At 37.7% G+C, this 72089-nt stretch overlaps 2 protein-coding genes across 4 annotated transcripts in view; both read right to left on the bottom strand.

The window, feature by feature from the left end:
• RBM22 (RNA binding motif protein 22) overlaps positions 1-10689 on the bottom strand; it is a 22255-nt gene extending 11566 nt beyond the window's left edge. The window contains exons 1-4 of the mRNA XM_001369287.4: positions 10536-10689; positions 9947-10000; positions 3621-3650; positions 2978-3110 (exon numbers count right to left, since the gene is read on the bottom strand). Coding sequence (XP_001369324.1) covers positions 2978-3110; positions 3621-3650; positions 9947-10000; positions 10536-10589 — 271 coding nt within the window. The 5' untranslated portion in view covers positions 10590-10689. The remainder of the gene's footprint in view (positions 1-2977; positions 3111-3620; positions 3651-9946; positions 10001-10535) is intronic.
• A 6023-nt stretch (positions 10690-16712) lies between these two features.
• Positions 16713-69186, bottom strand: DCTN4 (dynactin subunit 4). Of its 3 annotated transcripts, none has more exons than XM_003339559.4 (14): positions 68863-69083; positions 57508-57578; positions 51004-51182; positions 40252-40295; positions 36928-37035; positions 35878-35898; positions 35399-35472; positions 35038-35150; positions 34434-34543; positions 30670-30743; positions 23933-23987; positions 23383-23490; positions 22433-22530; positions 16713-19443 (listed from the first exon to the last, which is right to left on the bottom strand). In XM_003339559.4, the coding sequence occupies exons 1-14, from the start codon at positions 68995-68997 to the stop codon at positions 19230-19232; spliced, it is 1404 nt and encodes a 467-aa protein (XP_003339607.1). In that variant the 5' UTR covers positions 68998-69083; the 3' UTR covers positions 16713-19229. The 3 variants fall into 3 exon arrangements, with proteins under 3 accessions (XP_003339607.1, XP_056667437.1, XP_001369292.1); XM_056811459.1 differs by lacking the exon at positions 68863-69083 and adding an exon at positions 68493-68557; XM_001369255.4 differs by lacking the exon at positions 35878-35898 and having other exon boundaries at positions 68863-69186.
• Positions 69187-72089: the final 2903 nt, after the last annotated feature.

Raw genomic sequence — 72089 nt, 5'->3', positions numbered from 1 at the left:
ATTTTTATAGGATTATAGAATCTTAGAGGTGGGAGGGAACAGAAAACACCTAGTCCATCTTTCACCTGAAGCAAGAACCACTTCCACAATATTCCTGATATGTGGTCAGTAAGCCTTTGTTTGAACACTTCCAATTGTAGTGTTCTCATAATGTTCCCCATTTCATTTTTGGATAGAGCAAACTGTTGGAACTAAACTGCCTCCCCATAATTTCTACTCACTAGTTGTGACCTCTGGGATCAAGAAAAATAAATCTAATTATTTTTTCATATGACAATACTCTAATCACTTTACCCCCAAAACCAAACCAAATAAAACTAAGCTTAGAAAGAATTATTTTTAATTTAAAGCATGTCTCTAAATGTAGTACTTGTATCAAACAAGAGATAGGTAGGTGTATTTGCACCAACAATTTGCTTACAGGCTCCAAATTTAAATCAATAATGCTAACTTTAGCTTCAGTTTCAAATAATTAATGAATATAACTGACCAACTTTAATTTGAAGAGTTTTTGGTCCAAAAATTATAATATTTGCAAACAAATTCAAACTTCCTTCATCTAGACTAGGATCTATAGATGTCCATGTACTTTATTATGTGACATGGAAACCACTTTGGGTCCTCCTCTCAACAACATTAAAGTACTGTCTTTGTGATGTCTGTTCAAATGAGGATCAGGGATGATTCTAAGTATCATTTGAACACAGGCAATTCATATACATATAATTCTCCAGAATTAAAAAAAATTGTTAACAAAAAAATGAATATTGTTAAATATAAAGTAGATCAGAAAAAGATTCTATGTGAAATTACATGTATATAGGTCAAATAAGTATATAACAACTCCAACATTTGTACTTTTAAAACCGTCCCGTTTACTGATACATACAGATAAAATTTTTTTTTTTGGAAGACTGTTCTCTCTATTTCATTCAGGCTAGGTGTGCAGAGCCCACTCGTGGGCTTGACCCCACTACTGATTGACATGGGAGCTTTGACCTTCTCTGCTTCTGGCCTGGGTCAGCTGATTCCTCCTTAGGTAGCACCGCACCCCACCCCCCATTCTATCTCTACTCCTGGGGAATTTACTATATTGGTACCAAATTACTCTGGTCACCTGATTTGCTTTAGAACTATTGTAGTTCAGAACTCTTGAGCTCAAGCAATCCACCAGCCTCAGCCTCCCTGACAGCAAGGATTATAGACAGATATGTGTCACTAATATAGATAATTTTAAAAATTCCTATCTTGTTCTAAGTATCAATTCTAAGGCAGAAGGGCAGTAAGGGGTAGGGAATTGGGAGTAAATGAAATTGCCCAGGATTACACAGTTAGAAAGTATCTGAGGTCACATTTGAACCGAGGACTTCTTGTACCCAGGTCTGGCACTCTATCTACATTACTACCCAGCTGCCCCAATACAAATGATTCTTAACAATAAAGGAATTACAAGGGCATGAACCCTTTCTCCAACTGGATAAGTTTCACTGTCTTCCCCAGACACTATAGTTACAAATTTGATGCATAATGGAGACTCTTGAAATTCTTCTTTCACCATTCAGCATAAAATTATTACTGTGGTAATTTTTCATTAGCAACCACAATCCTGACCAGAGTCCCATACTAACTGTTTTTCAAATAAATTTCCTATGTATCTCCAGATCTTTCCACAAAGACAATAATGAAAGTTCCTGCTTTAAGAAACTTACATTTTAGTTGAAGGATACAAGATGTACAGACATGAGTAAATACAAGGTAATATGATTAGGGAGAGAGTGTTAATTATTAGGAGGAAACAAAGAAAACTCCACAGAGGAAAGTTGTACCTGAGTTGAACTGCTGAACTTTGAAGGAATTTGAAGGATTGCATTCCTGACATGACGGATGGCTTGTATGAATGAAGAGAGGTGGTATATGGAATGTTAAGTTCGAAATTAAACCAACAGTCTAGTTTGGTTGGAATAAAGTATGTGAAGAGAAATAAAAAAGCTGGAAAGGTAGGTTGTTGGCTAATTGAGAATGGATTATAACAGGTAAAGTATTGGATCTCCCCAGAATCAGAGCTCTCAGAAGTTGTTGGCATAAGGCAGGGACAAAGGAATTAATTCATATTAGCTTTGAGTGTTACAATTCTCTTCTTTACTCCCTAAAAAGCCAACACTCAAACGGCTTCCAAAACTCTTATTTATATTATCAAAAGCACTGCCTCTTCTTAGCATCTCTAGGTCTTCCCAGGCCCCTGACAAGTTATTTTTCTTTAACTACTCATTCTACAAATATTTATTTGAATTCCTTTTATGGATAAGGTACTATGGGGAAACAAAAGTTCCTACCCAGTCAAGGAGGAGAGATAAGACATGTACATAAATAACAAAAACGGTGTAACAAGAGAGATATGAGAATTCAGGGGTGGGAGAAATAACTAGCTAAGAGGGAAAGGCTCAACTAAAACTAGAAGAACACTCTAAGTGGCTGTTTTTTAAATTCTTGTAACCTCAGTGGGAATATTGACAGCAACAAGTTTGGTTTATGGAAATTTTAACAAATAACCTTAAGAATTTGGTTGAAATAAGGGAAATAAAAAAAAGACCATAACTTTGTGATCTGGGTTGTGGTTCTATGTGAAAAATCTCATAGTATCTTTTATGAGAATAATTCCTAGGTCACTGACTTCATCTGCCGCTCCATCTTGTGGAAATTCATCCACAAGGGAGCACATCAGAGAGGTTTGGACCAGGAATAGCCTTGAATCCTGACTACTCCCAGGGCTCCCACTAAGGGGTAGAGTAAGTCCAAAATGTCCTTGAAGAAACAGTACTTTCAGGTATCGATCAGATAAAACCAGACTCTTCAGAATGGTCCTGGAACTGAACCCCAAGGTTCAGTTAGAGTAGAACCAGAATTGGGGGTAGAATTGAAGGATAAGGAGGACCATTTTCTAGGGTACTCGCTGGTTCATCTGACAACACAAACTCACCATATTCTAGGTCCAAAAGGCAGGTCTGACACACATTTTTTAGCTTGCTGCAGGTTTGGCACACTTCAGTCTTCTTAAAACGCATGCGAACACCGGGGCACCAGCGGAACACTGTGAACGGCCTGGCACAAATCTAGAGCACAAAGCCAGAGACCTTTACTGGCCTAATCCCAGGCCTACAAGTACAACTACCTAATCATAGGCAAGGCCTTCTCCTTTGGAACAATTTCTGAACCAAGAGTTTTGGGCTGGCTTTTAATGGTTTAAATATTTTACATAATCTTGCTTATGATGCTTAAAAACTTAAGGAAACTATCCACTGTTTTACATTGTCTTTTATTTATAAGGAAAAACATTATAAATTCTAGTTTAACTATCCCAAGTATGATCAATCATGAAAGGCATATCTAAGAAGAAACAAGTCCAAAGTCTAGTTGCCTTTTTGTATATCAGATGAATCAGTTTTTGCCCTTAGATAGTTTAGGCTTCCCTTGGTTTTACTCAATATCATTAGGACATTATCTATAGAAAAAAGAGTATGCAAATGGCATTGGAAAGCTTTGTAGAAATAATTTCTAATTTTTCTAAGTCTATTATCTTTATTGGAAAATAGGAAAGAGCTCTCTAGTGTAGATAAACTTACTTTGCATTCTTTTCCATACTTTTCTTTGGTCTGAAATAAAAGAAAACTGTAGTTATTAAGAAGAACACAGAGCAAATGTGTCTAGGACCCCTGACTCTCTGAAGACAAAAAGAAGATTAAAAAAAGATGGCTAATTTATCCTTGTTTGAATTATTCAGGAATTCTACAGAAGCCTTAAATCCTGAATCAAGCCATGGTAAGTTAAAGATCTAACTTCAAGAAAGGGAGGGTTACTTATTGCTACCATCATACCAAAACTTCATTTTTAGTCTTTAATTTTGTCTAGGTGTGTTCACTATAGTCCCTTTTAACTGGGCTTCTGTCCCTAATATTATATAGAAATAGCTTTCTCAAAGGTCAACCATGATCTCTTTGCTACCAAATCACAGTATTTTTTTCCCACCCCTTACTGTACATACAACTTATCCTTTATAATGATCGGTCTCTTTCCTTAGCTTCCCAGGCATTTTTATCCTCCCATTCCTCCTACCTTTCTGGTTATTCTTTCTCTCCTTAGCTCTTCTTCCTCTTTCTATACACTGTTAATAAAAGTGTTTCCCTTCAATCCAACTTCCTTGCTTTGAATCTTTTTCTTCTCTCTATAAGCTACATTTTATTTAAGGCACTCTACTGGTTTCACCTGGCACTCTGTGTGGCTGACCAAGTAACAAGACAATCTCTTTGTCTTTGCCATCTTTTCCCATATTATATATTTAATTGCCTACTGGACCACTGCAACCTGATGTCCTTTCTCTTGGCACCTTAAACTTATTATTATATAAAGCAGAACTCAATCTGTTCTCTAAAAGCTGCTCCTTCGGATATCTCTATTTCTGTCAATGGCAACACTATTCTTCTACTTGTTTGAGTTCCTAAATTTTGCTGTTATATCTTCCTTCTCCCTTTCCCTCATCCCACACAACCAATTAGCTGTCAAGTCCTGTCAAATACATCTCTCCACTACCTCTCACACTGTCATCCACCCCCTTCTATTCCCACTGCTACCATCCAACTGAAGTCCTCTATTACTTTTTTAGCCCCACCAAAAGAAGGGGGAGGGGAAAGAAGGTTATAGGTTCTGATCCTATAATATAGTTAGTATCTCCCTGTTCCTGGTCAATTGTTCAAGGATCTAACAAACATTTAAGCTATGTGGCAAGCACTTTACAATGTGGTTAATAACTATGCCAGCCATTCTCTGTATAAAAATAACAATAGTGAAAACAATGATGTTAACAATTCACATTGCATAGCATATTAGGATTTGTATAGCACAGAGGTTCCCAAACTTTTTACACAGGGGACCAGTTCACTGTCCCTCAGACCACTGGAAGGTAGGACTATAAAAAAACCCCAAAACCTATGAACAAAATCTGTATACTGCTGCCTGGGATAGCGGAGGCTGCAGCACTGGCTGTGATGGGCCTGTCACACCTTGTACAGGTCCATCACTGCCACCACTATAGCAGGTAGCAGTATACACAGTGCAGAACCCTCATCCCCAGACTGCCGCTCACCATGCTGACGTCTTCCATTGTGCAGCCACATAATCCTTTGTGTGGCACTTCATTCTTGTTCAGTTACTCTCAGAACACAGTACCACGCAAAGGATTATGTCACCAGAAGTAGTACTGTATGTGAGTGATGCCTCGCTTTATGGTGCCACCACATACGGTGCTCCTTTCACTGATCACCAATGAAAGAGATGCCCCTTCCAGAAGTGCAGTAGGGGCTGGATAAATGGCCTCAGGGGGTAGTTTGGGGACCCCTGGTATAGCACTTTCCTCACAACAACCCTGTGAGGTGAGTAATGCATGTCTCTGTGCAGAGTCATAAGGAGACCAAGTATGAATCTATGGATAGTTCAAAGCAAATCAATAAACACCAAAGAAAAACCAACTGAAGTATTTGTCCTATATTACTGATCAGTTAGCAGAATAAAAGCAGCATATATATTTATATGCAGATATGTGCATCTAAAATTACTTAAGTATTAAATCACTATATAGACAGATGGCAAGACAGAGACACACAACATTTAGAAGCATCCTCGTATATTAAAAAGTGTCATACTCCACTGTATTGATCATAGATTCAGGTTTACCACTTACTAACAGCAGCAATTTCTATTCACATAAATATGGTACTTTAAAGTTTACCGAATGCTTTGCTCATAATCCTTTGAAGCAGGTAATATAGATATCATTATACCTATTTTACAGATAAAGAAATGAAAACTCAGAAAGGTTAAGGGATTCAATCCATGACTACATAGCTATTAAGTGACTGGAGCAAGATTTGAGCCCAAGCCTCTTAAACCCAAGCTGAATGCTTTACTGCACCAGGTTGCTACTACTGGCTGAGCAGCGATGGCAAACCTTTTAGAGACTGTGTGTTGTGCCGTGACGTGCCCTGTCCCACCCCAATTCTCTGCCTTATTCCAGACAAGGGAGGGAGTAAGCACTTTGACTGGGCTACTGGGCAGAAGGGTTGGGAAGCACAGTGGAGAGGAGGAAGGGAGCAGCTTTGAGAAGTCCCTCTGCCTTTCTAGTAATTAGCTCTGGTGGGTGACATGTGCCCACAGAGTGGTCTCTGTGTGCCATCTTTAGTATGTATGCCACAGGGTTGCCATCATAGATCTAAGGTAAGTTGCTCTATGGCTCTCAGTTTCTTAATATCTGCTCAGTCCATCTCATAGGGTTGTTGTCATTATTAAGTTCAGCAATTCTGTTATAATATGTATTACAAACCTCCTAAATACAAGGCATTGTGCTAGGCTCTGGAGGATCAGAAATGAAATGATAACCCCTCCCCTTACGATGCTTACAAGAGACACAGGTAGCACAGTGGATAAAGCACTGGGCCTGGAGTCAGAAGACCTATATTCAAATCTGTCCTCAAATATCTATAAAATGGGAGATAATAATAGCACCTACCTCCTAGATGGTTGGCAAGATCAAATGAAATAATAATTTAGATATTATTATCACAATCTAATGAGAGAAGAAGGTATGTATAAAGACTAACACAAATTAAAAAATATATAAATATAAAAGATCCAAAAATATGTTATGAGAGATTCAAGAAGGGAGAGAACATTTAGCTGAGACAATAAAGAAGTAATAAAATAAGGTGGACTTTGAAGGAAGGGAAGAGTTTCAAGAGGTAGAGAGAAGAAGGGTCTACTATGAGTATAAAGAGCAGTGGCAACAAAGTAGAACAGTAAAAAAGTATAGATGGAGAATACAGTAGATTGATTACTAGGATTAAGTGTGAAATGAGACTTAGAAGGCAAGCAAAAGTTTGTGGAGGCTAAGGAAGGGGCAGCTAGATGGCACAATGGATAGAGTCAGGCCTAGAGGTGGGAGGATATGGGTTCAAATCTAGTCTCAGAAATTTGCTAATTGTGAGGTCCTGGGCAAGTCACTTAACCCCAATTGCTTAGCCCTTACCACTCTTCTGCCTTGGAATCAGATCGAAGGTAAGGGTTTAGGAAAAAATGTTAGGCTAAGGAGTTGGGCCTTTCTAGATTCTTAGCTTACAAAAACTGGAACAAATCTTTAAAGCTCTTATATAACCCTTTTCTTTAAATAGAGATGAAGAATCTGAGTCTGTAAAGTTATTTGCTTAAGGTAACACAGTTAGTGTATGTCTGGAATTTAAATCTAGATCAGACTCCGAGTTCAATTTCTTTCCATTGTACCATGTAATGAGTATAGTCATTGAAGTTATTTGGACAGAAGACTAAGGTGATTACACTTGTGCATTAGGAAAATGGATTGGAGAAAGTAAAGACGAGACAGGAGACCAGTTAAAAAGTCATTTCGATAGCCTAGGGGACAAGGGCATGAACTAATATGATGGTAATTACCATGGCATCAATGAGAGGAATGCAAGATTATGGAAGTAGGATTGAGAGGACATGGCAACTGATTGGGGGGAAGTAGTGGAATGAGGAAGGAGTTAAAAAAAAAAAGGACTGCAAGGTTATAAGCCTGAGTGATTAGAAGGAAAATGTCCCAGTAACAGAAGTGAAGAGGTAAAGAAGGTACACAGGAGAGTGGGCAAGAGAGACAATGGACTCAGTTATGGATATACTGAATTAATATCAGCAGTATCTAGGTAGCAACATTTAACAAGCTCCTAGAATAGCTGAACTGGAGGATAGATGTCAAGGCCAGAGATTTAGAATCATGGAAACTCACTACTGGAAGAGACCTTAGAGGATTTCCCTCTATAACAACTCTGAAAACTCAACTAGACTCAGCATAACATTCATTTATAGTAAACGCATTATCTTCTGAGGCAGTCACTTTCATTTTTGTACACTGTTAAAACTGAAAACTGCCATATTCTAGTTGTAGTTCTTTCCTCTGAGGTTAAGGAGAATAAATGTTCTCAACCACTCAATTCCCCTGTATAAACACTGATTCCACCATTATCAGGTATGACCTGGATAAGTCATTGCACTTCTGTGGCTGTAAAACAGGGAGAGCACCGTTTTTTCCATCTGTCTTCAGACATCAGAACTGATATCCAATAGACATTCCAAACTCAACATGTTCAAAATGCAAGTAATTCTTTCCCCTAAAACCTCCCTTCCTACTTTCCCTAGGTCTCTCAAGGGCATCACTGTTCTTCTAAGTCCCAAGTCTCAAAACCCAGAGTCACCTATGATTCCTCATTCTCATTCCCCATATCCACACTGTTGCCAAGGCCTGTCTATTTTACCTTTGCCACATCTAATAATCTCCCTTTTCTGCTGGGTGAAATTTCCCATTACTCTATGCTTGGACTATTGCAGCAGCTGACAGTGGTTCTGCCTACTTCCATTCTCTCCTTATTCCAGTCCATCCTCCATTTGGCTGACAGGGATTTTTCTAAAGTGCAGGTCATACCGTGCTATTCCTCCCTCACCCTCTGATTCAATAAATTCCAGGGACTCCCCTAGGATGAAATATAAAATCCTCTGACATTCAAAGTCCTTCCTAACCTAGACTCTCCTCTCCCCCAATCTTTTTAATCTTACACCTTACATACCTTCATCCCTGCCCAATACTTTTTGATTCAGTGATACTGGCTTTCTGAATCTTCCCTTAACAAGACAGTCCATCTTTTAACTCTGGGCATTTGTGCTGGCTGTTCCCTCTATCTGGTATGTTCTCCTTCCTCATTCTGCCTCTGGCCTTTCCTGGCTTCCTTAACCCCAGTTAAGTTCTATCTTCAACAAGAGGCCTTTCCTAATCCCTCTTAATTCGACTGTCTTCTTTCTGTCGATTAATTTCCTATTTATCTTGAGCACAGCTTGTTTGTACATAGTTTACATGTTGTCTCCCCCATCAGATTATGAAGGCAGTAACTTTTTTTTGCCTTTCTTGGTATTACCAATGCTCAACACATTATAGTACAGGGCACACAGTAGGAGCTTAATAAATGTTTAATGATGTGTTGGGGGGTGTGTGTGTGTCTGCAGATAGAGTTGGCTTCTAAGTAAATCAGATCTGAGTTTAAATTCAGCCTCTGACAAACACTGGTTATTCTACCCCGGGTAACTCATTTAACTTCTCAATACCCTGGGAGAGAGGAGTCAAACTCAAAGAAACCTATCCCTGGCATGGCCTCAGATTCTCTTAGAAAATCACAAATTAACATGATCTATATTGTATTTTAAAAATTTGCTGAACATTTCCCATTACAATCTAGTGAAGTTGTAAGCTGTTTGAAGGTCTTGAGTTTGACACCTCTGTCTTAGACAACTAAGACCTAAGTTGCATTGGGAGAAGGTCTTTTCTATTCGGAATTTCCTACTATGTAAATCATCTGTTCCCAAATAAAAATGGGGATGTTATTCACCCTACTTACTTACCTGAAAGGCCCATTGAGAGGATGGTATTTTAATTTATAAACTTTAAAAGGCTACGTAAATGTGAAATATTATATATTGTCTCAAATCCACTTTAATAAGATACCAAAAGTTTCCTATCCTACCAAGAATGTCCCCCTCCTCACCACCAATTCAAACCCTACTGGGTTTTGATCAAGTGATCACCTCCCTTAGGAAACAACCCCCAACTATTATGAACATTATGGTCATATCTAGTTCCATCCCAACATTTAAGTGTCATCACCTGAGAGGTGATTCCTGAAGCAGAATGTTGAGAATGGCAAGGATGAGTGCAAGACAACATGCACAAAATAACTTGAAAATTATATGATCATAACCCCTTTCCGAGAAGAGCTTAATAAACGTAATCGAGTAGACAGACACTCCGAAGCCATGTAGCACACATTGCAAAGTTCGGACCTCGCGGTCACTTCTCACTTACCATCCGAATGTAGGGATTTTCTCCAAGGCACGTCTGACACAGAATAGGGAAGTCCTGGGCAAAGGCAAAACAGAGAAAGCGGGGTCAGGCCGGACCCTTCCTTCCTCTCTCTCACTCCGTCGCAGTGTCCCCACTCATTCTCCAGAGAATGCGAGCGGAGAGTCTAGCCCCGTGCACATGCCCGAGTCGGGGCTCTGGCCTCACTTTTCCCGTGCACAGAGCGGGCTCCCCTGACGCGAGGTCGGTGCCACTTCGCTGGGGAAAGTGAGCCTCCGAAGCGGAGGGAGAAGCGCACGGAGGGTTTGGTTACCCCTTCCTCGCTGATGGAGCTTCTCGGGGCCATGGCCCCGGCTCCGCCAGTCCCGCCGGCGAAGCTCGCGAGCCCCGCAGTTCAGGGCCTTCTTCTTCTTCTTCTTCTCCTCCTCCTCCTCCTCCTCCTCTTTCCCTCCCTTCTTTCCTGGGCCAGCGACGCCTCGGCCTCGCTCCCACCCAACCCCTGCTTCCAGCCCCGGCGGGCGGACTGCTGGCGTCTCGCTCCCCTCCACGTCCCGAGACTCTCGGGGCCCTGATCCCGAGGCGGACCACTTACCGCGTCCTCCCAGTTCTGCCTGTTGTAGGTGTTGGAGCCCAGAGACGTCGCCATCTTGGAAGCGGCGGCGGCCACGGCGCTGCCGGCGGAAGTAAGAGCCGCGGCGCCGGCCCCCGGGGCGGGGCCGCTGCGATCCCAGCACCCATTGCGGCGAGCAGCGGCGCTCTACTTTCCTTCCGGCCGTAAAGACGCCTCCCTTTTCACACCCACTTCTTCTGACTGGCATCCTGGTGTTGCTCCGGCAACGCGTTTCCTCGGATACAGGGCTCTAGATGGTGGGAGAGCCTCTTTTGCATCCACCTAGGTCTTAGGAAAATGGAACGGGGCGGAGAGACTGTGCGGTTTTGCAGATTTGGATAAATTAAACTCCAAGAAAGGACCATAGGCAATTGTGGTTATTAAATGATTTGCCCAGGGTCACACAGCTAGGAAGTGTCTAAGATCACATTTAAATCCAAGTCCTCCCATCTCTAGGCCTGTCTTTCTATCTGCCCTATTTCTGACTCTTTGTGATCCCATTTTGGGGTTTTCCTGGCAAAGATTAGTACTAGAGTGGTTTGTCATTTCCTTCACCAGCTCATTTTAGGTAAGAAAACTGAAGCAAACAGGGTTAACTGACTTGCCCAGGGTTGCACAGCTAAGTGTCTGAGGCCAGATTTGAACTCAGGAAGATGAGTCTTTCTGACTCCAGACCTGGCATTCTATCCATTGTGCACCTGGCTGCCCTGAGCCTCTTAGCTAAGTACAAAGATAAGTATATTCAAGATAATACACAAAATAAACAAAAAGTTCCTAGCCTGTTTCTTTTGTCTGCTGCTCTTTTGCATTTCCAAACTGGCAACATTCTGGGATGCTTCTAATCATAAGTACCCTAACTGAGCTTTGGGAAGTCTCCACTGGCATAAGAAATCAAATGTTCTGTATAGCCATGAATAGCTTTAAATCCTACCAGGGAAAGATTCTGATTCAAAAGAACTACAACTTGTTTCATTCCTCTTATCTTGTGAATAGAAAGTGAACCAGGACTTTCAGCATATACTAGACTGTAACTTCTGCATGAGCATGAATTGTGATATTAATTTTTTTTAAATACTACATCATAGAAAGGCAGCATGGCATAGTGACTAGAGAGCCACAAAGAATTGAGTTTAAGTCTCACCTCTGGTGTATGTTTAAGTCTCACCTCTTGGCTGTATGAGCCTGGGCAAGTTACTTAAACTCACAGGACAACTCTGAAAAACTAGGTTGCAGAGAAGGTGCTGCATTGCATTGGTAAATTCTCACTAGAGAGTTCCCATACTAATAAAATCAAAGGTTCAATTTCTATCAATAATATCTTACACAGACATAAAAATCTTTTATTTCAATACTAAGAGAACTGAAGTAAGGTCTATACTTTATGGAGGACTCATGGAAAGATATGGTCAGGTATCACAGAGAACTTATGGTTTGTAGTCTGCACCAGGAAAGAGAGTGTCCACACTGATGAAATCACAGTTCTACTGCAGTCTATGAACGCACTGTTTGACAAGAACTTTAGAGTTTCCTCATGTTCTCTACCAAGTTAAATGGTGTGAAAAAATAAATCAGTATCTTAGACAGTTGTGATTAGTCTAATGTAGAAAAAGTTCATTTGTGTGCCTAGTCCTTTCTTATTTTTTCATCAAGGATAACTGTCATCTGGACAGATCAGTCTCATTGAGATAAGAAGTGGTGATTTATAGAAGGAGTTTTGTTCTGGGTATTAACATCAAATGAAGCATGATAGGAAGATGCACGTTCATTCACAGTATTCTTCACAAATTATGTCTAGCTCAATCCAGATATGTTTCCTCATCATTCAAATACTTCTCTTGGTAGGTGACAAATTAATTGTATTGGTCCCTAAAGATCACTAAAGAAAAATTTCAACAAACATAATTAAAAGATGTTTAACCCAGGGGGCAGATGGGTAGTTCAGTGGATTGAGTCAGGCCTAGAGATGGGAGGTCCTAAGTTCAAATCTGGCCTCAGATACTTCCCAGCTGTGTGACCCTGGGCAAGTCACTTAACCCCCATTGCCTAGCCCTTACCACTCTTCTGCCTTGGAACCAATACACAGTATTAACTCCAAGATGGAAGGTAAGGGTTAAAAACAGTTTAACCCAATGGTACCGATCCATCAAGATAACTGAGTGCCTTAATTGAATGAAACAAGATGAATTAGAAAAGACCTCATATCTAGTTCAACCTCTGTTGTGTGAAAATTGGATTTGGCTCTCCCCTGATTGTAACAATGAAGGTACTTAGCTCTTCTCCTTTTTTGTGAAGATTAAATTGTCATCCCCTGCCTATTTTTAGATTTTTAATCCCCAAAGCGTAAACCCAGTATTTAAAGTAGATCTACCCATTTTAACAACAAAATTCATGAACTAACTACAAAAAGGTGTGAATACCCATTTCATACATTGAGTGGGACTTGGGAGTGAAGACTCCCAAGCTGGCTGTGGAACCAGACCTCTGGAGGAGCTCCTGCAGGAGACCTCAGACTGCTTTCCTTTTAGACCAGCGGTTCTCAACCTGTGGGTTGCGACCCCGGCAGGGGTCAAACAACCAAAACACAGGGGTCACCTAAAGCCATCTGAAAATATATATTTCCGACGGCTTTAGCTGCTCTACTTTACAGCAAGATCTTGGAAAGAATGGGGACCCTGCTGCCTGCACATTGTACTAATATTAGTTACCTATCAGCAGCCCTCCCCCTATGAGGGGCGATGGATTTATCCTGTTGCCTGGAGACTGGACTCAAACAGAGACCCAGAGAGAGCACCTTGGCACTGGCTCCAGAGGGGTTAAGAACGAGTACTGGAGCGGATAATGGAGCCGAGTAACCCCAGCAAAGTGAAGCCTCAGCTTGAGCTGGAGGGAGACGACAGGAAGAAGAAGGCAGCATCTGCGGACCCCCTCCCCAGGCAGGACTTACCTTCCGCCCCAGCACTCAGGCTGCCTCCTGCTGGATTAATATTTCTCAACATAATTAAATATTGTTTTTGTGATTAATCACTATGTTTAAATTATGTTTGATTTGTAGCAATGAGAATACATAATGCATATCAGGTATTTACATTCCGAATCATAACTGTAGCAAAATTACAGTTTTGAAGTAGCCACCAAAATAATTTTTTGGTTTGGGGTCACCGCAACATGAAGAACTGTATTTTGGGGTCACGGTATTAGAAAGGTTGAGAACCGCTGTTTTAGACGGTCACCATGGTGAGTGTCAAGGCTCATTTCTTTCCTTGCCCTTTCTGGAGATGTGAACCTCCAAGAAAGGCCCATCATCTTGAGACTCCTTTCCCCTGACTGGTGCCTTAGAATTTCTAACTGGTTTAGAGGAAGCTGGAGCTTTCTCTCTCTGCCCTTTTCTCTCTTCCTTAATATCTTCCCTCTATTGTAAAAATAAACTACCATAAATTACATTTATTTGAGTAATTCATTTTGGGATTTAGAAATTAAATCCCTGGCGACCACCAATTTAATATTCAGTCCAACCATATGACTTAATTTAACAATTGGAAGCAGGAATATCTTTTTCAACAACCCTTACAAGTGGCCATCCTGCCTCTATTTTGAACATTCCCAGTTATATGGAACTTGGTATTTGGAGGTAGCTCTTTTCATTTTTGTAGTTTTAATGCTGACAGTAAATCTAATATCTCTTCCATGTGACAACATTGATATTATGTTACTCCTCAAACCAAGGGGAACATCAGATGTTTGTAGTGTAGCATATGTTCTTTTAAAAGCCTTACCTTCTGTTTATGTAAGACAAGAGGGCAAGGGCTAGGCAAATGGGATTAAGTGATTTGCTCAGTCACACAGCTAGAAAGTATTTGAGGTTGTATTTGAACTCAGGTCCTCCTGACTCCAACCCTGGCATTCTATCTATTGTGCTACCTAGCTGCCCCTAAAGCACATGCATTTAAAAACATAATCCCCAAATAGTACTTGCATCAAAGAGGAGAGCTTTACAAGGGCATTTTTTGCCCACAGAAATAAATAAATGTAAACATGAGGGCCCAAATTTATTTATAATGGTGGGTTTCAAACATAATTAAGGAACTTTAAGTTGTGGAGCTTTTAGTGAAAAGTTTTTTATAACAAAGAAAGGGAATAAACAAATTCAGGTGAGTGCCAATAGATGTATCTTGTTCTGTGATATGAATCCTTTGAGTCTCACTAGAATTAGAATGCTTTTTTCTATAGTCAATCAAACAAGGACTAGGATCAGGAGTAATCCTATCTCTTAATATAGTTGATTAATATGTAGGCAATTCCTAGTAGTCGAGTGGCCAAAATGGACTTGAGCCATATATTCAACATCTCGCTTTGAAAAATGCCATTGTAAAGTACCCACATGTTGGGATATAAGCTATAAAAATCACCCAACATTTATTTAGAGGCTACTATGTATCTGTGTTACGTGCTGGGGATACAAAAACAGGCAAGATGGCCCGTGCTCTCAGGGAGCTAACAATCTAAAGAGAGAGACAATGTGTAAACAACTATGGACAAAGAAGATATATAGGATAAATTGGAAATAATCAACAGAGGGAAGGTATGAGCTTTAAGAATCACGAAGGGCATCCTGTGAAAGGTGGGCCATCAGCTGAGACTTGAAGGAAGCCAGAGATTCTGAGGTGAAGTGAGGAGGGAGACAGTATCAGGCATGAACAACAGTGAAAATTTCTCAGTAGGGAAATGGTCTTTTATGAGGAACAGCAAGGAGGCCATTGTTCACAGAGAAAATGGCGAGTGCCTCGTTATAGAGGGACTAAAAATCAGAGGCATTGACATTAGATCCTAGAGGCAAAAAGCTGATGAAACTGACTGAATGGGGGAGAGAAGTAGGGGAAGAGTCTGATTTTACAGCCCAGTGAAGTATATATAAGGTAGAAAATCCAAAATATTGCTTCATGTAAAACTTGTGGTTCAGTCATTTCAGTCATGTCTGACTCTTACAGATCTCACTTGGGGTTTTCTTGGCAAGGATACTGGAGTGTTTGCCATTTTTTTTCTCCAGATGAGGAACCTGGGGCAGACAGGGTTAAGTGACTTGTCCAGGGTCACATTGCTAATAAGTATCTGAGGTCACATTTTAACTCAGAGAAGAGTCATTGCCCAGAATTCTATCCCCTGCACCCCCTAGCTGCCCCATGTAAAACTAGTAATGGGAAATAAATGTTTGGATAGACATCTAAGTATGCTAAACATCGGAAGGTATTGTGGACTGGACATACTACTCTTCCATTGGTTCCTAATGTCATCAAGACTTGTGCTTCCAAACTTTCTTTTCCTACTATACTATAATGAGAAAAATTACACCAGGGAATCTGACTTAAGATTTAAAGGCTAAGCCTACAACTGTAAGTAAATACTACACATAACCTCTACAACTATAAGCATCAAACATTTATTGAATGCTTACTATCTGCAAGGAACTGTGGCAGCCACTGGGAATACAAAGAAAAATTAAAAACAGTTCCTGCCCTTAAAGGGCTTACATTCTCTTAGGAGAAATCATGTGTACATAAAATAAATAAAGATAACATGAGAAGGGCAGGGGAAAATTTTTGAATAGTAGGTGATTCCTGATCAGAGTCTTAAAGCTAAGAATTTCAAGAGGGGAAGGTGAGCAGAGAGTGCATTCCAGACCGGGGAAATAATCACTTGTGTAATGATACACAGATAGTTAAGAGTTTGAGGAAGAGCAAGCTAGTCAATTTGGTAAGAACATACTTTGTGAAAAGTAGTAGTGTGAAGTAAGGCTGGAAAGGCAGGCTAAAGCTAGAAGTACATCAAAAGTTAAGATATGTACTTTGTATTTAATCCTAGGGACAGTGGACAGCCATTAGATTCTGGAGCTGGAGTGAAACACAGCAAAATCTGTGCTTTAGGAAGATTTTGGTAGCTCTTTGGAAGATGGATTAGAAAGAGAAGAGTATGGAAATGGGGAAACCAATTAGGTGGCTATGGCAGTAGCCCGGGAAAGATGTGGTAAGGGCTTGAATAACGGTCTCAGTTATGTGAATAGAGAGAAAATGGATGCAGTATGGGGAGAACTGATAAGGCTGGGCAGCTGACTGGATATGAAAGGTGAGGGAGAAGGAAAAGTTGAGGAACAGAAGAGACATTAAAAGCTTTTCTGTCAACTTTATTTCTTTACTACATTAAGTTAAGCAATAAGGCAACATAGTAATCTGTCATTAGCAAAGAATGCCTCTTATTGCCCTACAGGGAATAAATGAGATGCTTCCACAAAAATATACACAGAATTTTGCTGGAGACACCTAAAAGCATTTAAGGAGAAATTGGTGGGCTAAATAATCCACCATTTTTAGTTAATAGCTTTTGGTTTCCAAAATAATAGCTAATAATAGTCCCAGTAATATTCAATTTTCCTGTTGTGGTAGACAGTGTATAAATAAGCACTAAAGAATCTTTCCTGTAATCTAGGATAGAACCCCAACTTCACTAGGTGTAATAAGTGTTGAACCACTTCCACATACACACTTGTACCAGTCTGTACTAAAACTATTTCAAGGAAACATTACACCAGTTAGCATTGTTATTTGCAAGTTAATCTGGATTCTGAAGAAAATCTTTAAGACCAAAGCATCTGTAGTGTTCTGTTATATATAGGGGATGATCATAGCAGTTGCCATTATCTCAACATAACATTTAAGAATAAATATCAGCTACACTTTATAAACTCATGCTTGTACAACGGTGTGTAATCTATGCAAATTTACAAAGACATTAAGGTATTCTTTTTCTTGCCATCTCCTTCACCAGCAAATAGGCTGAAATACCCTCATGGTAGCCTTTCTGACAGTAGAATGAAAATCAGATAATTCTTAAGACATAAAAACACGACTCTTCCTACTGCCTGTCAAGTAGTTACTTACACCTTCCTTTCTCAAGCTGCTAAACTGTGTATATTGTCAGTATTTAGTAATATATAGGCAAGAACATTTTCTCCTTTACTGTGGTATAATTGTTGCTCTGTAGGAAAAAGTCAGACATAACTGGTATGCTTTAGATGGTGCAACTTAAAAGTTTTTTGAATGCTAAGTTTTTATTAATTTTGAGGAGTAACAGGCAAGTGCCTATTTGCATTCAATTATCAAATTAGGAGATGGCTTCAAAACTGACCTTTAAAGATACATCCTGAAATAGACACTGATCTTTCTGAGAAAAACATAAGCCTTGTCAGAATTTAGTAACAGAGGGGGTGGGTGGGCTTAGTGGCATGTTTTACTAAAGGACTCATTTTCAATAACAGCAACCCAACATGGCTACTTAAAATGGAGACTTAGCTTGCTGGGTACAAACTGATGACATGAACTTTGCTAGAATTCCTGTGGGACCTTTTAAGCCACTTTATTGCCAAAATCAAAATTACTATATGAAAAATTCTAGGTGTAGCTAAATGCCAAGAACCCAGAAAGGGGATCGTAGGCAATCTTTTTCTTTAGGTTCATTTTGGGATCCAAGAGAATACAGTTACTAATTTTTTCCATAAGTTGCTAGAAAGAACATAAATTTAGGACATGCCTAATAATTTAACCTCTAAAGTTTGAAGCATACTGATCTTATCTACTTAAACTTCCTTTGGGCTCTGGGAAGTTTCCAAATACTGAATTAAAGAGACAGGGACTGAGAAGGAAAAGGGGAAAAAAAACCACTTCCCTTAGCAAAAGTTTTTGTAACACTTAATGAAATTTACCACTCTTGAACTTGTACCTGCTTTTAAAATATTTAACAATAACAAAAAACCAAACCCTTCTCTTCAGTCTTAGTATCAATTCTAAGACAGGCCAGGGTTAGGCAACCAGGGTTAAGTGACTTGCTCAGAGTCACACAGCTAGGAAGTGTCTGAGGCCAAAATACTTCATAAAAAGAACACATTCTATCATTTAATATCAAGATAATTTAGCAGCAATCTCACAAATGTCAGATGTTTCATTTTACACTATGAACAGAACATGTTCCTAACAAAAAAAAAAGGCAAGCCACAGTTACTTAAGAATCAGAAATTCTTCAATCACTGAGCAAGCTACAATAGACAAGTCAGTCCTGAAGAATGCAATGGAAGATACTAAGGAAAAAAGAAGAATCTATTTAGACTGCTGAAAAAATTTCTGGTGGAATGCATAGAACAGCTGCTACATTAACAGTGTTCTATTTCTAAATATTTGCCAACTAACAGCAGGCCCCTTTTGGAATATGCTTGAAGCTTCCTCTGTAAGATACTGAACACTATCCATCAGACTAGATTGGAGATAGAACAAGCAGCATTTTGGGGGCTTTGAAGCTGATGCCACTTGAGCAAGATGCAGTAATGGGCTTAGATTGGCCACCTTTCTCTGTGCTCAAATAGTGCTGGAGTTCAAAGTGTACAAGGGTTGTGAAGCAGTCAAAGATTTACATAGCGAATATTCAAGCAATGGGAAAAAGAACAGCAGTTATTCAGCATTTCTTGTTTCTTGTCCATGTTTCCCACTCCCCTGACAGAAATCAGTAATGTATGTGTATAACATAAATGAAGCTTAATGAAATTGTGGCTTCAGTGGTTTCAGCATTTCCAGGTGGTCCATTGTGATGCAAGAATTTCCAGGCTGTCTTTTGAGGTTTGCTCATCATTAGGATGCATCATGGGAGCAGTGGGCCGAGACTGAGCTCCACATGCTGGGTGAGCCAGATGACTTCAGAGCCCTGATCACCTTCCTCAATAGGGCGAATTGGTGCTGCTAGGTTTTTAAATTCATGCTTCATTTTAAAACATACGGTCACTTCACCTTCTTCACGTTGTGGGGTGACTTTGATGAAAATGCCCACTTTGTTGGCTTTTCTGAAGGCTATGATGCTATTAGAGAAAGCAAGCAAAATATTAAATTGCGAGTCCCTCAAATTCCAGAATCAGGTTCATTTGGATGGCACCAAATACCTCCTAAATTATAGAAAGAAAAATTCCTCCCCATTTATTATCCCAGGAAACTATTCAGTTTTAAAAGACAATAATGGAAAATACTTAGAATGAAAAGTACAAGAGTTCCTTTAGTAAAATGCCTTTCAGTAATTTTGTTTAACAGCTCTAAGCTTTTAATTTAATTTCTAGAGTAGGGGTCTTCAGACTACTAGCAAGGGGCCATATCCTGTTTTTGTATGGCTTGTGATCTAAGAATTGTTTTTATTTTTTTTTGTTTCAAGGCAACAATTACTAGTCAAATAATGGTATTGTAAAATGAGAAAAATGTAAATTTTCACATTTGTTTTCCCACAAGTGGATGTGGAATTTTTATTTTTAAAATTTTTACTTTCAAAAGAAAAAGGACATCAAGGTAAACATTGTTTAACCTATCATCAATATTATGCTTAAAGAATTCAGGTATTCTAATCTAAGCCTAACAGTAAATGCATTATTAAATATTTACATACATTTATAATAATAATATGGTTCTGCATCTTACAAAAAAAAAAAGAGCAAATTCTATCTGTTAAGTACAATGCCATAAAATCTCTAACTCAGATTCTATTTCTTTTTAAACTTATGGCAATTTAGAAAGGGGTATTACTGAAGCACACTACTTTAAAAATCCTAAATAAATGTAGTTGAGGATTATACCCTATTATAAAGCATATTCTTGCAAAAATTTTCTAGTAATTAGATGCAAAAGTATCTCATACCCAATGTGCTGCTTCAGGAAACAGCAATTTCCTTTAGGGGTCTTTGTTAGAAATAAAAAGCTGAGGGGGCAGCTGGGTAGCTCAGTGTGTTGAGAGCTAGGCCTAGAGACAGGAGGTCCTAGGTTCAAATCTGGCCTCAGACAACTCCAGTTGTGTGACCCTGGGCAAGTCACTTGACCCCCATTGCCTAGCCCTTACCACTCTTCTGCCTTGGAGCCAATACACAGTATTGACTCCAAGACAGAAGGTAAGGGTTTAAAAATAAATAAATAAAAAATAAAAAGCTGAGGGCAGCTAAATGGCTCAGTGGATTGAGAGCCAGGCCTGGAGACAGGTCTTGAGTTAAAATCTAACTGTAGTCACTTTCTGGCTGTGTGACTCTGGGCAAGTCACTTAACCCCCGTTGCCTAGCTCATACCTCCCTTCTGCCTTCCAATACAATTGATTTGAGGATGGAAGATAAGGTTTGAAAGAAAACTCAAACTTACTGATGTGAAATTTACTTTTTCAAAGTGCAAATTAACAGGGTTAATAATTTGGGAAATATTTAAATAAAGCATTAGCCAATGATTTTCAAATACTTTTCAAAAATCTATTTCCATGCAACTAATGTATTAATAACAACATCTGTTCACCCACTAAATCAAGTAGGTCCACTAAGGGTCTTTTACTATTTAATATTATTAATCTAGTTAGTTTGAATGTACTTAAAAATAATAAAACTGAGTTTATTCTTCTGTAATTCAGACCATATGTTCTTCCCCTACTTGTTAGTCTAACATAAGTAGATATAAATTAATAAGCATAGTTTATTTTTTACATATGAATATTTAGGGATTTTTTGGGTGGGTGGATAGGGTGAAATGCATAAACATGGCTTGTCGATATAATAAATGTGCTTTGCATTTAGTAGCCAGCTCATACCTTTATGAACAAAATAAATTTTTTACCTTTAAAAGAAAGAAAAACCAAGGGAAGAAGACATCGCAAGTATATTGCTATAAGAAGCCATGTTGCAATAGGAAAATGGCTTCTAATCTCAGGCTGATGGTCTAAAAATATCTCTGGAATGAACACTATAGAAACATGTTTTGCATGATAATACATGTCTAACCCAGTTCAAATCACCTGCCAGCACTGAGAAGGGGAAGGGAGGGAGGGAGATAAGTTCGATCACATAACTTAGGAAAACTTGTGTGGAAATTTGTTATTACATGTAATTGGTAAAATAAATAAATATATATATATATATTTTTTTTTTTTAATTAAAAAAAAAAAGATCTCTGAGACAAGCCTAAAAAGGGAACTGAGTATCTGGCTATTATAATGAATTTTAAGTCTTGCCTGAACTCGTCTATCTTTCTTTTCTCCCTCACTCATTTCTTTCACTCTGGCATAGAGAGCAAAGACCAAGGCTCAGCTAGGGTGAAGGGGTGAGGCTGTACCTCCTATTTCCTACATTAAGTACACTTATCCAAATACTATCAAACCTCTCTCTCTTCCCAGTAAGAGTAAAATGTGAAGCATGAGCATGGAGAAAGTGCATCGTTAGTATTACTCTAGAGCAAGACTGTACCAAAGATGCTAAGTATCTCAGCCACCTGCCCTGGGGTAGAGAGCCACCTTCTGGATCTGTTCTCTAAATAGGAGAAAATTCTATGGACATACTATACAGAGGGACTGAAATGAGAATGTGCCAATATGAAAGATTGGCATTTGGTAACTCTGGCTTAAGTAGGATCTTTTCATAAAGAATATTTTTGGGGCAGCTCCATGGATAGAGAGTGAGGCCTGGAGACCAGAGGACCAGGGTTCAATATGGCCTCAGACAAACTTCCTAGCTGTGTGACCCTGGGCAAGTCACTTAATGCCAATTGCCTAGCCCTTACTACTTTTCTTAGAATTGATTATAAGACAGAAGGTGAGGTCTAAAAAAAAATAATAAAAGTATATATACATGTGTATGTGTGTGCATATATGTAAAAAATAGATATGTGTGTATGTATGTACACACACATAAATAGAACCTTTGCTGGTTGGGCACAAGGTTTCAGAGATTCTAATCTACTGAATATGCCAAGGGCAGAAAAATCCAGACATTCTAACTGTGGATTTGAGAGGCAGCCATGTGCTGGTCATGCTACTGGGAAGAGAGAAGAAAAACTCACTCAGGGTCATCCTGAAAATCCTGAGGCTCTGCCAATTCATCATATTCTGCTGCTGCATCCTTGCCAGCTAGAACGAGCTCCTTGGGAGGTACAACCACCTAAAATGTAACATGAGGAAGATGACTCTCTTTAAAACATCACTTTTCAGATTGTGTTGTCCTAACTATATAAAACTTGGAAAAAGCCATAATTCCCCCAAATATTCTTTAAACATTTAAATGATTAGATACTTTACATGACTTAAAACCAAACCAAATCAAACTTGTTTGCCTGACCCAGCTTTAAGTCTATCCTCGAATAGACATCTAGAGTGAGTGAAATCCCTAAATTACACAGAAACCATAGGCATTTATTTTATGTTTCCTCTCTTACCAAATCTGTTAGCAAAACTATTAATAAGAGTGAAGAAATGAGTCTTGACTATCATTTTCTACATTTGATAGAAGAACCAGGAAGTAATGCCAAAAATCAAACAGTAAAAGGAAAATAGAGCATAAAAATAACTAAAGAATTGAAAATTACATGAAGGTGGAAGCCTTCCCCTTTTCAGTTGTGTAATATGCAAAATGCCAGATTACTGGCCAGTAGCAACTTATATCTGGTGAGAGAGAAGCTCTTGGTTTAAAATGTTAAATGCTAGGTATACTACATCATATGAAAGTGTAAAGAGAACGGGTAGCTAAATGGCTCAGTGGCTTGAGAGCCAGGTCTACAGACAGGAGGTCCTGGGTTCAAATGTGGCCTTTAGATACTTCCTAGCTATGTGACCCTGGGCAAGTCATTATACCCCCAATACTAAATACTGATTCTAAGAAGGAAGGTAAGAGTTTAAAGAAAGAAAGAAAATATGAAGAGAACAAATTACTACATGAATGACAGTAAGATCAAAGTGGTCTTTCTAAGCAAAATCAGATTATGCTAAAGACAGAATTAGACAAAGCTCATTCTACCTTTGCAGTACTATTGATGTTATCAGGGTCTCCCTCTTCACATTCCAACAGTGTCACATGGGTAAGATTCTCCACTGGATTTGTAAGAGTCAGTAGGACCTGGCTTTCCTTGAGAACAAGAAAACATATATAAGACAATTCAGATAAGCATTCCGTAGATTGCTAATATTGCTACTTTAGGAAACCGGTCTCAAGTTCCAGACAACTATAACTATGTCATCAAATTCTTTTTGGGTAATCTATCAGATGTTCCAGCAAATCCTTTTGTTTGTCCTAACTTATAATTTGCTAAGCCTCTTGAGTGCCGGTCTACATCATCATGGCTCCTTTGTTACACATAATTGTAACTCTTTTTACCTTCTTAGCTGTTGCTGTCAAAAACATGGAAAAGATAATATCACAGCTGATCTCACTCCCTTTTTTGTTGCACCAATCTTCCTGCTCTTCTTCATCTTCTCTCCTTACTGCACTCTTTCCCTCCATTAATCCTGGAACAGTCAATGGCTTTCACTTTAAATGGGCCAAGATGCTCATTAAATGCTGAACTCACCTTCATGTAGCGTAGGTTGGGGATTGACATGATTCTGACTTCTGGGATATAATTACTACAATAAATATAAGAAAATAATTATTAGTTCATCTAAACTCAATACAATCTGATTCTAATGAAAATTTGAAGTGAACTCAATGATCTATTAACTTAAAGCAGGGGTCTTTACCTAGGGTCAATGAATTAAAAAAAAATATCTTATAGGATTGGTTTTCTTTGTAATCCTATATATTTTTTAAAAGCATTTAGAAACATCCTGAGAAAGGGTGCATGGACTTTGAAACAGAAGTCCATGACACCAAAAAGGTGAGGAAATTAAGCCTTAAAAATTTCATGAGGTTTCTGGTTAATAGCTGGGGTCAATTTTTTTTCTAACTAGAGCATATAAATTAAGAACTTTCTAGTTAAATCATGGAAAAACAAAGAGAATTTTAATGAATTCAATTGTCACTGTTTTAGAGAATACTGAGAGGACATTAAAGATAAAAGGAGAAAATATATTCAAGGGCAAATCTCAGTCTCCCCAGGAGAAAGTTAAAGAAAATAGACATTTTATAAGAGAGGATATATGGAGTAATAACAGTAACTATGATTTGCATTTATATAGTGCTTTTAGGTTTGCAAAAGGCTTTACATACATGATTTCATTTGATCTTCTATGAAATAATTGATATAAGCAAGATGATCACCATTCAACAGAAGAGAAAGAAACAAGTTCAGAGGTTAAAGGACATGTACAAAGTAATACAGGCTGGTGTCAGAGCTGGGATTAAACTCAAGTCTCTACTACTTCCAAGTTCAGCCATCTTCCCATTACATAACACAAAAAAAAGTTGTCATCTTCAATAATAATTAGAGAAACACAGAAAAAAAAACTCAGACACTACTTCACAGTGATTAAATTTGCAAAATAATTTAGAGCAACAAAACTTAATGCTGCTGGATTTGTAGTGAAATAGATGTACCTATACATTGTGACAGAATTGTAAACTGTAAATTCCAAATACAACAAAATTCACAAAAATAATCATAGCCTCTGACCCAAGAATCCAAATATTTGGAATTTATCCTAAGACTGTTATCAGGAAAAAAGAGGCATGCTAAAAAAAAAGAAAAAGAAAAAAATGTGTATATTTATGTACATATGTATAAATATATGCATGCATGTATATAAATATATGTAATAGCATAGGATTTGTAATTTCAAAGAAATTTAAAAACATCTAATGTGCCAGTTAGTGAATGCTATAAAAATCAATGTAATGAAATACCATGACATTAAATTATAAATGAAGAATACAAAGAAATTGGAAAGACTTCTATGAAGCAAATGAAGTAGAGAAAACAATTAAAACTAGTATAGACACTATCTGAAAATAAAACATATAAACAAATACAAAGATGAATGGAAAGGGATAGAGAGGAAGAAACTAATGAGTTATTATGGATATAATGTTCAAAGAAATTAATTTTAAAGAGCAAACATGAATTTTTCTTTAAAGTTTATAATTTTAAAAAATGTAAATAGTATGAGAAGCTGTTGTTGAAACCTTATAAAGAATTCTATTGGAGTTAATAATCTGATCACACAAAGAATACCCTGGGGGAAGGCTGTTCTTTCATTTACTAACTATATCATTTGAACTGTTTTGTGGATCTCTAATCTGCCAAACCCTGTCAAACATTTGAAATTGTATTTGTACCTAATGATCAGACCAAGGCAAGACTCAGTGCTAAACAGAAGGCTGCCATTCATATAGTTGTAGGTTAAAATTGGAAAAAAGGATCTTCCTAGATTTTATTTTATCTAGCACTTTCACAATTCTAACACTTCCTACCAAAGATCCAGAATTAAATAATTAAAAGGTTTTTTTTGGTGTCCTGTGAATTCATGGGTGTAGGAAACTAAGGGAAAGGAAATGCCCTTCAACACTGCTCAGCAACTATTTATTTCAGAGTTGTTTGGGACACACTGAGGAGTAAAAAGTCAGTTCCTCAGGGTCACAAAACCAGTAGGTGTCAAAGGTAGGACTATTTAAACTGGCTCTCTATTCACCACATCATGCAATGTAACATTCTGTATTTCTGAAAGCATTTTTGTATTTATGACCTTTTTTTAGCCTCATCATCATTATTTTCTAGATTAGGACACTGAGATCCAGATATGCTAAATGATTTATCTAAAGACACAGAATATTGGAGCTAGATATAAAATCTAGTTCTTCCTGTCTGGTAGTTTAGTATACTTTCTTTTTTTTTTTAAACCCTTACCTTTCATCTTAGAATTGTTAAGGCAAAATTTAGGGTTGTGGACTAAATATATTATATTAGTGGTTGCCAGGGATTAAAATTCAATCCTAATAAAATACTCAGGTCAGTTTGGGATTTTATGGTGGTTTAATTACAATAGAGGGAAGAAATTAAGAAGAAGGAAAAAAAGGGAAGGGTATAAGATTTTCTCCGGCCTGGATAAGCCAAGGGAAGTTCAAAGGCCTCAGCCAATGGGCCTTCTCAGAAAATTAAATCTAGCTTGGCTTCCAGCCACGAGGCCTCCTCCAAGATGAGGGTAGTGCCTTCAGGAGGTAAAGGAAAGGGGGAGTCAGCCTTAATTACTCACCAAGGCCAATTCAGGGAAAACACCTCACCTAAACCTTGCTATACAGCTACTCACAGTGACCTCCACTGCCAAAGTCTGCCAAACCGCAAGCACGCCAAACGCTGCCAAAAGCTCCCAATGCAGCAGAGAGCGCATTTACAGGAAGTGACATGAAATGTATAGGCAGTTCTTTACATCACTTCCTCTGTCTCACATATACCAATGGTGCCTTAAGCTTGGCTTAGGACAGCTCAGGGAGTCAGTCAGTTGTTTCTAATTTGTCACTTGCTAGCACACGCTGGTCATAGGCCATCCTCCCCTACAGTTAATCTTTAAGTAGGGGTGTATACATTCCTTGGTTGCTAAAATTCTAAAGACTAAGCAGGGTGGAGGAAATCTAAAATTCACAATCCTCCTGATGATGATTAGGGGACTAGTCTCCCCAATTGATCACTAAACATAATCATCTTGTACCTCTAAATCTTCTAACTGCAGGTGCATACAAAATTTTCCCTTCTAAGAGGAAACTATAATAGTTAGAGATAAGAGGGGAATAGAAGAGAGAAAGTAAAACCAATGTTTTACTTGGTGCATTGACAAAAAACAATTTTTCCACAGAGGGTGATGTATAAAAATCTTTCCGCCCCAATCTCTTTCCATACTCCAAGTGTGTTTCTAGCTTGCCATAGCCATTTTTCAGCATGGAGAAAAGAACCCCACACCTTCTAATTTTCAAGCATTTTTTTTTTAAAGCTGATCATGTACTCCTAGTTTAGAAAGCTATTACTTAAGGTTTTTCACAGGGAGTAGTTAGTTCCAAATCAGTAGATTTAAAGTCAGTTTTGGGGAATAAGCCTGATTTCACCCCCCCCCCTTCTTTCTCTTGACTGAAAACACCAAGGAGAAGTATTTTTTCTCTCATATGCAAATATGCTATTGTTTTCCCTCAAAGTTTTGCTTCTTTCTGCTTACTCTTTAAACAAACCCCATTCCACATCTTCCAGGAAAAATGCTATTGCAAAGCATGCTTGAAACAAAGAAACAACATTTTGAGTTGGTAGAGCTAAAAAGTGTAGTTTGGATCTGCTTAATTCTTTTCCTCAGAGTTTTTATTTTCATTGGAGATTTCACACTTTATTTCCTTCTCCTCAAGAATATGCCACAAGCTAGGCTGCTTAAACTACAAACCAATCTGAAATATTTTGACAAAGTTCTAAAAGTCTTAAATGTTCTCAACATGCAGAGTGGAGATTCTGTCCTGTGCTTCTATGAGGAAATTCAGACCTCTAACAAATGAAATAGAAATGGATAATAAATACTGGGGGAGGGGAAGGAAACTTTAAAAGAGATCTGGAAGTTTCTTGCTAACTATTTTGAGTTTATTATCCTCCTATAATAGGGAACAAGTCTACTGGGATTGGTGAAAAGGATTTTACCAGCACCTTTGTTTATATTATTGTATTTACTGATTGCTTTAAGGTTTAAATTTTTTTTAAACTTTATCTGTTTTAATCTAGTCAATACCTTTCTGTAATACTGAATCATTTTAAGCTACTGTTTTGCCTATATTGATCTTTAATTTGTACCTTTACCTCTGCTGAAGAACAAAATATCTCTGTATAAGTCCATGAACATCTTGTCCAAACCCTTGTCACTAGATCCATTGAAGATCACATTGCCTTTGTTAATTGTCACATAGATGATGATGGATGGATTTCAACAAAACTGGTTAAATTGTGTGCAACCTTTAGAGAATTTAATGAGCTAAGAATTTAAATGGTAATTCTAAGGGGTCTTCAGAAATAATTTTAGTAACTAGTAGTTTCTGAATGGATGATTTTTAAAATTTATATATATATATATATATATATATATATATATACACACACACACATTATAAACAATGTTGTATTAAAGGTAGAGAAACAAAGAAATGTTCCTACTAAGGTGTTTCTATGAATCAGGAAGCCAAAAAAAAAAAAAGAGCTCCTGCAAAACTCTTCATTTTAATTTACTTCCAACAGAACAATCTAGATTTTTTGATGATGTTGTAGAACAAATTAAATTTTACTTTTTTAAAAATATGTTTGCCAAGGTTGAAAGATTTGCTACATCTGTAAAAATTGTGACAAATATCCATCAGTTCATAGGTTTCTTTTATGTCATACAGCAACTTATGTGAAATATAATACTGGGTTTGTTTGCTATTGTAATTAACTGAGCTATTGTGAATTTTGGGGACTTTGGTACTTCTTTGAATGTGCATTATCTACTGTTACTGTTTTATTCTGAAAATCATTTGTATTCACACATAGCTGACACAGTGTGTCACTGATTTTATGCTATATATTTTTTATTTTTAAAACTTTAAAAAAAACTGATTTTTTTCCTTTCATGTGCAATATAGTATCTGAGCTTTATTTTTCTCTCCTTTATGTATTTTTATTTGAAGCACATGAACAGTATTGAGATTTTTCTTTAATATTTTTATTTTGCAGTAATATAAGTTTTAAATACATTTGTTCTAATATTAATGCATGCTCAAAAAGCTTTAGACTATAAAAATGATGCCATTAATTGTTTAAAAGATTTATGGGACTCTGCTTAATGATTCTGTCTGATTCCATGACAAGAGAATACAAAAAGAACCATTGCACAGTGCTAAAGAAGTACTGAGCACCTGAGATTCCAGTGGGACTAATGTACTTTTGAGCCAAGACAAGAGGACTTGAACTTGTTTGGGGTTTCAGGTTGATGCTGTCAACATGTGTTAAAGGCAGGTCTTCCTTGTCCCACATTCTACCAAGTATCTCAAATTTGGCTCCTATAATCTAGTCCCTTTACTGTCTTTCATGGTGTGGCAAACTTTCTGTAGTCCTGGCTACTGATTGGGTAAATGCATAATTGTTTAAATCAGGCCCTGATTCAAGGATCTGTTATAGATTTGTTTTTCCTTTACTTAGATTTTTTTAGACATAAGACTTTTACATTTTGTATTTTATCCACAAGTTATTTTTTCTCTTTTATTTGGATTTTTTCATGTTTTTTTATTTTCTCTTGCAAATTGATTCATATACCTCCTAACACAGCCATGCATCCCTGAGTGATGCCTGTGTTTGCTATTATTCACCTGGGAGGGGGGTGGGGGGGGGGGCGGCGGCAAGTTATTGTTGTGAACTTTGATTTAAATTTGAGCAATTTTAGGATAAGAAACTTGCTACCTCCCAGAATTCAGAATGTCCCATGAAGAAAAATGCCTGCAGAGACCACATGCTGCACCAGAAGATCCAGAGTGAACTCTGGGATGTGAATTGAACTATGGGGTGTTGAAATGCCTTTGTTTTGAATGTATACTCTTATGCCAAAGGGGACTGCCCCCAAATTGGCTTTTTTTTTCAACCTAGTAATCATTGGTTTTGTTCTCTTTTCCTTTTATCCACAAATTATTGCAATAATTTTTAAGTTGATTGTTTCCATGATCCTTTTGGGGAAACTGGTTTCCCAATAGGATCACAGGGGGGTATGTATAAATGGAGATTTTGAGCCTTTGGCCTCCATCCCCCAGAAGTCCCTTAGTATTTCCCAAAATTCCATTTTCTTGCATCCCCACATTTTGCGTGATTGTATTTAAGTGGCTGTAACTCCTCCCTCTTCTTCTCTTGGACCTGTGACCAGGCTGAAGTCAGGAAGTTCTTTTGTTTTAGTTATTATTAATAAAACTGTATAAAATATATTTAGTTATTGATTATTAATTTAAAATCAACACTGTGGTTCCAAGGCAGAAGAACAGGAAGGGCTAGGCAATGGGGATTAAGTGACTTGTTCACAGATAGGAAGAATCTAAAGCCAGATTTGAAACCCAGGGCCTCCCATCTCTAGACCTGCCTTTCAACCCACTGAACCATTTAGCTGACTCCTGTACTATACTTTCCATTATGCTGTGCTGAATCCTTTTTTTAAAAAATCATGACATTCTCTTATTTTTACAGCTAGCTTTTATACTAGCTAGTTAACCTAGAAATCCAGGGATACTAAAAGTAGGAAGATCATTAAAAAAGACAAACAACAAACCTCAAAAAAATGGAACTTCTAACCACAAAGACCATTTATACAAAAAATAACACATTGCCAAAATACTCACACAGCAACAAGCTGGATTTTGAATTTGATAGATGTTGGATTGAACTCTGGTTTACTCAAATTATGCTCACATTTCTAAAAAGAAAAAAGCCAAATATGTAATGTATATCCCAGAAAAATGAGTGCTTCTTCCTGACCAATAGACTGTTTTCACTGATAGAAGAGAATTTACTAGTTCTCAGTAAGGTAACTAATACAGTAAAGGTGATACATTTGAGATGATGGTACACATTGATTTATCTGAGTGTTATATATTAAAAACAAACCATTACCACGTTTGGTTTTTGTTTTTGCTTTTGCTTTTCTTTGTATTTGTAGGGCTTAGCATGATGGCTTTTGATTTAACTTGACATTAGGCAGCACAGATCTAGTATAAGAATTGCAATATTAAATTTTAAGAGTTTTTCAATGGGAGAAAACCCAATTATCCAACTAAAATTAAATGCAAAATATTTCAAAGTATAACATTATGCTTTTATCTAATACCTCTCAAAGTAGATTGGTATCTGCTTTCTAGAAATATACATTCTAAAATGGATAACACTGACACGCAAAAAGTATTTAAGATATGCTGAAAGACAAAAGTGATAAAAACTAACAAGAAGGAACTCAGTGATCACATAAAGTGGTGAGGAAATGAAGGCTCAGAGAGTTAAAATTATTTGGCCCCTCACACACTGAGCTATTGGCAGAGGAAAAATCAGAACCCAGGTCTCTTGAATTCTTGTTCTTGCTCTGAAACAACAAAAGGCTTTAATTTCCTCATATTCAATTCAACAAATATTTATTAACATTCAGGTATAGAAGATATGAGGGATACAAAGAAAGTTATCACAAAGAGCCTACTTCCAAGCAGTTTACAATCTAATGGAAGGGGGCAGTAGAGCCAACATATTTACAAATAATTGTAACACAAGGAAGAGTGTGCCAAGTACAAGAGAAATTTGTATGTATATGTAAACATATATATAAAATGAGAAAGACTTTTTAATTGGAGAGCAGATGGAGGGAGGTTAAGGCATTAGAGAAGATTTCATGGAAGAGGTGGCATTTGGGGTGGGGCCTTGAAGGAAGAGACTTCAGTGGAGACATAAAGGACAGGGAATACATTCTAAGGATGTAGGATGACATGAGCAAAAGCAGAGAGATGGGAAGGGCAGGAAAAGAATGGAGGATGAGAAGTCCAGGTTGGCTAGAATTTGGATACAGTATATTAATGGCAATAATCAGAGTCAATGATAGAAAGGGCTGAAGCCAGATTGTGGAGGATCTTGGAGGGGAGGATCAGAAGTTTTCATTTTATTCCACAGACAATGGGGAATTACTGAAGGTTTCTGGATAGAAAAGTAATATTATCAGAGTACTTAAGAATTAGGAAGATTGGGGGGGGGGGGCAGTAGTCTGAAGGATAAATGAGATGAGGGATAGTCTGGAGGTAGGGAGACAAATCAGGACACTACTAAGCAAGAAGAGATAAGATACTAAACTACAGTATAGGAATGGGAAGGAGAGAAATGTTAAAAAAAAAATAAGTTTGTGGTGAAACTAAAATGGATAGAAACTGACAACTGACTGGATGGACCTGGAAGGGAAGAAGACTAGAAAGAGAAAAAAAAAATCAATGATGACGCCCATGTTTTGAGTCTGAGTCAGTGAGAAGACAGGTATTACCATAAGAAATAAAGAATTCTGAAGCTAGGGTAATTTGGAAGTTAGAGAGAAAGTAAAGAATTAAGTTTGAGGGGTAATTATGTGGCTTAGTGGATAGAGCACCAGGCCCAGAGTCAGGAGGACTTGGGTTCAAATCTGGATTTGGACACCTGTTAGTTTTAACTCCAACTGTCTAGCCCTCTCCCTTCTGTCTTAAGAGTTGTTACTAAGACAGAAAGAAAAGGTAAAAAAAAAAAGAATTAAGTTTGAAGTAACAATAAGATACTGTGTTGAGATAGCTAGAAGGAAGCTGGAAATTCAGTTGAATGAGTCTTCCAAAGTTAAAGATGGAGCTAAAAATGTGGAAGTCACCTGCAGAGGATAAGTGAAGTCACAGAACTGAAAGAAAATGATTAAAAGAATGTAGACTGTTAAGACAAGAAAACAACTTTAAGAAAATGCCCACTTTTTAAGGGCAGAAGGAAGGTCAGCCTCAAACAAAAGTGACATTAAGAATGATCAAAGGGGGCAGCTGGGTGGCTCAGTGGATTGAGAGTCAGGCCCAGAGACAGGAGGTCCTGGGTTCAAATCTGGTCTCAGACACATCCTAGCTGTGTGATCCTGGACAAGTCACTTAACTCCCATTGCCTAGCTCTTACCACTCTTCTGCCTTAGAACAAATACATGGTATTGATCCTAAGTTGGAAGATAAAGGTTTAAAAAAAAATTTTTTTAAACGATCAGAGATATGAGAGGAAAAGGGAGAAAAAAAATCAATGTTGGTCAAAGTGTCAAATGCTAATAGAGAATAGTAGGTTAGGAAAAGAGATCACTGAACTCAGCAATAAAATCACTGGTGTCCTGGAAGAGCTTTTTTAGTTAAATGATGGGGATAAAAGCTAGGATGCCAGGGGCTGAGGAACAAGTGGTTGATGAAGCAACAGAATCTGTCTTGAAGTTTTGCAGTGAATGAGAATGAGATGAGGCTATAATTTGAGGCAGGTAGCAGAGTGAATGAAAATTATTTTAGGACAGAGGAGACCTGAACTTGTTTTTAGGTTAAAAAGTTTTATCAGTAGAGAAGGTTAGCCCAGACAAGGACTAAGAGGAAGGCTACCCTTCTTATGTACTTGGGGAAAAGGAAAAAAAGACAGGTGAAGACATTGAGAGGTTCAAAGGAGCTGAGCTGAAGGCACTGCTTGAGGATGGCCTCAGCATTTAGATAAAATAAAACATGAGGTCATTCATTGAGAATGGGAGAGAATATAATTGAATGGAGGGGTATATGGTAAGACAAAATTCTTTTGTCACTTTAGGAGAGGCTTTCATTATTTCATTTGGATAATTTTAACAGTTTCCTAATCATAATCAGCCTCCCTGCCCTTGGTTTATTTTTGTTTTTTAACCCTTACCTTCTGTCTTAGAATCAATAATGTGTGCTGGTTCTAAGGCAGAAGAGTGGCAAGGACTAGGCAATGGGGGTTAAGTGACTTGCCCAGGGTCACAGCTAGGAAGTGTCTGGGGTCAGATTTGAATCCAGGACCTCCTGTCTCTAGGCCTGGCTCTCAATCCACTGAGCTACCTCGCTGCACCCCTTCATTTTTAAAGCTTCTCTAATTCATCCTTATTAGTACTGTCAAGGAAATCTCAATGTATGCGTATGACCAAGTCTCTCCTTAGCTAAAACACTTAGCCTTCAGTGTGTCCATGTTGCTCATTAGCCTGATATTCAAGTCACATGCCTTTCTCATTTTACTACTTATAAACTACCTTTTAAGCACTGTTCATTCTAAAGAAAATGTACTATTTTTGTAGCTACCCTTTCCTTTCTCCAGGCCTCAGCAAACACTCTCTCTACTGCCTAGAATGGTCTTTCCTCACAGCTCTGCCTTGGACATTTCCTTCAAAGTCCACCTTAGCTATTTCCTTTAAAGAGAACAGGGCAACACTAAAAAGATGCCTAGTAAATATTTGTGGAATTGATATCCTGCATTTGGGACACAAAAAGTGTGTTACCTATGTACATATTTCAGAATTATTTGAATACTGGTCAGTCTTGGTTTGTTCTAGTTACTCTGCTGAAAAGACAGCAATTCTCCACAGTGGCAAACTTACTCGACAGCGCAGGGATCGTTTGATCAGCAGATGCTTATGTCGAGGATAGAGCTGTGAAGCACAGATTGGCTGGAAGTCAGGCTGCAAGAGGCGCTGATGCAGGGTAGTCACTGGAGATTCAAAAGGGAAATTTAAATTTATTTTAAGCTGCTTAAAGGAAAAAAAGCAATCATAACTAAAATAAAAGGGGCATCAATGCTTTTGTGAATTGTCTTTTTTTAAAACTATTGCTTGAGTATAGATCTGATTCAAAATAAAGTTATTGTTGTTTTTTAAACCCTTACTTTTCATCTTAGAATCAGTGCTGTGTGTTATTTCCAAGGCAGAAGAGTGGTAAGGGCTATGCACTTGCCCAGGGTCACACAGCTGGCAAGTGTCTGAGGTCAGATTTGAACCCAGGCCCTCCCGTCTCTAGGCCTGGCTCTCAATCCACTGAGTCACCCAGCTGCCCTCTGTTTTTTTTGTTTTAAGGTCACATTGGTTTAACATGTTTTATGACCATCTTATTATTGACAACCATATCAATAATGCCACATAGAACACAGAACATGACTAATAAGACTAAATTCAAAATAACTTGGAAATAAAGAGGAAAGTCTAGTACCCTCTGTGAGATTTACTGGTCTCGTATAGTAGTCCTCAGGAAGAGGTTCCACTTCTTCCACAGCTTGTGCTGGCTCAATCTTGATCTCTTTTTGGTCTTCTCCTTCCTTAAGGCTAAATGGTAAAAAAAAAATGGCTGTTTACTGAGTTACCTAAAAACATGGAATTAAAGCATCAAACCTTCTTCTTGATTGAATGTCCCATTCAGTTCACCTCCTATGGTCAATAAGTTAACTGTTATGTTATTTATTTCTTTTTTTTTTAATGCCAACTCCTATTGAAATTTTTTTCCATTCCCAAGAGTCTTCTTTCTATACAATATCTGCCTTCCTCATCAAAGGCATTTTAATGTTCACACTTACGAAAGTCCTGCTAGGGTGCTGATGGGAGCTCCAGCTCGTGGTCTCTGAAGTCTGGTTCCAAGACCATATTTGTCCTAGATGAGAAAAACGTTCATCAAGATGTTTGTATCTGTCTATCCTATTTATCAAAAGAAAGAATTTGCTTGAGACAGTGTGAGAAGCGCAGGGAACTAAGCAAAGGAAAGCAAACTTAAAAAGCTCACTTTAATGAAACAAAATGTAGCCTTTCCCCATAATGCTATTAAAAAAAATTTAAAAAGCTCCATCTAGAGGTCCTAAAGCTATTCTAGCATTGTAAAAGTGAACTTAACTTTAGCTATTCTATCAAACTAGGTACTTGTAAGAAATTAAAGGTGGTAAGATTTTGAGACACATGAACTAATGGTCAACTGGAACCCAAGTGAAGTAAGGTCTTTTTTTTTGAGAGCTCTTTTTCAAGAGCTTTTAGTACCAGCAAAGAACCATGAAAGAACACTTACCACTACATGAATAGTGTGTTGCTGTGGAGAGCCCCCAAATAGCAGTAGGTTGCAACAGAGACAAAAAAATGCAGCAATAAGACAAGAGCAAACTCATATAATAGGCAGATTATATAGCAAATTTGGAAAAACAGCAAGTGTATTAAATTGTTGTTTAAGTATATGCTTGGTTTCATATATTACTTATTCATTCATCCACTCATCATCATTCATCCATTAAGACTATTTAAGATTATCAACAAATCTAGAACTGTGGATCCTTAGCAAATTTTAATAACTGATTAATGCTATGGAAAATGGATAAGAATGCTGGTCACCATTTCAATCAAGATATAGTTGTCTTAACCCTAAATTTTCAGTGGGATGACCTACTTTCTAATTTTCATGTGAATCCTAATGTGAATTCCCATACATACCTTTATTGGGATGGTGATATACTACATTCCTAGTGTTATGAGTCCCCTGATGGAATCCCTTACCATTACTGCAATGATAGCACCAGATCTGAACTACCTGACACTCAACTGCCTGCTTAGGAGACAACTTCTCTCACCAAAGAAATTAACAAAGAAAACTTAATGGAATTCACAGTTCTTGAAACTCTATCCCTTATAAGATGATTGTCTTCCAACCCAGGCTCCTCATGGAGGTGCTGTGTAGACATTGTTCCTCAAACTAAAAGATGGGAAATTCCAAAGAGATACTAACACTGAGAAGCTACAGGTATCTGAGTGATAAGTGTGAACTAAAGACTGTAGGAATGAAGTTATCCACTTATACACGAGAAGGGAATAATGAATGGGGGAGAATCATAAGACTCCCTCAGAAACTAAGTTAATAAAACATAGAACTAGGGAGAGAGAAAAAGGAGTAAATCAAAATTACTGACATTAAAAATGAAAATATGATTAAAAAACAAAGTATTTAAATGTATGAAAATCCTTCACTTGAAGCCTCACAGTATCTTTGGATACCTCCCCTCTTTAGGAAATCTCTGCCTAGGCACCACAGTTCCTGAATCACAAAGTCCTCTTGGTACCAAAAGCTCACCGAAAATGCCAGGGGCATATAGTTTCGACGCCGGGCCAGCTTTTTACGATCCCGTTCCACTTTCTCCTTCTGGGCCAGTTGCTGATAATACTCAACCAATTTGTTCATCTGTAGGAAAATAAGAATCAGACACTGAAGCCCTGCTAACTAAAATAGGTGTGGTTGGTTGCCTTTAATTCCAACAGCCAATAGTGTACAGAATTAGCAATTAAAAAAAAAAACCTGAGATACAGTGAAGCTGCAATAAGTGAACTGCAATATAGCTACCATATTGCTATTACTTTGTACACTTTTCTCTTGGTTCTGCTCACTTCACTTTGCATCAGTTTATATAGTCTTCCCAGGTTTTTCTGAAACTATCTATCCCTTTCATTATTTCTTTTTTTTTTAAACCCTTACCTTCTGTCTTGAAATCAATACTGTGTATTGGTTCCGAGGCAGAAGAGTGGTAAGGGCTAGGCCATGGGGGTCAAGTGACTTGCCCAGGGTCACACAGCTGAGAAGTGTCTGAGGCCAGATTTGAACCTAGGACCTCCTGTCTCTAGGCCTGGCTCTCAATCCACTGAGCTACCCAGCTGCCCCCCCCCCCTCATTAAAGTGTAATAGTGTTCCATCAAAACCATATACCATAACTTGCTCATCCCCCCAAATGATGGGCATTTCCCCAATTTACAATTCTTTGTCACAACAAAAAGCTGTTATAAATATTTTTGTATATATGGGTCCTTTCCTCTTCCTTTGATCTCTTTGGTACACAGATCTAAAAGCAGGATTGCTGAGTCAAAGGTTATATATAGTTTTATATTTTTTGGGGGGGCAATTCCAAGTTGTTTTCCAGAATGACTGGAATAGTTCATTGCTACATCAGTGCACAAGTGTAATTATTTTTTATACCCTCTCTAACCTTTGTTATTTCCCTTTTCTGTTATCTTGAGTCAATTTGATGGGTATGAAATAGTACCTCTAAGTCGTTTTAATGTCCATTTCTTTAATTACTAGTGATTTAAAACATTTTTTCATATGACTATTGAAAATTTTGATTTCTTCTTTTGAATACTTCCTGTTTGTATCCTTTGACCCATTTATCAACTGGCAATTGGCTCTTTTTCTTATATATTTGGCTCAGTAATCTATATATTTGGGAAATGAGATTTTTATAAATACTTATCTCGTGTCTTAGAATCAATATTGTGAATTGGTTCTAAGGCAAAAGAGCAGTAAGGGCTAGGCAATGGGGGTTAACTTGTCCAGCGTCACACAGCTAGGAAGTGTCCAAGACCAGATTTGAACCTGAGACTTCCTGTCTCCAGACTTGATTCTCTTTCCACTGAGCTACCTCACTGCCCAATTTACTGCTTTTCTTCTTTTTTTCCCTCCCTCCCTCTCCTTCCTTCTTTCCTTTTATTTGGCATAGACAAGATGGCTAAGTCTTTGCTCTCCTTGGTGTCCAGTAATCAATGGACCGCCAAAGCCTTCAGGTTCTCCCTCTTATCCCTTCCCCAGATTCTGGAACTCTTCTTTCAGTTTTGTCCATGTGATCAGAACCCTCCTGCAAACTTTTTCTTTTTTTTAATTTGGAAAATTTTGTTTAATTAATTTAGAATATTTTTCCATGGTTACAAGATTCATGCTCTTTCCCTCCCCCTCCTCCCAACTCCCTCCCATAGCCAACGAGCAATTCAACTGGGTTTTACGTGTGTCATTGATCAAGACCTATTTCCATATTACTGATATTTGCACTAGCGTGATTGTTAGGAGTCTACATCCCCAACCATATCCCCATCAACTCATGTGATCAGCCAATGGTTTTTCTTCTGTGTTTTTACTTCCACAGTTCTTTCTCTGGATGTGAATTACTGCTTTTCTTCTAATTCTAGCTGCATTGGTTTTATTTATGCAAAAACTTTAATGTTATTCAATCAAAATTATCCATTTTTCTCTCACAGGAACCTCTCTATTGTTTGTTTGGTCACGAATTTTTCCTCTGAAGCAATTATTCTAATGGTAGGCATTAAGCTATAAGCCAAAAATCTACAGTCAATCATTGCTAAGCCAAAAATACCAATCAAACGCAACTCATGGATTGATGAAAATGTGTTTTTGTTGTTGTTGTTGTTGTTAAAGTATATCTGCAAGCTTAAAATACTTTGAAAAAGCCATTCATAATGTCAGGAAAATTAATTCCAGACTCGCAGATTTAGAGCTCAATTGGCACTCAAAAGTCATCTAAACTAACCCTTTCATTTTAAATTTCAGATTTTTCTAAGATCACAAAGGTAGCAAGGAGCAGTAAAGATTTGAACATAGGTTCTCTAATTTCATATCCAAAGGTTTCCAATACAGCGTATTAAGCAATCCTGAACATTTTATAGCCCTCTTAATACCGGTGAGAGTTTAGATATGCATATATATGGCATTACTATAAAATGCTAAAAAATATAAAATTTCCTGATTACAATTTTTATATTTGAAGGGCTGTGTTCATAAGCAAGTAATGCTATAAAACTACACAGAACCACAGAATACCAGAATAAAGATAGGATCTTAGAAGGCCTTCATTACTTGTCCCTTGTTATGAATTACCTTTTTTAACACTCCTGACAAGAGACCTTCAATTTCTACTTAGAAACCCCACAGTGAGGGGAAATCTACTACCTCCCATGGCAACCCATTCCATTTTTTTGTTGTTAGGAAACTTCCCCTTATACCGAATAAAAATTTGCCTCTTAACTGACACTTGTTGCTTTAAGTTCTACTCTTTGGGGCCAATGAAATAAAATAAATATAATTCCTCTATTACATGACAGTCCTTGCAAAAATTGAATACAGTTATCATGTTTTGAGTTTTCTTTGAAAGACTTAGAAATAGTGCGGTAAATAGAAAGAATGCTGGATTTGGAATCGTAAAATACTGGTTCAAATCCTGGCTTTGCCATTTACTACTTAGACCTTGAACAAGTCAGTTCACCCCTATGGTTTGACTACAAGTAGGAAAAATATTAAATAATTCACATATTAAATAATATTAAATAATTCACAAAACCTTACAGAATATAGACTTGAAAGTTCAACTAAACCAATTCTTTCTTCTGAATTCAGTGAGAAAAAACCCAGAAAAGCTAAAGTTTTAATTTGGGGGAGGTGGGGGAAGAATATATATAAATACAACTGCACATAGGAAGTTCTTATTAATAAAGGCATCTTGATTGATTGATTATACTTATAACTATATAAAGCAAAAGTAAATTTTAATCAATTCTCCCAGATCCTCCTAATTAAAACATTTTTATTTTTCTATCTTTTACTTTCTTCTTCTTTACTTACCCTTTGTGTATGAGGATTTTCAGGTTCTTGCCACCCACCACTGGCTGCAAAACAAAATGAGGTCTCAAATGAGATTTTAAGAAGTATTAGAATCATCAGTTCCTGGGGGCAGCTGGGTAGCACAGTGGATTGAGAACCAGTCCTAGAGACGGAAGGTCCTAGGTTCAAATCTGGCTTCAGCCACTTCCCAGCTGTGTGACCCTGGGCAAGTCACTTGACCCCCATTGCCTAGCCCTTACCACTCTTCTGCCTTGGAGCCAATACACAGTATTGACTCCAAGACGGAAGGTAAGGGTTAAAAAAAAAAAAGAATCATCAGTTCCTGTATAACTAAGATCAAAATCATTCTAAAAACAGGATGAAAGTTTTTCCATGACAAGCTTGAGCCAAATGTGTCTCTAACTACCACTTTGAGTTTTCTAAAACTAATAATATATCTTACTTTTAAAAACTAGAGTTATAACTCTTTCCCATGATTTTTAGAGGCTGATTTCTCTAGGAGACTCAGGTCTCCTGAAGTTTATTTCTCTTTTATAGAAGAGGAAGTGATATATGACCAATGAGAAATGATCTAGTCAAAATAAATATTTTAAAAATTCAAGTATTTTACCTATTTTTTCTTCTGGTTTTTCTACTTTCAAAAATATTTTATTTTAAATTGTAAACTTTAATGATCTCAATACTAACAATCAAATGAAATGACAAAAATCTCAAAACTGTTATTTTGAAAAGTATATTATACAAACACATATACATATATCTCGTTTGACATTTGCTTTATGCATTATTCTAATATTCTTTAAATGTGTTCTAAAGTTTTGTTTCCTTTAAATATATTTCTATATATGCATATACATATGCACAAATATTCATGTTCAGATTATGTTATTATAAATTGTTTGCTTTGCTGTATGGCCCTTTTTAAAAAAACCCAAATCCAACACTGTTTGAGCGGTATCAGTTTTCTAATTTCAAGTTTTTTTCTTCTCCTATCTCATATTACAAACTCAATGAATCTGTTTCCTGACAAGCAGATTGTTCTAAATAAAGTACAGTTGTTTCAGAGCTTTTCAGATACTAGAACTATCAAGTCAAAATAAAACTGATCTTCATCCTTAAGAACTGCTCTAAGTGAATTATCCTTGTCAGAATGCTATATCTATGTGCCAGAAGGTAGTATAAACTTTTGATATCTCTATGTTGCCATCTGTTAATTCATATAAATGCTAACGGAACAGTCTAACTTCTGAGTGCAATAAGATATCAAAGAATCTTAAGTGATTACTCAATTTTGTTCCTTTTCCATACCAAAAATAATGTCAATTAAAAAAAGAAACAAGTAGAGAAGAAAAATATTTGTTAAAAATTGGCTCTTTTGGGGATGATGCTTTTTCACTAACCTAGCACTCTAGTATATCTGTGATCTCTCCCATTTGGACAAGAAACTAAAAATGCAGGCCATCATCCACCCATGCCTGCTTATCCTTTGTAACTCTTGTCCACATCTTTGCATAAGTTCACTCCACATGTTCCACATTCATGATCTCTTGACATTGTGTAAGTACCAATGGAACACATCAATCACTGGCTCTCCCTAATAATAACAATGATGATGATAGCTAAGATTCACATGTCTTTAGTATATGCCAAGCATTGTGCTAAGCACTTTACACTTATCTCATCTGATCTCACGACAACCCTGAAAGGTGGGTGCTATTATTATCTCCATTTTAAAGGAAACCAAGGTACGAAGAGGTTAAATGACTTATCTAGTACACTTACAATTCACAAGGCTATATTTGAACTCAAGTCTTCCTCACTCTAGGTCTCTCTATTCACTAAGCTACCACCTAGCTGCCCAATGTGATCTTATGTGATCAGCCCATCTTTTCCCTATAGTTTTACATTTTTCTTTCCCCCACCCCCTCTTCAGTTCCAATCTTTATTGGCCTTTCTTTGGTGACTTCTGGGTAAGGAAAGAGACATAGAAACATTTTTGCCAGTGAAGCAAGTCTAGAACTGGGTTTGGGTTCAGTCACTCAAATTTTTGGATACAGAGGTGCCAGAAAATCAGCCATGACAACAGCAATGCCTCCAATCTCATGTTCTTGGATCATCAGAAATCAGATGCAGAGTCATTAAACAGGGAGTTCCATCTCCCCATGTTCTTTGAAATCCAGTTAGATTGACTTGTTAGTTTGGGGCTTCAAGTTCTCTCAGTTGGATTTCCAATATAATATTGGAGCTCCACCTGAAGCAAACCTCTTTCAGCTGCCATTGCCAAGAGCAGAACTACCAGCAATAGGAAAGGAGGCATTGTTTTTAGAGTTTACATTAGGGAAATCTGCAGGTTCCAACACCTTTAACATTCAGGGTAAGATCAAATGTATCTTATTTTAAGAAGATGAGCCAACGTTTCTACCACCTACAAACAATTTAATTCTTAATAAGCCTTCCCTCTTCAAATTATACTAACTGGTTATTAACATTTGAATATTGTTACCTCTATTCTTGTGCTGGCCCTAAATGGCCCCTTCTGGTCTAATATCAGTTACACTAATTTGATGACAACCTTTATGCTTTTCTTTAATTAGTCCCTTGTTTGTAATCTGCTTATATCTGGGACATAATTAAATACTTCAATTCTCTGAAGACTGAAAAGCTGTACCTTTCTCTCAGGACGAAAAAGCTTGAAAGGAGGATGGGAGAAGAGAGGCCATGAAAAACTTTTCAGTTTTCCAGATATGTCGGCCAGTTTTTATTTAATCTGGGCCAATCTCATTTGTCCATTTGTGATGTCTATGCAAAAACATTTTTGATTGGATTTGTGATTTCACTGGTATAGGTAACACTTTTCCCAAAGCAAATCTAGTCTTGGAGAGGTGTCAAGAATATCAGAAAATCAAGTGACTTGCTCAAACAGCATGTGCCAGAGAAAGGATTAGGCTGTTTTATCATTTAATAAATTTTGGTAAAAATCTTTTAAAATGTCACATGGTGACATTAATACTTCAATGATCTGTGACATCTTTGATTTTAAAGTTTGAGGGAGCTGCTATAGTAAAAAAAAAATTCATCTTACTGAAAATAATCTGAAAAAAAAATCCGCAGATGACAAAGGTCAACACTGGGCCTGTAACTGGAAGCCTTTCCAGCTTGGCAGGATCTCTAAGCGTTTATGCTTTCAAGAACCAATGATGAACAGCTGATCATTGTAAGTGTTGTAAAGGATTAGCTTTGCAAAAAGCAAGAAGCAAAGAAATCCCACAGGGCAATGACAGGGTCAACATTCTAGAGCTCTCAGAAGGTGCAGAACTGAACAGAGAGGCAGTTGCTGGCAGTTGGTGGACTCTGGATGAGTGAGAGGCTGCTTTTTCTCTAGCTATCAGGATAACCCAGAGGGTAGCTATCTGGTTTTCTGGGGTGGACCCAGAGAGCCACTGGTTCCTTCTTTCTTTGCCTGTCCTGATATTCTGCCTGTTTCTACTGCTGTGGGTACAGAGAGGTGGATTTCTGCTGTTGCTGTTGACATCTTGCTGGGACTGCTGTTTGAATCAAAGAAAGGACTCCAGTGTTGTGAGATTTCTTTGGGCCCTTTGTCTTTGCCCCTACCAATCCTTCCTTATCTTTAAATTAATTGGTTAGTTTAGAATAATTATAAAAAGTTTAGGATTTTAATATCTGTTGTGGGTTAGAAGTAAGTAATTTCCTGATCCCTTCCTTTCCCTTCTCCTTTTAGTTAAAGAAACCTTTTATTTTATTATATAGCTAGTTAGAACCCTTATTTTAACCCACATTGTAACATTTGGCAAGTCAGTAGGACAACCTGCAAAATAATTGACTTGGGCCAGAGAAAAACAGGAAGATGAGTAGGTTGGCAGTTAGGCTACCTGGGAACATACCCTCTTCAGCACCTGGTTGCTCTCCAGGGTCCTGATTGACACAGAACTCTGATTCCTGGGTTGACATTGAGGGGGATTTAATTTTTTTAAAGAGACCAAAGGCAAATAGCACATGTGTTAGGAAGCCATTTTTGTTGTTGTTCTGTTCTTTGGTGTTTGGTATTAATAATCACAGTGGATAATAACAGCACATATCCTGTGTTGTATAACAACTTTATGTATACTGTAAATATATCAGGGGACATGGCAACTGTTGTGTTGTATTTTCTATGGGATTGTTTCCTACATATCCCTTATGGGATTTTTACCTTGTTTCCTCAGTATTGCTATATGGTTAGGATATGAGTGTATGGAACCAGTGATGGCATTGGCTATAAGAACTTTGTTAGCCTATGTACCATTGATGTGTTTATGTTTACTTGTATTATATAAATGTAAATTCTTGTTTTTTGGAGTTGGCTATAGATTAAGAGCAATTGTGTTATGGATAATAAAAGATTCTGAGATGAAACAGATGATAATGAAAGATAAAATAGAGGCAATGGAGTTATGTATGAAAGAGAGGATGATTTTAACCAATGATACAAAAGATAATGATATGAATAAGGAAAATAATGAAGGAAAAATTAAGAAATTGTCTAGATTGAAAGGGAAGATACAGATTGCAATAAAAACCAAGCATCACTGTTCCCTCTAAGGGATATCCCTGTTGTGACATAAGATGAAATATATAAGGTTAAAACTCATAAAGTGTTTACACTTGAAGATTTGGAAATGATTACATGTAGAACTCCATGCTTTTCAGACAAACCTAATAAGGTAGTAAAAGAATTTCAGAGGGCTATAAAGATTTTTGACACTGACTATGCAGATTTTTATTAATGAAGGGGTTATTAACCAAGAGGGAAAGGAACCAATTCATAGAGGAAACAAGGAATGATCCATTATTGACCACGAGATTTTGAAGGTTTGGATATGAATTCATCCCCTGATTATGAAATGATGAAATAAGCCAGCAGGTCAATCAGGGATGTGATGAAAAGCCATACTAAATGCCCTAATGCTTGGTCTAACTTTGAGAATATTAAACAGAAATTAAATGAGTCACCTACAAAGTTTCTTGAGAGAATAACAGACGCAGATGAAATATTTTTAGGCCTGGATGTGTTAGGAGATGACACAATTGCATACATTAAGAGGATATTTGTAAAAAATGCATGGCCTAAGATTAAATTATTTTTTATACAAGAGATTAATGGGAGATGTATGGGGCAGCTGCGCTGCATAAGTCAGACAGACATGAGGAACATAATAGGCCACAGCAAGATCAAGATTGTAAGAGGCAAGAGGGAGGGCAAACCCTCTGAGAGTAAGAGGTGTAAGAGAAGAGAAGGGAAGAGAGAGCTTGCACATGTTCCCCAGTCTTTATTGGGGACCTTAGGAATGTCAAGAGGGAGGTGATTAATGAATACGTGACATGATATAGGTTTTTACATTGGTAGCACTAACAATGACAGAATCAAAGAGGAGGAGATTAATCCAACCCACACTTTGCAAATGAATGTACTCCGAGCCAGGGCAGTGTGGCTGTCAAGGCCCAGCCCAGGAATTTGCCCGTCCTTTGCTAGTCCTTTGGACTGTCCCTTTCCATACAATGAACATTAAGAGGTCTGACCATGTGTCTGGTAAATAAATATACAGGATACAATATCAATACATCAATCATACTTCCAAGATGCTAAGATGCTTGGCATGCTACATGTTAGTTTCACCATCTTCAGTGAAAGCATTAGGAAGAGATTCATGGTATCATTGCTCACATATTAAATTAGCTCATGGAATTAATAATGAAAATGTAGAAATTGTTGAAGAAGAAAATGAAGAAGAGTTCATGGAAAGCTGAGATTCATCAGTCAAATTGTATGCAGTCAAAACTATCAATAAGGAGAGGACTATTCCAGTGGAAGAGGACATTTGGAAGGAAGAGGACATTGCAGATGAAGAGGAGGATTCAGAAAATTAATGGACATTGTAAAAAGTCTGAAAGACTTATAAATATTAAGCAGATAAAGACTTTGATGGGAATTTTCAATGAAGAGGATCAAGTGATTAATGGACTAATGGTTTTGAGGAATTTGGGTAATATAATGTAATATAACATAACATTCACACAAGCATTCATAAATACCTTTTACTACCATGGATTTTGGAGAATAAGAATTCTTTAAACAAGTTGAGAAGAAAAGGAATAATCTGAAGTTTTGGTAAGTATGTTGCATACAACAGTAACACTGGCATAACACTAACAAAACAACATAAAATAGCATGAATAACAATATAAACACATACACAATAATATAAACATGGTTAGGAGACATTGAATCACTAGTTGAATGAGTGAAACAATGTATAGCTTGGTACTAACAATGTTATAGTTAGTTACTAACAAAAATAGTGACTTAGTTTAGAATAGTATAGGTATATAAGATTAGTTTTAGGAAATTTTATTAAGATAGAGCTACAGATAGATTCGAGTTTAAGCTTGATAAGATGAGGTAAGACACTGAATTACATTACAAAATACATTGTAATCTACATTACATAGTACATATGACATAACATATATCACATAAATGTAAATACATATATAAACATATGTAAATAATGTGCATTATAGTTGGGATTGTAAAATTAATTGTATTATGGTGTGTGGAAAGGAAAACTGAAGCAAGTTTTGGACTTTCTGCCACTCAGGAGGAACAAACAGAAGTTGGAATGTTAGAGAGAAGATATTGACAAGAATGACAGTTGGTAGGGGGAAGGGAACTTGGAAAGGGGCAGTTGGTATTGTGAGGCTCTTTTTCCTGGCCCTCGGACGGGAAGGAGTGCTCTCTCCCTGTCTCTGGATAGAAGTTCCTCTATTAATGGATTTTCCCTACTGTGTGCTCTACCTGGATTCCTGTGATTGTGTCATCAAAGAAAAGGATTTAAGGGGAGCGGTTTGAACTGTAAGGCTGGTCTATAGGGAGTGTCAGCCCAAAGACACAGGCCCAACCAGCTCTGAAAGTTAGAACCTTTTCTTCTTCTTGTTGTCTACTGCTAAGACTTTGAATTTAAGAAAGCTAGCACAGCTTAGCATAGACAGGAAGAAACCCTCCACAAGCCTGCAAGGCCTGGCCTCAGCTCAAAAGCTGAGAGAGACTCAAACCCAATCTAGGGAAATCCCGATTCCCTCTTCTCTGATACCTCCCAATCCAAACTTGTTATTAAAATCCATCTTTATTTAATAAAACTGCAGTCAGATAAAAAGACTATCATTTCAGGGGAACATAGAGGGAGCTGAATCCAAGGACAGCTATTCAACCATGGTTCTTATTGGACCCCTGCTGGGTGGATCTTGGTCTGGGGGGAGGCTTGTCCCTCAGGAGGGTCCATGCTTATCTGCCCTGGGGTATCTTCAACATCAATCAATAGAGAAGACATCCCTCAGGCTATCATAGGTGGCCCATTTCTGGGGAACCCCATTTTTTCAAAGATAGCTGTTCAGCAGGGGGCATCTCCTCCTTTTACCTCACCAACTGCCATATTCCCTCTGTCCCTTCAACTCCTCCATTCCCTGTTACAAAACCTTCCTTATCCCCTGTCTCTCTTCAATATCTCTACAATTCCTTTAATTATTATAAGCGTATGTATATATATATAACATATGTATAAATATGAAGTATATATGTATATGTGTATATATATGTAAATAGATCGCTTATGTTTAATTTTTTAATCTATGGTTAAAGGTATTTTGCATAAGTAAGTTTGATGATTTGGTTTAATTTTTTTGTCAAATTTATGCAATGTGTTTATTGTAATTTTCAAATTTTTTGTTTAAGTTTGCTGTTTACAATAGTAGAATTTTCTGTATTGATAAGAGTAGTATTTTATGATTTTAATGTTTTGCATGTATTTGTGTTTATCTTTTGATTTTGATGTTATTTGCTTGTTTTGCTTTTGTATATGTTTGATATGTATTTTGAACTTTGTAATTGTTCATTGTATACTTTCCCTTTTTCCTTTCCTTGATTAAATCCCTAGAATAGGATAGTATTAGATAGGATAAGATAGTTGAGCGTAGGTTGTTTATTATTTTGGGTAGAAATTTTAGTTTAAGGAACATTTACGTATATTAAGTGCCAAAATGCCAAAAGAGTGTTTTCAACACGATTTCTGTTTTGTACAAAGGCGGGGGAACTGTTGTAAAGGATTAGCTTTGCAAAAAGCAAAAAGCAAAGAAATCCCACAGGGATTCAATGACAGGGCCAACATTTTAGAGCTCTCAGAAGGTGCAGAACTGAACAGAGAGGCAGTTGCTGGCAGTTGGTGGACTCTGGAGGAGTGAGAGGCTGTTTTTTCTCTAGCTATCAGGATATCAGGGTAGCTATCTGGTTTTCTGGGGTGGACCCAGAGAGCCACTGGTTCCTTCTTTCTTTGCCTGTCCTGATATTCTGCCTGTTTCTACTGCTGTGGGTACAGAGAAGTGGATTTCTGCTGTGGTTGTTGACATCTTGCTGGGACTGCTGTTTGAATCAAAGAAAAGACTCCAGTGTTGTGAGAATTCTTGGGCCCTTTGTCTTTGCCCCTACCAATCCTTCGTTAACTTTAATTAATTTTAGTTTAGAATAATTACAGAAAGTTTAGAATTTTAATATCTGTTGAAGTAAGTCATTTTTTGATCCCTTTTCCTTCCCTTCTCCCGTTAGTTAAATAAACCTTTTATTTTATATGAATATAGCTTGTTTGAGCTCTTCTTTTAATCCATATTATAACATAAGGAGCACAAGAAAAACAGTAATAAAAACTCAACCCCACAAATACTTTGTTTTTTGAAACAAACAGAATATACATGTTGTGCCTAAGAAGTTTGAAATAAAATCACCATCTGTGAAAAAAGAGCATCAAAAGGACACCTAGATGAAACATATTTTATTGGAATTTCTAGCTCATTTTAATAGTCCGACTAATTTAGTATTGTCTTATGTGCAAAGTATCAGAAATTTTGAAGAGATATAATCAGCAGAGGCAGCAAAATATGCAAAAATACTGAACATTTAATAAAGATATGAAATAAGTATTTATCATAAAATTATAATGTTTAAACACAATGAATCAAATCAGTAGTTTCTAATCTTTGAATATGAAGATCTTTTATTAATGCAAAAAATTTTGAGGATTCCAAGACTAGTACTGTACCTCCTAGCTGCCTCCAATGTGGATCTTCAGTTGGCCAATAATGTCCTTTTCTACCTCGTTTCTGATTAGCCAGAGAGACAATATTGTGTTTTTTCTCTTTTTGTTAAAAATGTCTCTAACAAATTCTCAACATCCATCCATGTGGGGTCGAAAGTTCTGAATATGTTCTCTAATTTTTTATAATTAATTTTATAATTAATATAATTTAATTAACAATAAAAGCCTTTCCCCAGATGATAAATAGTCAAAGGACATGAACTCTAGTTTTTTTATAATTAATATTTGTTCTTCCTCAAATGATGGAAGATCTTCCTTAAATTTATTTAAATCCTCAGGGCTAAAAGGTGTGTGATGTCTTACAGATACCAAGTGGATACTTCCCTTAAAGGAAATAACCTATCTGCATTATTAGGTACTCTAATTCTAGCCTTCTAGCTCCATTCTCAATGGAGTAGGTGTGAGAAAGAGAAGAGTTGGGCACATTAAGGGAGAAGGTTTGTTGTTGTCCTATAGTGCCAGAAGGATCAGAGGTAGGGTGTGAATTTGAATGGTTGGAAGCATGGGTGGGGTGAGAACTTAAGAGTGTAGGTTGTAGAATCAGAGGCATGAATAGGGTTTTCTGAGGCCGAGGGGGCAGGGGGAGGGGTGGGTTGGTTAGAAGCTGGGGGTTCTAATTGCTTTAAAAAATATTTCAATGATCTGGGATCTTATTGATATAAGAATTCCCTATAATGGTACAAATCACAACTCATCCACACATCTTATCTTGGATAACTCCTGCCCAAGTTTTTCCACACTCTTCCATGGTGGGATTCATTTGATCTCCTGAGGGTCTTCCTCTAGATCTTTTTATTTTGCAACAATAGCAATCAAAATATAGGCTATGAATTATACATCGGTGTAGCTACATAACTGAGCTGCCTCCTTTTCTATTCACACATCTCTTGGATCACAGAGATATATTTCAAACTGGATGAGATCTCAGACTATTCTTCAGAAATTCTTTATATGGTTTGTGGATAAGTTGTGCCTTGTCCTGTCCAGTCTGTGCTACTCTGGCGCCTTTGGTTGCCTGTATCTTTAACTGTTTAAGAGACCATGGCATCACTCATTTCTTTTCCCAATTTTTCCTCTACCATTTTAATCTCTTTCTTTAATTCTTCCAGGAATTCTTGTTAGGTTTGTGTCTTAATTTGTGCTTTTTTTTCTTTGAGGTTTTGCTTGTAGTTACTTTCACACTGTTGTCTAGAGTGAGGAGGTACTATCTTAAGCTTTAGGTTTTCCAAGCTACTTTTAGAGCTAGTTCTGAGGGGTCTGCAAGTTTTTGGTGCCTGCAAGGTGGTGTGATAATGGCAAAGGAGAGGTCAATGCTCTCCTAATCTGCTCTCTGGTGTATATGTGTATGTGTGTGTGTGTGTGTGTGTGTGTGTGTGTGTGTGTGTGTGTGTGTGTGTGTGTGTGTGTGTGTGTGTGTGTGTGTGCGCGCGCGCGCGCGCGCGCGTGCGTGTGCCACATTCAGAAAGCTATTTCCAACAAGGGCATTATTCTCTGGACAAATAAAGCTTTATAATGTTTCTTGACTTTTCATATTAAACTCATTCTCACTCACCAACAGATTTATCTGCCATTCCCACATCTCTAGATGTCCAACGACAAAACCCACAGGCTAGGTAATAGGCTTTCTTCATGGTGGTCTTGGCTGGATCATCAGGAAGCTGTGTGGGAATGCTTGTAGCTCGAGTAGAAAGGGTATGCATACAGCCAGGACAGTCAAAACAGTTAGCACATCTGTAACAGAGAAAATGCAAAAATGTGCCTGGAGTTTTTCTGTACAAAAATATTTTTCCTATTGTCACCTTACCCTTTTTGACAACACCAAACCAAGCAGATTTAAGAGACCTACAGATTTAATGGCTGCCCTACATTTTCATAAGTATTAAAAGGAATTTTGCATTGGAAGAACAAGATAGGAGATAATAAAATAACGAGAATCCTAAGAAATTTTGTTAGGAAAAGAACTGTTTACTGTACCAAAGAACAAATAGATATAATAAAATTATGCACTGTCTCATGTATTATGCTGGGCCCTAGGGATATAAATACAAAAAAAGAAACAATCTTTACTCTCAAAGAATTTCACTCTAATGGAGGAAAATAATATGTATAATATGTATATATAAAATAAATATAAAATGTTTAGTAGTTAGGAATTGAGAACATCAGCAGATGGGAGGAAGGGGGAAGACAATGTCAAATGCTTAAGTTATATTGAAGCTGAATTCTGGAGGAAATGAGGGATTCTATAAAGTGGATGACAGGAGGAAGTACATTCCAGGCATGGGGAGAAATTATGTAGTGTGTGTGAAGAACTGAGAAAAGGCCAGTGTGATAGTTTGGAAAGATAGTTTGAATTAGACTGTGGAGGGCTTTGGAAGCTAAACAGAGGAGTTTATATTTTATCCCAGAGGCAAAGGAAAGTCAAAGGAGATAACTGAGTAGGGGAGTAATATGGTTAAATTTGCACTTAAGGAAAATCATTTTGCCAGCTTTGTGTAAGATCAGTTACAAAAGGTAGAAACTTTAGGCAAGGAGGGGGACCATTTAGGAAGTCATGTCACTAGATGAGGTGAGAGGTGATGAAGGCCCTAGTTAAGGGGGTAGAAATATGAGTGAAGAGAAGATATCATATGTGAAAGATGTTATGGAGACAGAAATGGCAAGACTGACAATGATTTAGATATACAGAATAAGGAACTGAGGATATACTAAGGTTATAGATCTGAAAGATGAAAAGAATGGTGGTGCCTTTGACAAAAACAGTAAAGTGTATACTGGGTTTGCAGTGAAAAATAATAGGTTGTTTTGGCCATATCTCTGTCTAGTTTGTAAAGTCTAATAGGTGGCAGGTGATTTAGGACTAAAGCTCTACAGAGAAAATGGGGTTGGATACATAGTCTTGTGTCATTTGAATGGAGGTCATAATTAAACCTATGTGAGCTGAGAGTGTTATCAGCATAACTGACCATACCACTAACAACAGAAAGACTATGATTAGTCTTTATTAGATGCAGAAAAAGCACTTGACAAAAGACAATACCCATTCCTATTAAAAACATTAGAAAGCACTGAAATCAATGGAGCCTTTCTTAAAATGATAAATAGTACCTAAAACAAGAGCAAATAGTATCTATAATGGGGATACACTTGAATCTTTCCCAATAAGAACAGGAATGAAGCAAGGATGCTCATTATCACCACTACTATTCAATATTGTACTAAAATGCCTCCTTGAGCAATAAAACAAAAAAAGAAATTGAAGGAATCAAAATAAGCAAAGAGAAACAAAACTATCAATCTTTGTAGATGGTATAATGGTATAGTTAGAAAACCCTAGAGAATTAACTAAAAACTAGTTGAAATAACAACTTCTGAAGAGTTATAGGATATACAATAAACTGACATAAATCATCAACATTTCTATATATTACCAACAAAATCCAGCATGAAGAGATAAAAAGAAAAATTCCATTTAAAATAACTGTAGATACCCAGCTTTTGGGACAAAAATCCATTATTTGATAAAAACTTCTGGGAAAATTGGAAGACAGTTGTAATATTTATTGAGAAAGGAAATAGGATTGGGAAAAATGGGGATAAATGGGGGTTAATGGGAGGTTTGTATAGGGGTAAGGAGGAGTTAAAGGAAGAGAGGGAATATTGCTTGGTGAGGCAAGGGAGGGAGATGCCCCCTGCTGAGAGGAAACAGCAGGGGTCCAATAAGGACGGTTTGTCTTTGAATGACTGAAACTGAAGTTCAGCTCCATCTATGACCAGAAAAGATAGTCCACTTATCTGACTGCGAATTCAAATAACATAAAGTTATTTGTCATTGTTATACTGTCAGTTTTGTTTCCTTTCCACACAGTGTAGGAGAGATTAGGTTTGGATCAACACCTCACACCCTACACCAAGATAAATTCAGAATGGGTGAATGACTTGAACATAAAGAAGGAAACTATAAGTAAATTAGGCGAACACAGAATAGTATACATGTCAGACCTTTGAGAAGGGAAAGATTTTAAAACCAAGCAAGACTTAGAAAGAGGCACAAAATGTAAAATAGACAATTTTGATTACATCAAATTAAAAAGGTTTTGTACAAACAAAACCAATGTAACTAAAATCAGAAGGGGAGCAACAAACTGGGAAACAATCTTCATAAAAACGTCTGACAAAGGTTTAATTACTCAAATTTATAAAGAGCTAAATCAATTGTACAAAAAATCAAGTCATTCTCCAATTGATAAATGGGCAAGGGGCATGAACAGGCAGTTCTCAGCCAAAGAAATTAAAACTATTAATAAGCACATGAAAAAATGTTCTACATCTCTTATAATCAGAGAGATGCAAATCAAAACAACTCTTGAGGTATCACCTCACACCTAGCAGAGTGGCTAACATGACAGCTATGGAAAGTAATGAATGCTGGAGGGGATGTGGCAAAGTTGAGACATTAATGCATTGCTATTGGAGTTGTAAATTGATCCAACCATTCTGGAGGACAATTTGGAACTATGCCCAAAGGGCGATAAAAGACTGTCTGCCCTTTGATCCAGCCATAGCACTGCTGGGTTTGTACCCCAAAGAGATAATAAGGAAAAAGACTTGTACAAGAATATTCATAACTGCACTCTTTGTGGTGGCCAAAAATTGGAAAATGAGGGGATGCCCTTCAATTGGGGAATGGCTGAACAAAATGTTGGTGATGGAATACTATTGTGCTAAAAGGAATAACAAAGTGGAGGAATTCCATGGAGACTGGAACAACCTCCAGGAAGTGATGCAGAGCAAAAGGAGCAGAACCAGGAAAACATTGTACACAGAGACGGATACACTGTGGTACAATCGAAGGTAATGGACTTCTCCATTGGTGTCAATGCAATGTCCCTGAACAATCTGCAGGGATCTAAAAAACACTGCAGAGGATAAACTGTGGGAGTAAAAACACTGATAAAAAGCAACCGCTTGACTACAGGGGCTGAGGGGATATGACTGAGGAGAGACTCTAAATGAACACTCTAATGCAGATAACAACAACATGGAAATGGGTTCGAATCAAGAACACATGTGATACCCAGTGAAATCCGCGTCAGCTATGGGAGAGGTGGGGGGGGGAGGGGGAGGGAAGAAAAGAAAATGATCTTTGTTTCCAATGAATAATGTTTGGAAATGACCATATAAAATAATGTTAAAAAAAATAACTATAGATAATATAAAACATTTGGGCAGCTTACCTGTTGATAGAAATTCAGGGATTACATAAATAACAATTCTACCCAAGTTTGTTTATTTATTCAGTGCCACACCAAGCAAATTACCAAGGAATTTTTTAATAGAGCTAGAAAAAATAGTAGTAAAATTCATCTGGAAGAACAAAAAAATGAAGAATATTAAGGAAATTAATTTTTTAAAAATACTAAAGAAGGCAACTTAGCTGCTCCAGATTTCAAACTATATTACAAAGCAGTAATCATCCAAAAATTTGATACTGGCAATGAAATAGAACAGTGGAATAGATTAGGCATATAACAGACGGTAGTAAATGACCATATTAATCTAGTATTTGATAATCCCAAATATCTGCGCTCTGAAGGGCAAATTTTAATCATCTGACAAAAATTTCTGGGAAAACTGGAAAATAGTTTGGCAGAAACTAGGCAAAGACCAACATATATACCATGTGTCAAGATATGGTCAAAATGGTGAGATGATTCAGATTCACTATTGTTAAGTAAATTAGGTGAGCACAGAAACAGTCAGATTTTTGGATAAGGGAAGAATTTATGACCAAACAAGACATGGAAGAGATTTACAGAAAGTAAAACTGATACTTTTTTAATTTCATAAAATTAAAAAGTTTTTGAACAAACAAAACCAATATAGCCAAAATTAGAAGAAAAGTAGTAAATTGGGAAGCAATTTCACAGCCAAGTTCCTCTGATAAAGTTCTCATTTCTCAAATACATAGGGAACTGAACTTAATTTATAACAATAAAAGGCTTTCCCCAGTTGATAAATAGTCAAAGGACATGAACTAGCAGTATTCAGAAGAAGAAATCAAAGCTATCAATAGTCACATGAAAAAATGCTATACATCATTACTAACTAGTGAAATGCAAAGCTACTCTTAGGTACTATCTTATACCTATCAGATTGGGTATCATGACAGAAAAGGAAAATGACAAATGCCAGAGGCCATGTGGAAAAACTGGAACACTAATGCACTGCTGGTAGAGTTGTGAACTAATCTAACTGTTGTGGAGAACAATTTGGAACTATACCCAATGGACTATAAGATTGTGCATACCCTTTGACCCAGCAGCAATACTACTACATCTGTAACCCAAAGAAAGCAAAGAAAAGAGAAAGTGACCTATTTGTGTTCTTAGATATCCTCTCATGAAAATATTTAGGCTGATACCTACTTCACACTGATTTCAGAAAATGAAGCAAGGACCCTAAAAGACTTCTGATTCTACTGGGGTCTACATATAAGTTCCATTCCCTTTTTTCTGTTATATTCAAGATGGAGGTACTAAACAAGAGACTGCATGAAATGAACCAGCATGTTGCCAGAGGACAATGGTTTCTAACAGGTTGATACTAATTCATTAGATCAGAATCATATAAATGGGCTGGAGAGATGTTTCAAAGGACTTTAAAAATGCTCAAAGAAGAAGCTGAGCCCACCTGACCAGGGCACTTTCTGGTCCAACCACAGGACAAAGAGAAGTCCTAGAGGTAATTTATCCCAAGCTTTCTTCCCCCAGTTCTGGAGTAGTGTAATAATTAAAATAGTTGAAGGTATAAATTGTAGTGATTAAAATAGTGGAAGACTTAAATTGTAGTAGATAAAAGAGTGGATGAGTAAATTATGACCACAGAAAATTTGTTTTCACTACAGTGTCTTGTTTTTAAATCAATATATAAGGTGGTCGCCAGGGAAATATTCCCAATTATGAATATACCCAAGTCAACTGGGTTTTATAGAGAATTTAATTAATAATACAATAAGTAATTAAAGAAAGAGAGAAAAAGGAAATAATGAGAAAGGGATAAGCTGGCCCTGGCCAGTCCTGGCCAACCCAGGCCTAAGCCCTAAGAGAAAAGACCAGTCAGTCCTTAATCTCTCACCACAAGATCTGTCCAAGCAAGGATTCAGAGGGACAAAGTCTCCTCAGAGGGAGTTCCAGCCAGAGTCAGCCTCCCTCAGACTGTCTTCAAGAGACTGTCCCAAGAGCCTGTTTCCAGAGCTCTCTCCCAACAGCCTCCTTAGAGACACTTTTTTCAAGATACTGGTTCTGTCCTTATATAGGGAATTTTCTCCTATGTCACCTCCCCTAAGTTCTTCCATCTACCAATCACAGTAGACGTTTTTCAAAGGATAGACCATTCTTAGTCCATACCTAAGAAGGTGTAAATTTTTGAGTAATTCACACCAGGAAAGCTCTGAGTAAGTTTCTCAGCTCTTTGTTCCTTGTAAATTCACAAGTTGCTTGACCTTTATAGGTACTTATCTTTTTGCCTTATTATAAGTATGGGTTTAAGTACTTTTCATTGTTCAGAAAAGAGTTTACAACTTTATCTTCCCCTAGGGCAGACTTAAGTAGGTGAAGTAGAGTTCTCACATTCCTGATCTAAGTAGAGTTCACTGCCCAAATGGGGAATGGTCTTAATCCAATCTTATGAAGTAGGGTCTGGGAATTTTTAAGGTTCACAGTAGAGTCCAAGTCAGAGCCAGACTAAAGGTAGTTGCTGCTTGAAGTATCTTTTTCTGGTATCATGAACTTTCTTTTCAAGTTATCTTGTGAGCAAAAAATGAATTTGAATGAATAAGAACAAGTGTGTTTCTGACAGTTTCTGGCAAGATTTTTCCAAAAGCACCAGGAGCTAGAATAATTCAGTACCTAAGGAAGTCCTGTCATGGGCTGCTAGTGGTAGATGATAAAGAGGGTGGACAGATGAGTACAGAAGAGGCAAAATCATAATTAAGCTGTGTTTATTTACCATCAATGAAAATGAATGAATAAAGTAATAAAACCATAGCTTTTACCTGTTTTTTTTAAGCTTGGCTTCAGCCGATGGCATATTCTCCAAGCAACTGGGACAATAATGGGAGTCCACCTAAAGTAAACCAGCAAAATTTAATATTAATAGAGGCAGAGAAATACATTTTATAGTCATTCATATATGCCAAAAAAAAATTACTATATTCTTCTTCAACAAGACATTATGAGTGTGGTAGAATAGAAAGTGAGGTTAACCAGTTTAGAGACTGAAATACTTCATGTCTAAGGTTTGATTTTCAGCAAATGGTATTCAATAAATATTTACTGAATACCTACCATATAAAATGCATTGTGGGGAGGCGGAGTCAAGATGACGGAGTCAAGATGGCGGTGTAGAAGCAGCAAAAGTTCAGACCTCTGAAAACCCTTCCTTACCGATCACAAACTGAATGCTCCTAGGAAACTGAATATCAAACCTAACAAGACAGAGCCAAGGAACCTTCCTGCTGGACTCAATTCAAAAGTCCCCCACCAAAAGCCGGAATCTGAGAACACTCTGGTTTAAGGGGAAGGCAGAAGGAAGGTCCCAGGACACCCCCCCCCCCCCAACGTAGAGTACTAAGTCTCCAGTGGCAGCGGAAACCTCTGAGCCAGCAAAGGCGCTGGTCTGGAGGGTGTACCTTGAGGGCAGGGCTGTGCCAGGCTCAGAGCGTCAAACACAGGTGGCGGGGAAGGACCTGGAGAGGGAACGCAGAGCGGGCAGTCTGGTCAGAGCGGCGGAGACCCTCCATATTGCCCTAGCATTCCAGGAGGTTTTGGCCTCAGAGCACATCCAGCCCAACCCAGCTGAACTTAATCCCATCAAAAGTCTTCAGAGGTCAGGGAAGTCCAAGCTCCAACACCCCTCCCTCACAGACTGCACTGAGAGATCTGACAAAGCTCCAAGAGGGGAGATTGACAGAAAGCCCCAAAACCAAAAAATGGGAGAAGCAAGAGCACAGACAAATACAGGGAGTAAAGAAGTGGTAAATATGAGCAAACAACAGAAAAAAAGAGGAAAGAAATTACAATCAACAGCTTCTGTACAGGCAATGAACAAAGAGCAAATGAAGCAGAGGAGGAGGCAAGTGATAAAACAGAAATCCCAGTGAATTGGATACAAGCTTTGGAAGAACTCAAAATGCAATTCAAAACACAATTAAGAGAGGCTAAAGACAACTGGGAAAAGAATTTAAAAACTAAAATAAGTCATCTAGAAACAGAAAATAAGTGTCTTGAAAGCCAAAATCAACCAGCTTGAAAATGAGGCAAAGGAGATGAAAGATGAGACAAAGAAGATGAAAGATAAGGCAAAGGAGAGATGAGGTAAAGAGAATGAAAGATAACCTCCAAAGAAAATCAGCCCAGAAGGAGAAGGATGACCAAAAGCACAGGGATGAAATTCAGTTTTTAAGAACCAGAAAACAAGTAGAATTAAGTGGCCTCACAAGGCAGCAGGACACTATAAAACAAAACCAAAAGAATGAAATAATTGAGGAAAATATGAAGCATCTCATTCACAAAACAGAGGATTTAGAAAATCATTGAAGGAGAGGCAATTTAAGAATCATTGATCTACCAGAATACCATGACAAAAGAAAAAGCCTGGACATACTACAGGAAATTATACAAGAAAACTGCCCTGATATCCTAGAACAAGAGGGAAAAGTGGAGATTGAAAGAATCCACAGATCACCTCCTGTACTTAATCCCCAATTGACAACACCCAGGAATGTTATAGCCAAATTCAAGAACTATCAGACCAAAGAAAAGATATTACAAGTTGACAAGAAGAAGTCATTCAGATACCATGAAACCACAGTGAGGATAATGCAGGATCTGGCTGCATCCACAATGAAGGACCAAAAGGCATGGAATATGATATTCCGGAAAGTAAGGGAACTAGGTCTACAACCAAAAATCAACTACCCAGTAAAACTGACTATATTCTTACAGGGGAAAGTATGGTCATTCAACAAAATAGAAGAATTCCAAGAATTTGTAAAGAAAAGACCAGACCTGAACAGAAAATATGATGCCCAAGCACAGAACTCAAGAGAATCATCAAAACGTAATTTAAAAAGAGGGAAAAAAGAAAAACAAAAGAAAACTACAAGGAAGCTCATGGCAGGAGGGGGAAGAACATCAATACACTGGAAGGATAAAGAGGTTGGAGATAGGAAATACTCAACTCTTATGTGCACTGAAATTAACCCAAAGAGGGAAGAACAATCCAATCCACTGGGGCAGAGAGTAGATTTGCGCCCTATAGGGGAATAGAAGGGTAACAAATGGAGTGGTGGGGAGGGAAGCAGTACAAGGGAGGGGGGGGGGTAGTTTTAGAAAGACTTCAGGGAAAATAAAGGGGGGGGAATAAGAAGAGAGGAGGGTAGAAAGGGAAGTAAAATAAGGGTGGGAACTAGGGGAACTGGTTAAAAACAAACATTGATGTAGAAGGAAATAGTGAAAGAAGAAAAGGCAGGACCAGGAGTAGAAATCAAAATGCTGGGAAATACACAGTAATCATAACTCTGAATGTAAATGGAATGAACTCACCCACAAAATGCAAGCGAATAGCAGAATGGATTAGAATCCAAAGCCCTGCCATATGCTATCTACAAGAAACACACGAGGAAGGTAGATACGCATAGGGTTACAGTAAAAGGATGGAGCCAAATATATTGGGCATTAACTGATAAAAAGAAGGCAGGAGTTGCAATCATGATATCTGACAAAGCCAAAGTAAAAATAAATCTAGTTAAAAGAGATAGGGAAGGTAATTACATCCTGATAAAAGGCAGTATAAACAATGAGGAAATATCAGTACTCAACATGTATGCACCAAATGGCATAGCATTCAAATTTTTAAAGGAGAAACTAGTGGAGCTCAAGGATGAAATAGATAGAAAAACTATACTAGTGGGAGACCTGAACCTTCCTCTATCTGAACTAGATAAATCAAACAAAAAAATAAATAAGAAAGAGGTAAGAGAAGTGAATGAAATCTTAGAAAAATTAGAGTTAGTAGATAATGTGGAGAAAAATAAATAGGGACAAAAATGAATACACCTTCTTTTCAGCAGCACATGGTACATTCACAAAAATTGACCATGTATTAGGGCATAAAAACATTGCAAATGAGTACAAAAGAGCAGAAATAATAAATGCAACCTTCTCAGATCACAATGCAATGAAAATAATAATTAGTAAGGGTACATGGAGAGGTAAATAAAAAATTAATTGGAAATTAAACAATACGATTCTCCAAAACCAATTAAAGAACAAATCATAGAAACAATTAATAACTTCATTGAAGAAAATGACAATGATGAGACATTCTTTCAAAACCTATGGGATGCAGCCAAAGCAGTACTCAGTGGGAAATTTATATCCTTGAGTTTATATATTAACAAATTAGGGAGGGCAGAGGTCAATGAATTGGGCATGCAAATTAAAAAACTAGAAAGTGAACAAATTAAAAATCCTCAGATGAATACTAAATTAGAGATCCTAAAAATCAAAGGAGAAATTAATAAAAGTGAAAGTCAAAGAACTATTGATTTAATAAATAAGACTAGAAGCTGGTACTTTGAAAAAACAAATAAAATAGACAAAGTACTGCTCAGTCTAATTAAAAAAAGGAAAGAAGAAAACCAAATCAATAGTATCCAAGATGAAAAGGGAGACCTCACCTCTAATGAAGAGGAAATTAAGACAATCATTAAAAACTATTATGTCCAATTATATGGCGAACAAATATGGCAATCTAGGTGATATGGATGAATACTTACAAAAATATAAATTGCCTAGACTAACAGAGGAAGAAATAGATTACCTAAACAACCCCATATCAGAAAAAGAAATTGAACAAGCCATCAAAGAACTCCCTAAGAAAAAATCCCCAGGTCCAGATGGATACACAAATGAATTCTATCAAACATTCAAAGAACAACTAATCCTAATATTATACAAACTATTTGAGAGAATAAACAAAGAAGGAGTTCTATCAAATTCCTTTTACAACACAAATATGGTACCGATCCCAAAGCCAGGCAGGTCAAAAACAGAGAAAGAAAACTATAGACCTACCTTCTCCTTAATGAACGTAGAGGCAAAAATCTTAAATAGGATACTAGCAAAAAGACTCCAGCAAGTGATCACAATGGTTATTTACTATGACCAGGTAGGATTCATACCAGAAATGCAAGGATGGTTCAATATTAGGAAAACCATCCACATAATTGACCATATTAACAAGCAAACTGACAAAAAATCACATGATTATCTCAATAGATGCAGAAAAAGCCTTTGATAAAATACAACACCCATTCCTATTGAAAACACTAGAAAGTATAGGAATAGAAGGGCCTTTCCTAAAAATAATAAATGGTATATATCTAAAACCATCAGCAAACATCATCTGCAATGGGGATGAACTAGAAGCCTTCCCAATAAGATCAGGAGTGAAACAAAGATGCCCATTATCACTTCTATTATTTAACATTGTACTAGAAACACTAGCAGTAGCAATTAGAGAAGAAAAAGAAATTGAAGGTATTAAAATTGGCAATGAGGAGACCAAGCTATCACTCTTTGCAGATGATATGATTGTCTACTTAAAGAATCCTAGAGAATCAACCAAAAAGCTAATTAAAATAATCAATAACTTTAGCAAAGTTGCAGGATACAAAATAAACCTGCATAAGTCATCAGCATTTCTGTATCTCCAACCCATTTCAGCAGCAAGAATTAGAAAGAGAAATTCCATTTAAAATCACCCTAGACAATATAAAATACTTAGGAATCTATCTGCCGAGACAAACACAGGAACTATATGAACACAACTACAAAACACTTTTCACACAATTAAAACTAGATCTAAACAATTGGAAAAACATTGATTGCTCATGGGTGGGACAAGCTAACAATAAAAATGGCACTCCTCCTCAAATTAATTTACAATTTATTTAGTGCCATACCCATTGAATTACCAAAAAACTTTTTTACTGAATTAGAAAAAAACATAACAAAGTTCATTTGGAAGAACCAAAGATCAAGGATATCCAGGGAGATCATGAAAAAAAATGCAAAGGAAGGAGGACTTGCAGTCCCAGATCTCAAACTATACTATAAAGCAGTGGTCATCAAAACAATTTGGTACTGGCTAAGAGACAGAAAGGAGGATCAGTGGAATAGACTTGGGATAAATGACCTCAGCAAGACAGTCTATGATAAGCCCAAAGATCCCAGTTTTGGGGACCAAAATCCACTATTTGATAAAAACTGCTGGGAAAATTGGAAGACAATATGGAAGAGATTAGGTTTGGATCACATCTCACACCCTACACCAAGATAAACTCAGAATGGGTGAATTACCTGAATATAAAGAAGGAAACTATAAGCAAATTAGGCAAACACAGTATACAGAATAGTATACTTGTCAGATCTTTGGGAAAGGAAAGCCTTTAAAACCAAACAAGAGCTAGAAAAAAATCACAAAATAAATATAAAATTTGATTATATCAAATTAAAATGTTTTTGTACAAGCAAAACTAATGCATCCAAAATTAGAAGGGAAGCAACAAATTGGGAAACAATCTTCGTTACAAAAACATGTGACAAAGGTCTAATTACTCAAATTTATAAAGAGCTAAACCAATTGTACCAAAAAATCAAGCCATTCTCCAATTGAGAAATGGGCAAGGGACATGAATAGGCAATTTTCAGTTAAAGAAATCAAAACTATTATTAAGCACATGAAAAAAAGTGTTCTAAATCTCTTATAATCAGAGAAATGCAAATCAAAACAACTCTGAGGTATCACCTCACTCCTAGCAGATTGGCTAACATGACAGCTATGGAAAGTAATGAATGCTGGAGGGGATGTGGCAAAGCCGGGACATTAATTCATTGCTGGTGGAGTTGTGAAGTGATCCAACCATTCTGGAGGACAATTTGGAACTATCTCGAAAGGGTGCTAAAAGACTATCTGCCCTTTGATCCAGCCATAGCACTGCTGGGTTTGTACCCCAAAGAGATAATAAGGAAAAAGACTTGTACAAGAATATTCATAGCTGTGCTCTTTGTGGTGGCCAAAAATTGGAAAATGAGGGGAATTCAATTGGGGAATGGCTGAACAAATTGTGGTATATGTTGGTGATGGAATACTATTGTGCTCAAAGGAATAATAAAGTGGAGGAATTCCATGGGGACTGGAACAATCTCCAGGAATTGATACAGAGTGAGAGGAGCAGAACCAGGAAAATATTGTACACAGAGACTGATACACTGTGGTATAATTGAATGTAATAGACTTCTCCATTAGTGGCAATACAGTGACCCTGAACAACTTGGAGGAATCTACGAAAAAAACCACTATCCACATTCAGAGGAAACACTGTGGGAGTAAAAACACCGAAGGAAAACAACTGCTTGAATACATGGATTGAGGATGGTTGGGGATGTAGACTCTAAATGAACATCCTGGTGCAAACACCGACAACATGGAAATAGGTTCAGATCAAGGACACAAGTAATACCCATTGAAATTGTGTGTTGGCTGCAGGAAAGGTGAGTGGAGGGGAGGGAGGGAAATAATGTGATTATTGTAACCAAGGAATAATGTTCTAAATTGACTAAATAAACTAATTCAAATGGAAAAAATAGAAATAAAATGCATTGTGCTAGGTGCCGGGAAAAGACATAGTACAAGATAAACAAGACAGTCCCTGCCCTTAAGGATCTCATATAATCTAATGTAGTGGGGGGAAATACATACACACAATCTTACAATCCATTCCATTCTCTCCATTCACATGGTCATCAACCTAGCTCCCTCCACTTCTCTCACCTAGACTATTGTGATAGCATCCTAAAACAGATCTCTTTGTCCTCCAATTAATCCTCCACATAGCTGACAAAGCTAAAGCACAGATTTGACTGTTACTCCCCTGTTCAGTAAACTCCAGTGGCTCCCTATCACTTCTAAGATAAAATACAAACCCCTGTTTTGGGCACGTAAGACCCTTCACCATCTAATTCCAACCTATCTTTCCCTTTTTATATATTATTTCTTTTTGTGTACTTGCAGTCCAGCCAAAATGAACTTTCTATTCCTCACACACACCATTTCCTTCTCCAATCTCTGCTTTTTTTTTTCAGATTGTTCCCATGCCTATAATATACTTCCTCCTCTTTTTTGACTTAGAATCTCTGGCTTCCTTCAACGCTCATATTAAAAGCTACCTCCTCCATGAGACCTTTCCTGACCACCTACCCACACCCCAAGTAAACCTCCCCCCCAACCTCCTTGCACTTATTTTGCATATATTTTATATATACCTGCCTACCTACAAGAGGCCTTTCTCAACCCCTCATAATTCTATAGTACCTTCTCTATATAAATGATTTTTATTTTATTCTGTATACAACTTGTTTGTACAATAGTAGGTACTTAATAAATGCTTACCGATGGAGTGACCTTTCCTCTTGTGAATTTCTACTGTACTTGCAGTCAGTATGACAATTTAGCATACATTTGTCCTATAATTATTTCACAAAATCAATTTTGAGTGCTGAAATATATAGGTAAACACCAAGATCACAGAATTTCAGAGTTGGAAAAGACCCTATCATATATCTAATCTAACCCATATCTGAAAAAGAATCCCCAATATAGCATGCCTGACAAGTGATCACAACTGCTCTCCCCATCAGTTTCCTCATCTACAAAATGAGAATAACAACAGCACTTACCTCGTAGAATTGTATGAGGATCAAATGAGATAATACACAGAGAGTGGTTTGAAAATGGAAAAGCACTATAAAACATGAGCTGTTATTATGAATCCTCAGCTTTAGAAGGAAATTCAGACACTGCCAAATCCACCCTGAACAAAAATCCTCTCAAGGTAAGTAGCAAGTAGTTAGTCACATAGCCTCTGTATCAAGAGCTCTAATGAGGGGAAATCTCTCCCCAAAGGAGCCCATTCCATTTGAAGCTAGTTCTAATTGTTAACAAGTTTTTGTGACATGTACAAATGTGCCTCCAAAAATTTAGTGACTTTTTAAGCATCCTTAAGAGCTTTTAGGTCCAGCCAGAGAAAAGTCCTCTGATAGAACCAGTCAGGAAAACCTGAATAATACCCAGGGTGGTCTTATCTAAAAGATAATGCTGTTCCCTTTCCACCCTGATTAGCCTTCAGGCTACTGGTCACCTAAGAGTATAGAAAGTCTTGGTTGAATGTTCAATGATTTAAAAGTGTCTCATCATCTCAATATGGAACTTGAACTAAGAGAGTTCTGGAGTTGAGTCTTATCTCTGACAAGCTCTTCCCAGACATAGGCTTAATGTCACTAGATAGAAATTTAGTTATGCATTTATTAAACACTTATTATGTATAAGACCCTATTAGGGATGCTGTGGGGAGGTGGACATAGAAAGAAATGGGGTCTTTACTCTCTTGAAGGTTAGAAAGGAGGTTAATCCAAATGTTACCATGATACAGTGTGCTTGCTGAGCCCTTTTTCAGGGATGTTCATTTAACTTGATGTCCACCTGTCACTCAACTCTCACCTGTGGCTTTAAGAAGCTGTAACATGCACAGCAGCCACATTCTGGTCAAACTGTTTTAGCAAGGAGGCTAAACCAGTATGAGAGTAATTGACAAGCCTCAAACCCATTTAGGACTTGGGGGATGTCTACAATACGTTCCAAAGGCTGAAGCAGATGTTGTGGAGTGCCTAGAGGTTGATCAGACTTCAAATATGTGAAGGTTGGGAATGGCATCTTGCAGAAGATAGGACTTGAGCTGAAAACTGAAGGATATCAGGGAAGTTAAGGGGCAAGGATGATGAGTCAAGGCATGAAGGGCAGCTAATGAAATAAAATACTTCAGATTTGGGAGTGTTATGTGTAAGGAACAGCAAGGAGGCCAGTGTCACTGGATTGTAGAATAAAGGCAGGGTGGAAGATGAGAAGGTAGGTAGGTTAAGAAGAAAACTGGAATGGTGGGAAGTGGTCAAGTTATAGAAGATTTTATAAGCCAAGCAGAGAAGTAAGATACTAGGAGCAAGTAAAGGTATATATAACAGACAGTAAACCTGGAAGGAATAATGATGGATAGACTAAAGAATCATTTGTACAGGGATAAAACTTGAATGATAGGAGGCAACAGGATCACAAAAAACATATGGTGAAAAAGGAGTTCAGAGAACAGCCTTTAGAGGATCCCAATTAAGAAGTAACACATAGATGATGATTTAGATAAGGAAACCAAGAAAAAACATTCAAATAAGTAGAGAACAGGTCAGGGCTGTGTCTAGAAGACAAGGAAGGAGAAAGGATCAAGAAGGGTAAGGAGGCCACAGCATCAAAAACTTAAAGGGAAGGCCCATAATCATTGGCAACTTTAGAGAAAGGAAAACTGATAATCCTCCAGATGCAGGCTGGCTCAATTTGGATTTAATAAATCCATGACGATTCCTAGAGAGTTCCTTCCTGGATGCTTGCAAATGGCCATTTAAAAATCCCCTCTAGAATGCCATCAATAACAAGTGTTAAGCTCATTAAATGAATTAATGAAATAATAAAAAGCATTCATCAAACGCTGTGCTTTTCAAAATCCACCTTCTTTCCATTTTTTTATTTTGAAAGCCAGGGCATAAGTTTAGTTCTAGGTTTACATCATAGGTACTGTTATTTGGATATTTCTTGTCATTTGCTCTCTCTCTTTTTTTTTAATGTGCTTAAAGTACTTTATTAAACTAGATGTACAATTAGCAAATTCTTTTCAATAGAAATTTTAAAAGCAAAATTATAAAAGTCTTTCAATAAAAAACTATATAGTTAACAATTACACGTTTCTCTATAATACAGTTTCTGATATACTGTCTGAAAAATTAAATATGTTTTCCACGAACCTATCCTTATAACCTTAGCTGCAATATTGTAGTCATTTGCTCTTAAATGGAAAATAGCCCTGTTCACTTCATTCATTCAAATCCTTCTCGTCTTGGACACTATTCAGGTCCTCATCTTTATGAACTACTGCAATAGCCTCCTAATTGATGTCTCTTTCCCAGTCTCTCCCCTTTTAAATCTCCAAATGCTGACAAAATGATATTCATAAACAAGGATGCTATTCTCTGCTCAAAAACCTTCAATGGCTCCTATAGCTTCTTTGAAAAACAAAATCCTCAGCCTGAAATGTAAAGCTCCTCCTAGTCTGACTACTATCTGACTTTCTTATCTTATTTTTTATTAGCCTTCTTGAAATTTCCCTTCCAGTTAAAATGAGGCATGTACATAAAATTCCATCTCTTGCCTCTGTGTCTTTACACCTGTGGTTCCTCAAATTTGGGAAATACTCCTGAATAACTGCCACCTTGAAAAATTATCTGGGTGTAGGGAATGTATATGTATATGTATGTGTGTGTGTTGTCTCCAGCATCTAGTTGTGTCCTGCATATCTTAGCTATTTAATAAATCTTTTGTTGAATGGTAATCTCACCTCCTTTCGAAATACTGCTTAAGGACAGGGCTGATTTTAAATTTTGTTTTTGTACCCGGCCTAGCATAGTGATTTAGAGCAGGTGAGAAATTAATCAATGATTGTTGGATTAGATTGAATTGTAACTCATCTTTTGAATCCTCCATCGCAGAAACTTACTCCAATCCTGAGTGTTGAGAATGTAGTTAGAAATCAAAAATACCTTTCAAATTAAATCGAATGTGGTAATGTATTCTTATTGCCTCTCCCCATTCTGAAAACTGCCCTACCTAGTATTGTACTCTGAATACGTCAGTCTCAGAATAAAGAGGGCTGACACACACACCCCGATCGGTCTATGTGCCCTGCAGTCTTGGACTAAAGCCAGAGATGAGGAGCAGAGTGTATTTATAGGGTGTGAGTAGGGGCAAAGAAAAGTGAGCCTAGAGACTTCTCAGAGGAAAACGAAGAGGAAGGGAAATGCAAGAATTCTGACTTACAAATCCCTAGCAGGGTCCATGGGCAAAACGAAAACCCACAGCTCAACATCGTAGGACCACGCCTCTCCACAAAACCGGAACCTAGCCCTGTCTTCAACTGACAGTCACTCTGCCCAATCACAACCTGCGCCAGGAAACGCGTAGCTCCCGCTACCAATGGTGGCCTTGCTCGACAAGGATTTCAGCCAATCAGTGTGCGCTGAATGTTCAGCACGACCAGCCAGCCCCACCCAAGACTTCCCATTCAGAGTGACAAGACCATTGGCCAATAAAAAACGAAGACAAATGATCGTTCCCGCCTCTAACTGTCAGAGTTCCCTTGCCCCATAATGAGAAACGGAGATTAACCGCAGAAATGGCGCTTGGTTACCTCGTGTGAGACGCATTCCAGCGACCTCAATTCGCTGCAGTAGCGGCAGAAGTACAGTTGCGAGAGCGGAGCTCGAACCTTTTTCTCTCCTTGGACCAGGTACAGAACTCGCTCCGATTGCAGCAGCGACGCCATCTTAGAATGGGAGGTGCCAAAGCGGCTCACCCCTGTCACGTGATCAGAGGGACTACGGTTTCCTGTTGCACCGCCTACTTCCTTCCTTTGTGGCTACGTCACTTAATTCGGTCAGATTCTCTCTCAGTCGCCACGGAGTCATGGGAACCCCTGCAGCCCGAGGCGTGTGTTTTGACGCATGCACTGTGCAAAGCGCGCATGTGCGGTAGAAGTAGCTTAAGGAGGGCAAATAGGCTTGTCTGAGTTCTGGGGTATTATGGGTAGTAATGGAAGTTAGCGTACTACGGTTTGCGCTTGTTACGGGTTATATGACTACATGTGGATATCCTTCCCTCCAGTAGCATTCTCTGGCTGACCCATTAGAACTCTATTCCACCCATTATAACACCACTCCTCAAAAGGTTATTGTAAGGTCTCTGAGCCTCCCCTCCCTTCTTGTTTGTGTAGACTTCTTGTGCACCTTGATTATAATTTCCCCTTACCTTTCTTTGTTGAAGGGAGGTAAATCGGTGGTCGGTCCATAAGCACTTTTTAAAGGACCTATGTGCCAGGCTGGGGATAAAAAGAGAAGCAAATGATACCCCTGCTCTCAAGTAGCTCACAGTCAAATGGGAGCGGCAATATGCAAGCAACTTCACAAGCAAGAAATATGCAGGATCAAGTGGGAGATAATCTCCAAGGGAAGGCACTAGTATTAAGGGAGAATTAGGAAAGGCACCCTAGAAGCAGGGATTGTAGCTGAAATTCGAAAGAAATCAGAGAAGCCAGGAGAGAGGAAATGAGGGAGAGCATGCTAGTGAAAATGCTTCCAGTGGGAAAAACCGGATGGAGTATCTTTGGATCTCAGAGGAGGTGGGGAGTATACAAGGTGTAAAAAAGACTATGGAAAGGTAGGAACCAGATTATGAAAGACTGAATACAAAAAAAAACCTTTTTTATATTTTATTTTGGAGGCAATAGGGAGCTACTAGAGTTTATTGAGTGGGATTGGGGGGATCGGAGGGGACGTGGTCAGACCTTCGCTTTGGGAAGATCACTGGCAGCTAAGTGAAGAAAGTATGGGAATGGGGGAAGAGACCTGAATAAGAGAGATCACTGGCACATGAATCAGAGCAACTTGGATTCTAGTTGTAGCTCTGCTACTAAAGCTGATTCTAGTCCCAAATCAGTCATTAATTTTTTGTGTCGAGTCATTTCCTCCTTCTTGGCCTTGGTTTCTTCCTCTGTAAAATTCTAGGTTGGATAGACACTTAGTATAGGCTGTGGCACCCTGTCAGTTTCCTCATCTGTAAAATGAAGGGGTTAGACTGATCTCTAAGGTTTCTTTCAACTTTAAATCTGTAATCCTATGACTAGAACACTTCTGAAATCCCTTTCAGCTCTGACATTCTATGTTGTAATAGGCCATCTAGCTCTCACATTTTGGGTTGCAAGGTCTCTGTACAACCTTGATTTTCTATGATTCTAATTGGTGGAATTTCCGGCAGTGCAACAAATGGAATGAACAATTGCAAGCAGTATTCTGTAGATAATAAGCAGAATAATAATAGCAGCACCTCTTGAGAATCTTAGCATTCAGGATATGGGTAAGGCTGAGCTTGCCTTTAGGAATTCTTTGAGGAGAAAGACATTACTTATAGATGGGCCTGGTTTTATCAGCTTTACTTTTCATAAGGCATAGTTTCTGAACTTGTTTCCCTTTGTTATTTTTAGGCAATAGTAAACAATTCAGATTGACCCTTTTCTGCCTCCTTATTCAGCCCTGGAGTCTGCCAAGAAAATGGAAGTCACCTTCAGAGAATGATTCAGTAATGACTGGAAGCAGAGCATTCATTCTGGACCTTGAGATAGCTAGTGGATAGTGTTTACTGGGCCTGGAAACAGGAAGACAAGAGCTCAAATCTGTCCTCAGTTATGTCCTTGCTGTGTGACCCTAGGCAAGTGACTTAATTTACTCTGAGCCTTGGTTTCCACAGTTGTAAAATAGGAATAATAATAGTATCAAATGCCCAGGGCTGCAGTGAGAATCAAATGAGATAAGATTTTCAAAGCATTTTACACAGTGCCTGGCACATAAAAGGCAATATGTAATAATTGCTTCCTCCTTCTTTGGACCCAGAACTGGCCTGAAATGAATCCTTCTGATCCACTGACAGAGCATGTAGAGATTGGAAATGAAGGGTTGACAGGGAGTCTCTAAAGATCAAGGTTATCAAACCAATGACCAAGCTGACATATGGTGCTCTTGGAGTAACGAATGAGGGTTTTAGACTTACTGAGACAATGATCATTAATATATACATATATATTTTCTGTATGAAATTCCAATCTGTGATATAACATACAATGTCTATATGTAATCTATCTCGTTTGCTGTATAAATGGTGTAGCAGTCCACCCCTAGCTATGGGCAAGGGAAACAGTTAATATGTACAGATTGTCTTAGAAGAGAGCATGCTCAGTCTTGCACATGGCTGGGAAAGCCTCCGACCCTTGACCCCAGCTTCCCCCAGGTTAGGCCGGAAAACAGGTTTCTTTGTGTTCACCTGGTTAAGAGAAACCACGCCTATACCTTGTCGTTAACCAATGATAATCATCCCTATGTGTTGTGTATATTTGCATATCAAAGAGATTAAATACAGCCGCAGCAGGCTCCACCTCTCTCTCTCTTCCTTCTCTTCCTCACTTGGATCTCAGCTCCCACTAATGTCTGTCCTTGCTGGAGCTTGGCCTCTGGCCAAGCTCCATCTTTAATTCCGTTCCTTCTCTATCTCTCTCACCTGGGACCTGGCCTTCGGCCAGGCATTTTCTTTTCTCTATCATCTCTCCGACCTGTGTGGTATTAAGTTTGGATCACTGGATGGTACAAGCCTTCTGAGTAGTCCACTGATCGGAGTATTGCTGTGGTTCATTGATAATTAATAAGGCCTGGATTTCTGACTTATTCCTGCCACCTCATATCTATAATTTGGCTCTGCCATCCCCCTCGTGGTGTCCAATACTTCTATCCTTCCTCTATCTTCCTACCTTAAAGCTTCTCTCCCCTCAGGAAGCTTTAAATGGTGGTATAGTACCCCTAAGTTATGGATTTA

This window comes from Monodelphis domestica, chromosome 1 (genome assembly GCF_027887165.1).
Source record: "Monodelphis domestica isolate mMonDom1 chromosome 1, mMonDom1.pri, whole genome shotgun sequence".
Lineage (NCBI taxonomy): Eukaryota > Metazoa > Chordata > Mammalia > Didelphimorphia > Didelphidae > Monodelphis > Monodelphis domestica.
This window is presented reverse-complemented; position numbering and strand designations above follow the sequence as displayed.

What these genes read in the sequence shown, in the direction of transcription:
- DCTN4 (XM_003339559.4), bottom strand. Translation starts at nt 68,997, where the DNA reads ATGGCGTCGCTGCTGCAATCGGAGCGAGTTCTGTACCTGGTCCAAGGA. An exon ending in TGGAATGCGTCTCACACGAG is followed by an intron (nt 57,579 to 68,862) that starts GTAACCAAGCGC and finishes GGTTTACTTTAG; the next exon opens with GTGGACTCCCATTATTGTCC. An exon ending in CCAACCTACGCTACATGAAG is followed by an intron (nt 23,491 to 23,932) that starts GTGAGTTCAGCA and finishes CTTGTTCTCAAG; the next exon opens with GAAAGCCAGGTCCTACTGAC.